The sequence below is a fragment of the Schistocerca serialis genome, chromosome 7 (genome assembly GCF_023864345.2).
Source record: "Schistocerca serialis cubense isolate TAMUIC-IGC-003099 chromosome 7, iqSchSeri2.2, whole genome shotgun sequence".
Lineage (NCBI taxonomy): Eukaryota > Metazoa > Arthropoda > Insecta > Orthoptera > Acrididae > Schistocerca > Schistocerca serialis.
The window spans coordinates 543,401,357-543,473,445 of record NC_064644.1 but is presented as its reverse complement, the minus strand read 5'-3'; the positions used below and the strand labels follow the sequence as shown (position 1 = coordinate 543,473,445).

General features: G+C 42.4%; 1 protein-coding gene across 1 annotated transcript; it reads left to right on the top strand.

The window, feature by feature from the left end:
* The first annotated feature begins 18,517 nt into the window (after nt 1-18,517).
* Nucleotides 18,518-69,666, top strand: LOC126413230 (uncharacterized). Its single transcript, XM_050083128.1, has 4 exons — nt 18,518-18,703; nt 22,772-22,929; nt 64,914-65,021; nt 69,498-69,666. The coding sequence occupies exons 1-4, from the start codon at nt 18,518-18,520 to the stop codon at nt 69,664-69,666; spliced, it is 621 nt and encodes a 206-aa protein (XP_049939085.1).
* The last annotated feature ends 2,423 nt before the right edge of the window (nt 69,667-72,089 follow it).

Genomic DNA, 72,089 nt, shown 5'->3' with positions numbered 1-72,089 from the left:
GATGAAGAGATTGAAGAAATGTATGATTGGGGACTGGAACTCGATAGTAGGAAGACGAAAAGGAGGAAAAGTAGTAGGAGAGTATGGAATGTGGGTAAGGAATGAAAGAGGAAGCCGTCTGGTAGAATTTTGCACAGAGCATAACTTAATCACAGCCAACACTTAGTTTAAGAATCAAGAAAGAAGGTTGTATACATGGAAGAGGCCTGCATACACTGAAAGGTTTCAAATAGATTACATAATCGTAAGACAGAGATTTATTAACCAGCTTTTAAATTGTAAGACATTTCCAGGGGCAGGTGTGGACTCTGACCAAAATTTATTGGCTATGAACTGTAAATTAGAACTGAACAAACTGCAAAAAGGTGGGAATTTAAGGAGATCGCACTTGGATAAACATAAAGAACCAGAGCTTGTAGAGAGTTTCAGAGGGAGCATTAGGGAATGATTGACAAGAACGGGGGAAAGAAATACAGTAGACGAAAAATAGATAGCTTTGAGAGATGAAACAGTGAGTGCAGCAGAGGATCAAGTCGGTAAAAAGACGAGGGCTAGTAGAAATCCTTGGGTAACAGAAGAGATACTGAATTTAATTGATGAAAGGAGAAAATATAAAAATGCAGTAAATGAAGCAGACGAAAAGGAATACAAACATCTCAAAAATGAGATCGACAGGAAGTGCAAAATGGCTAATCAGGGATGGCGAAGACAAATGTAAGAATGTAGAGGTATATATCACTAGGGGTAAGACAGGTACTGCCGACAGGAAAGTTATAGAGACCTTTGGAGACAGGAGAACGACCGGTATGAATTTCCAGAACTCAGACGGAAAACCAGGTCTAAGCAAAGAATGGAAAACAGAGAGGTGGAAGGAGTACAAAGAAAGTCTATACATGTGCGATGTACTTGAGGACAATACTATGGAAATAGAAGAGAACGTAGATGTAGATAAAAACTGGATATATGACATTGCGTCAAAAATTTGGTAGAGCACTGAAAGACTTAAGTCGAAACAAGGCCCTGGGAGTAGACAACATTCCTGATAGCTTTGGGAGAGCCAGCCATGACAAAATTCTTCCATCTGGTGAGCAAGATGTATGAGACAGGCAAAATACGCTCAGATTTCAAGAAGAATGTAATAATTCCAATGCCAAAGAACGCAGGCGTTGCCAGGTGTGAAAATTACCGAACTATTACTTTAATAAGTCACAGCTGCAAAACAATAACACGAATTCCTTACAGACGAATGAAAAAACTGCTAGAAGCCGACCTTGGGGAAGATCAGTTTGGATTCCGTAGAAATGTTGGAAAACACGAGGCAATACTAACCCTACGACTAATCTTAGAAAGATTAAGGAAAGGCAAATCCACGTTTCTAGCATTTGTAGACTTAGGGAAAGCTTTTGACAATGTTGACTGTAATACTCTCTTTCAAATTCTGAAGGTGGCAGGGAGCGAAAGGCTATTTACAATTTGTGCAGATTCCAGACAACAGTTATAAGAGTCGAAGGGCATGAAAGAGAAGCAGTGGTTTGGAAGGGAGTGATACAGGGTTGTAACCTATCGTCAATGTTATTTAATCTGTTTATTGAGCAAGCAGTAGAGGAAACAAAAGAAAAATTCGGAATAGGAATTAAAATCCATGGAGAAGAAATAAAAACTTTGAGGTTTGCCGATAACATGGTAATTGTGGTAGAGACAGCAAAGGACCTGGAAGAGCAGTTGAACGGAATGGGCAGTGTCTTGAAAGGAGGATATAAGATGAACATCGGCAAAAGTAAAACGAGGACAATAAAATGTATTCGAATTAAATCAGATGATGCTGAGGGAATTAGATCAGGAAATAAGACACTTAATGTAGTAGATGTGTTTTGCTATTTGGGGAGAAAAATAGTAGTAGTAGTAGTAGTAGTAGTAGTAGTAATAGCTTTATTCATCCGTATATATCCTTTTACAAGGTTATAGCACATGTGAAAAGTATTTACTAGTTTATACCAAATTAAAATAAACAAATTAGTATACACATACACTTACAGACTCCTAGTTACACACATTGCTTCATAACACTTCACTCACTACACACACACACACACACACACACTGGTGATCTTTGGGCCATTTTCTCTACCCCAACTTCGAATTTGCTATCCTGAAAAACTGCGTCAGCATCCCTCCATAGCGAGTGAGATGTTGAGCTCAGAAAGAGGAAGAGGTATTAGTATTGTGCTATGCATATCTTCAGTGTAAGTTTTTCTAGAAAGGGAAAAAGAAGGAAAAAACATAGTGTGAAGGTGTTATGTGGAATGTTGGATGTTTTACAATCATTATTATTATTTAACTTCGGACGCGGCGGTAAAATAATAGAGAACAAGTGCGGTTGCAGAGTTCAAACGAATGTGCATATACAAATGTTGGTTAAAAAATTTTATTGCAAATTTTGGCTCTCACGTAAGTCTCAGGGGGATGATTTCCACACTTGGTGCACTTCCACACCCGCGCATTTGTTATTGTTTTTGATTTAATTATTCACTCAGACGTAAGTACAGTTTACGCTAGGGAACAAAAATTAGGTGATTACTATGGCAAAATCAGTTTTTCACGATACAGTTCAATCACTATTTATTGGCGTTGTCATTTTCTTTCACACAATGAAATTAGCACTGGTGAGACGGTTTGCAATTATACTTTAATAATATTTGACTCCCAGCCCCCAATAGCAGCAATGTACGCTGCCACACTACTGGCCATTAAAACTGCTACACCAAGTAGAAATACAGATGATACACGGGTATTGATTGTACAAATATATTATACTAGAACTGACTTGTTATTACATTGTCACGCAATTTGATTGCATAGATCCTGAGAAATCAGTACCCAAAACAACCACCTCTGGCCGTAATAATGGGCTTGATACGCCTGGGCATTGAGTCAAACAGAGCTTGGATGGCGTGTACAGGTACAGCCCCCCATGCAACTTCAACACGATACCACAGTTCATCAAGACTAGTGACTGGCGAATTATGACAACCCTGTTTCTAGGTCACCATTCACCAGACGTTTTCAATTGGTGAGAGATACGGAGAATGTGCTGGCCAGGGCTGCAGTCGGACATTTTCTGTATCCAGAGAGGCCCGTACAGGACCTGCAACATGCGGTCGTGCATTATCCTGCTAAAATGTAGCGTTTCGCAGGGATCGAATGAAGGGTAGAGCCACGGTCGTAACACATCTGATATGTAACGTCCACTGTTCAAAGTGCCGTCAATGCGAGAAGAGGTGACCGAGACGTGTAACCAATGGCACCCCATACCATCACGCCGGGTGATACGCCAGTATGGCGATGAGGAATACACGCTTCCCATGTGCGTTCACCGCGATCTCGCCATCACGATTGCGACTATCATATTGCTGTAAACAGAAATTGGATTCATCCGAAAAAATGACGTTTTGGCATTCGTGCACCCAGGTTCGTCGATGAGTACACCGTCGCAGGCGCTCCTGTCTGTGATGCAGCGTGAAGGGTAACCGCAAGCATGCTCTCCGAGCTGATAGTCCATGCTGCTGCAAACGTCGTCGAACTGTTCGTGCAGATGGTTGTTGTCTTGCAAACGTCTCCATCTGCTGATTCAGGGATCGAGACGTGGCTGCACGATGCGTTACAGCCATGCGGATAATATGCCTGTCATCTCGACTGCTAGTGATACGAGGCCGTTGAGATCCAGCACGGCGTTCGGTATTACCCTCCTGAACCCACCGATTCCATAATCTGCTGACAGTCATTAGATCTCGACCAAGGCGAGCAGCAATGTCGCGATCGCGATAGGCTACAATCCGACCTTTATCAAAGTCGGAAACGTGATGGTACGCATTTCTCCTCCTTACACGAGGCATTACAACAACGTTTCACCAGGCAACGCCGGTCAACTGCTGTCTGTGTATGAGATATCGGTTGGAATCTTTCCTCATGTCAGCACGTTGTAGGTGTCGCCATCGGCTCCAACCTTGTGTGAATGCTCTGAAAAGCTAATCATTTGCATATCACAGCATCTTCTTCCTGTCGGTTAAATTTCGCGTCTGTAGCACGTCATCTTCGTGGTGTAGCAATTTAAATGGCCAGTAGTGTATAAACGAAAGTTACTCAATCAGTTCGAACAGAACCACAAGCCCCACTGTCCTCTTTGTTCTAACAGTTTCGGCGCGAAATCTCAGTTCGCCACATATTCACTTACGACGATGTATACCTCGCAAATCGTACTCACACAAATAATCGTAGCACTTCCAGTTCACCAAGTATATGCTTGCACACTTTCACTATTAAACAATACTCCCTGTCGAAATAAATCGGCGCGAAAAATTCTTACTTAAAAGACCACATGGGCCACCCTCAAGTGGGGCTTGATCGCCACCCACCCTCCGAAACGACTGACCAACGACTGACCCCTGGCCTAGATGGCCGTTCGCTTATATAGGCTCGCGCGTCAACACCGTGGTTACCAGTTAAGGTTACAAATTTTGATACATACATCCCTCGACAGAACTAAGTACACCATCGGAACCGCGCTAAAATGTACCTCTTGTGTATAATGTTACATTAATTTCTGGGATTATTCTATCGCCCGTAAATCAAGTTTTCGTTTTTTGCAAAATTTCGCCACATCTGTGCTGCAAGGTTTTAACGTAGAACTGGATATAGCACCGTTTTTAGACGTAATCTATAGCGATCTACACATAGCGCTGCTCAAAATCTTCATATCTACAATAATTAATTAATTACAGGTGATAAATGTTAATAATAATTTGCAAACAATGAAACCTATTGCAAGTTAAGTGTAAGGTATAACTTAACTAGTTTAAAATACGTGTGACACCACCCAAAACATTCTATAGTGCTGTTCTTTACGTCATGAATTTTCTATTGAATTTTATAAACAATTTTCCCTCAAAGTTTGTTTATTGCTCTTTACGGGCTTAATTATTTATGATTCTTAAGGAGATGGGACCTGGACAAACTGAAAGAACCAGAGGTTGTACAGGGTTTCAGGGAGAGCATAAGGGAACAATTGACAGAAATGGGGGAAAGAAATACAGTAGACGAAGAATGGGTAGCTTTGAGGGATGAAATAGTGAAGGCAGCAGAGGATCAAATAGGTAAGAAGACGAGGGATAGTAGAAACACTTGGGTAATAGAAGAAATATTGAATTTAATTGATGAAAGGAGAAAATATAATAATGCAGTAAATGAAGCAGGGAAAAAGGAATACAAACGTCTCAAAAATGAGATCTGCAGGAAGTAGAAAATGGCTAAGCAGGGGTGGCTAGAGGACAAATGTAAGGATGTAGAGGCTTATCTCACTAGGGGTAAGACAGATACTGCCTACAGGAAAATTAAAGAGACCTTTGGAGAAAGGAGAACCACTTGCATGAATATCAGGAGCTTTGCTGGAAATCCAGCTCTAAGCAAAGAAGGGAAAGCAGAAAGGTGGAAGGAGTATATAGAGGGTCTATACAAGGGCGATGTACTTGAAGACGGTATTATGAAAATGGAAGAGGATGTAGATGAAATGGGAGATATGATACTGCGTGAAGAGTTTGACAGAGCACTGAAAGACCTGAGTCAAAACAAGGCCCCCAGAGTAGACAACATTCCATTAGAACTACTAACAGCCTTGGTAGAGCCAGTCCTGACAAAACTCTACCATCTGGTGAGCAAGATTTATGAGACAGGTGAAATAACCTCATACTTCAAGAAGAATATAATAATTCCAATCCCAAAGAAAGCAGGTGTTGACAGATGTGAAAATTACCGAACTATCAGTTTAATAAGTCACAGCTGCAAAATACTAACACAAATTCTTTACAGATGAATGGAAAAACTGGTAAAAGCCGACCTCGGGGAAGATCAGTTTGGATTCCATAGAAATATTGGAACACGTGAGGCAATACTGACCTCACAACTTATCTTAGAAGAGAGATTAAGGAAAGGCAAACCTACGTTTCTAGCATTTGTAGACTTAGAGAAAGCTTTTGACAATGTTGACTGGAATACTCTCTTTCAAATTTTAAAGGTGGCAGGGGTTAAATACAGGGAGCGAAAGGCTATTTACAATTCGTACAGAAACCAGATGGCAGTTATTAGAGTCGAGGGGCTTGAAAGGGAAGCAGTGGTTTGGAAGGGACTGAGACAGGGTTGTAGCCTCTCCCTGATGTTATTCAATCTGTATATTGAGCAAGCACTAAAGGAAACAAAAGAAAAGTTCGGAGTAGGTATTAAAATCCATGGAGAAAAAATAAAAACTTTGAGGTCACCGATGACATTGTAATTCTGTCAGAGACAGAAAAGGACTTGGAAGAGCAGTTGAACGGAATGGACAGTGTCTTGAAAGGAGGGTATAAGATGAAGATCAACAAATCAAAACGAGGATAATGGACTGTAGTCGAATTAAGCCGGGTGATGCTGAGGGAATTAGATTAGGAAATGAGACACTTGAAGTAGTAAAGGAGTTTTGCTATTTGGGGAGAAAAATAACTGATGATGGTCGAAGTAGAGAGGATATAAAATGCAGACTGGCAATGGCAAGGAAAGCGCTTCTGAAGACGAAAAATTTGTTAACATCGAATAGAGATTTAAATGTCAGGAGGTCGTTTCTGAAAGTATTTGTATGGAGTGTAGCCATGTATGGAAGTGAAACGTGGACGATAAATAGCTTAGACAAGAAGAGAATAGAAGCTTTCGAAATGTGGTGTTACAGAAGAATGCTGAAAGTTTGATGGGTAGATCACGTAACTAATGAGGAGGTATTGAATAGAATTGGGGAGAAGAGGAGCTTGTGGCACAACTTGACTAGAAGAAGGGATCGGTTGGTAGGACATGTTCTGAAAGATCGAGGGATCACCAATTTAGTATCGGAGGGCAGCGTGGAGGGTAAAAATCGAAGAGGGAGACCAAGAGATGAATACGCTAAGCAGATTCAGAAGGATGTAGGCTGCAGTAGGTACTGGGAGATGAAGAAGCTTGCATAGGATAGAGTGGCATGGAGAGCTGCATCAAACCAGTCTCAGGACTGAAGACCGCAACAACAACAACAGCAACATATGACTACGGCACTAGATCCGCTATGACGAAACGTTTTTAATGAGTGCTCGCTCATCCCTGTAAGTTGTTATTTACTATTTTTATTAATCCTTCAGTATTCGTGATATTAACCGATTTTGAGGCTACTATAATAACTTTTGCGTCTCGTGACTTGAAATAAAGATCGATCTTTCAGAAGGTGCATATTGCTGACCACAATCCACTGCCGCATCGCTCTTCACCGTAAGTTGCATAGTTTTCGCGTAATGCACGATAATCCAAACAATGCTCCAAGCTGCAGCTCACGTGGCCGCCCGGTGACCGTTGCAAATCTCGCGCGGGCGCGCCACGCACTTTCGTGAATCGCGTAGCATGTCGCGCCCTCGCTCTCCACAAAGCAATCCTTGCATACTAGAAATATTCATCCACTAACGGGGGTCTGTACCGTCAAAAACTGCATAACTTTTTTTACCAAACCTCTACTCTGTTTTGTCTAAGTAGTCCTTCAATGCATAAAATGTGTTGCATAACAAATACTTTTTAGCTGCCTTTTTAAATAAGTGTATTTTTGAAGTTTCCTTAAACTCCTTTATTCCTTGGTAGAAAACGCTGTTTTGAGTTTTATGTTTATTTTTCCTTGGAAAATGTAAGCTGAGTCTAGCTCTTGTTCCATGGTCATGGATTGAGCTGTTTGTGCAGTAATTACCAATGTTATTTTGGATGTGTACAACTGACAGGTAAATGTATTCACACAGAGCAGTTAAAATCTGCAGTGTTTCGAACAGATCTTTACAATGAGCTCGACTATTATTTTTGGTTATTATTCATATGGCTCTTTTCTGGAGTTTGAAAATTGTGCCCATATTTTGTGCAAAAAAGAATGCCATATTTAAGAACTGAGTGTACATATGAATAGTATGTGACTAAATAAAACTGCATGTTACACACTGATGATAGGATTCTAAGGGCATAACATGCTGATGACATTCTGTTTTCAAGTACATTTGTGTGTTCATACCACTTCAGCCGAGAATCAATATTCACTCCTAGAATTTTTGCATTTGTAACACTGTCTATGGAGGTGCCATCCACATTTAATTTAACATTGTCACTTTCCCTCTTCAAACTGAAGTTCATGAGTTTTCTTTATGTTCAATAAAACTTTATTGCTTATTGACCAAGTATAAATTTCCTTGAGAGTTTCATTTGCTTTCTCTGCGAGGAGTTCTCTTGTTTTCTCAGTGACTATAATATTGCTGTCATCAGCAAAGACAATTTTTTCCCATGAATAACACTACTAGGGAAGTCATTGATGTATATCAGGAATATACTACCTTGTGGAACCCCTATAGTAACGAATTTTGGTACTGATAAGTGTTTTACTAAATGTTTAGATCTATTTGAAGTATGTGTTACCTCTGCTCTTTGTACCCTATCTGCTAGGTATGATCGAAACCAGTCATTATCTACCCCTCTTATTCCTAATGCTTCTAATCTATTTAATAGAATCTTGTGGTCGACTGAATCAAAGGACTTAGGAAAATCCAAAAATATGGCCGTGATACACTCATCTTTATCAAGAGCATCAAGTACAACTTTTGTAAATATACTATGGCTGACTCCATATTTTGCCACTTAGGAAACCAAACTGTGATTCGCTTAAAAGATGGTATTTATTCAGTAATTCATTAATCTGTCTTTCATAACCGCTTCTATTATTTTTGAGAATGGTGACAGCAGAGAAATGGGCTGGTAATTTTCTGTCTTCTGCATTACCTTTCTTAAGCCTGTTTTAACTGCTCTGGAAATGTCCTTGATGTGAAGGATTCATTTATTATATTTGTTAAGGGGCCTTGTATAATCTCTATGCATTGTTTCAGAACACAGATTGGTACTTCATTTAAACCTACTGAATTTTTATTTTTAGTTTTTGAATAGTTTTATTGACTTCATTCTCTGTGGCCGGAAGTAACATCATTGTATTTACTGCAACATTATTTACAGGTGTTGTATTTGTTTTGGAGAATTTTTGCTGTAACTTCTCTGCAATACTTGAGAAATGCTCGTTTACATAGTTTGCTAAGTGTTGTGGCTCATTTATTACTTTATCCCCGTTCTTTAGCAGTATGTTATTCTGTGTTTGTTTGCCTCTCTCCGTTCCCTTTTTTATGACATCCCAGAATGCTTTGCTTTTATTCTCTTCATTACATATTATTTTGTCATTAAATGAGTTTTTTGCTACAGTCAGCACCTTCCTATAGATTTTTTTGTATTGATCCCACCCACTATCACTACATGATCCTCTTTTGTAAAGTCCTTACATAAAGACCCTAGATCCTCTATTACATAACTTAGCCCTGCATTTGGCTTGAAGATACTGGTGGCCTGGCTTGCTGCCCCTAAACTTTCCTGTAACTGAGGTCCTACACCTCGCTCATAGCTACTACCTAGCAGCAGAACATTCTTCTTCCTAACACTTTGTACATTCCTAGGCTTCTTGGCCTCGGTTGAAGTGTGTTGCACAATTTCTGCTCTACCTGAGGCTCTTCTCCACTTAACTCTGGCAGTGGTAGGTATCTCTTTTTGGCGTTGATGATAAAACTGTCAGATTGCTTTCTCTTTCTTCCTATTCTCCTACCAGCTGGCAGTTCCCAACCACCCTCCTTCCTCCTATCTCCTTTGATTCTTATTAGTTCCTTCCTTGCTTACTCCAACTGTGCCTGAAGGGCACAGATTTTCGTTTCCTGTTCCCCAATCAAAGTGTTCCTACTGCATACCCTGCAGTTCCAGGAGAGAGCCTCTTCTGTTCTCCCAGCATTCTCCCCACTGCATCCCCCCAGTAAAAATATTTCCTACAAGATTGGTAACGAATCCCTTTGCTCACTACGCTATAACACCTCCCACATTTGTCACTCACGGACAGTTTCTAATGAATAATTAAGTTTAAAGGACGTTTTAAATTTTCCAAGTATGCGAGATTGGCGTATGTAAACGAAAAAACGACACAAGGGTCTTATGTGCGGTTGTTGTTGTTTTTGTAGTGATTTAGAGATACACTGACACAAGAATGAATTAGTAATTACTTTGCTTTTAGAGAATTTACATTATCAAACATGTTTGGTCAGGTTTTTAAAAGTTTATAACTCGGAAAATTCAGGCCTAGATCGCGTCCATCTATCTGGTAAACAGTACAAAATACATTAGTTAAATACGATTTAGAAACGTTTAATTACACTTTTATTGTGACAGTAGACAGTGATGCTGTCTTTTTTTAACTGATTTTGATCGAAGTAGAGAGGATATAAAATGTATATTGCCTATGGAAAGGAAAGCGTTTATGAAGAAGAGAAATCTGTTAACATCAAGTATAGATTTAAGTGTCAGGAAGTCTTTTCTGAAAGTATTTGTATGGAGTGTAGCCTTGTATGGGAGTGAATCATGGACGACAAATAGTTTAGACACGAAGAGAATAAAAGTTTTCGAAATGTGCTGCTACAAAAGAATGCTGAAGATTAGATGGGTAGATTACATACCTAATGAGGGGGTACTGAATAAAATTGGGGAGAAAAGGAATTTGTGGCACAACTTGACTAGAAGAAGGGATCGGTTGGTAGGACACATTCTGAGGCATCAAGGGATATTCAATTTAGTATTGGAGGAAAGCGTGGAGGGTAAAAATCGTAGAGGGAGACCAAGGGATACACTAAGCAGATTCAGAAGGATGTAGGTTGCAGTTGTTACTCGGATATGAAGATGCTTGCACAGGACAGATTAGCATGGAGACTGCAACAAATCAGTCTCTGGACTGAAGACCACAGCAACAACAACACGAAAATTAAAGAGGACTTTGGAGAAAGATAAGCATCTGCATAAACATCCAGAGCTGAGACGGAAAACCAGATGCAAGGGAAGAAGGGAACGTTGAAAGTTGGAACTAATATTTGGAAGGGCTATATAACAGAAATGAACTGGATTTAAAGACTTGAATTACGTGGAATACGTGTATCTGAAATGCAAATACAAAATTCAAAATACATACTTTGATTGTGCATCTGAAAGAGTTTTTTGAAAAAGAATTTTCTTTTTATTTGAAATATTTAAAATAGAGATACCTTGTATTTGTACTATCCAGAATACTTCTCTTGAATATTTTTTTTTTCATACTTCGTAGTTTTCATTCATTTAATGAGGCATGTGTGCAAGCAGAAGTAGTTCCTCAACACATACAAACGGTGTAATAAGCGTCAAAGGTGTATGTATCAAGCGAATATGATCACGACCCTAACTATTAGAAAAGGCCGTAAAACTTGAGTATATGTTACACGTTTACCATTATTGTTTGTGTAATGCAAAACGTACTCAAATCATTTGGTAACGCCAATGCTACTGAATAAAGGAGAGAGCGAGGCCATACACGTTACATTTAATAGTTTCAAGAGATGTGTATATCTCAAATTAATTCAAAACGATTACGAAACAGCCGTGTCAAAATGTCAAGCAGTTTGGAATCCGTGTTCAAGATCTTCTAAATCTTGTGAGACACATGTAGAATCAACGAGAAAAATCCTGTACTTATCCTTATCCGACATGATGGAATTCATACTATAATTCTGTTAAAGTCTACTGACATTGAAGGATACTCGGATTAAAAGCTTTTAAAGAAATTGAAATGCAATCTAAACCTAAAGCAGATGGCATCAGAGGTTTAGATGGGACATAGATATCAACTATGGATGTCTTCTGCCAGAATTAATAAGAATGAAAAAATGCTTAGCAGCATGCAAATGGATAAGCCTACATGACATAAGTCATTAAAGAAAATCTTAATAGGTGTTTTGAGAAATACTATAAATTGGAGGAACCAAAGGCAAAGGACGGCATATTAGCATCCATATCATATCCTTTTTTCAAACTGAAATGGTTTCTGAAGGCTAGCAGAGTATACATTAACGAACTGTTTATTTCAAAAGTGTGGAAGATGAAACAAGAAGAAGAAGATGGTAAGAATTTGCAACATTCTGATAAGAAAAGGTTGAATCTTATTTGTTGAGGATTCTGATTCTCCTGATTTCACTGATTTTAACGCCAGTAATTGTTTAAATATTTCATCTTTTATTTTCCGCTTATGCGGCACTACAATAGATCTGGGAACACTACAGTATATAAAAGACAATGACAATGGTTAAGATTTATAAAACAGATATTTAAGTGTAAAAAGTTTTTCCTTAAGTGTAATACTTGTCTATCACAACCTGATCCTGTTGAACGACTGTTTTCCTGTGGTGGAGTAATATTGACGCCGCATAAGCGGAAAATGAAAGATGAAATACTTAAACAATTACCTGCTTTAAAATGAGTGGAATAAATGCCATGTAAAATGTTCACTAATCACAGTTATTTAATTTGAATAAAGGTATTTTGAAAATATTTAGTTTTCGTGTTGTATTTAAACACTTTTACTTAAAACCATTTTGCACATACATGTGAATTAGAAAAAACTAGCAAATATTTGTATTTTGAATTTAAATACTTTTAATAAACTGGTTCGCACATCTCTAACTAGAAGGCAAGATTATAGAAAAAATAGAAGAAGCAGAGCAATATGAGTTGAAAGATATTATTCTGTAAGAACTGGACAAAGCCCTGAAAGTCGTAAGTCGAAACATGACTTTCGGAGTAGATGATATTCCCTCAGAACTATTTGTACCCTTGGGAGAACCAGCCGTGCCAAAACTATTTCTCTTGGTGTGGAAATAAGTGGATTGGGGGAGATAACCTCATGCTTAAAGAAGCATTTAATAATTCTAATTCCAAAGACAGAATGTGCTGACAGATATGAATATTATCGGTTGTTGCCCATCATGGCAACCTATCCTGTGCTTACTTATCAGCAAGATAATGACTGCCCGCACACAACGAGAGTTTGTATTATTCGTCTTCGTGCTTGCCAAACCCTACCTTTGGCAGCATGTATGGAACTTTATGGAGTAGTAACAAGATAACAGTGCCGCAAATAGGTTAATGATCCGTTGTCCGTAATTTAGGAGTTGTATGTATCGGTTTTGACGCGAATTGACATCGTTGTGGGTCCATAAGACGCTTATGAACAATACTAGGAACTTTTTTGCCATGAACAAACTTGGATTTGGTTCTGTATGTAAAATAGTTCGTTCCATAAGCTATTCAAATGTGGTTCCTTGACACATTGAATTTGCGCCAGTTTTCGCCTTACATCTGCAAATGTCACCTGCAAGCACATTTTTTCGGACTTTCCAGTCTTTATCACTGGTGTCTTTGGTCTAATTTAATTTTTACCCATTTCCACATGTAACACGGCTGAATATCGCGCCACTATTGCTCATAAATGTTTATATTTGCTGTCTAAGTGTAAGTCCAAGCACTTAAGTATCATGGGAGCCAACTTATCTGCTAGATACGGTTTAATTGTAGCTAAAATTATTCTCTTACATTATGCTTGAGAAATGTGAACTATTAGTTTGTCACGGTCTTTTCTATTTGTCAAACGAAAGTGGGGTGAGTGTTTGGTGTAGGAGCTATTGATATATGGAGTGGGAGAAGAAGAGTACAAGGCGGTGACCAACGAATGCGAAAATGGGGGAATGAGATTATTGTGATTATGAGATGAAGAAGGATGGAGGGAAGTTGCTGGAGAGAGAGCGACAACAGCGACAAAGATAGAGAAACACGGAGACAGAGACAGAGAAGACTCAGAGAGATGGTGCGTGAGGGAGGGAGAGAGAAGAAGACGAAGAAGATTTCTATTTCGTATTGCACTGTTTCTCTCGGATACGTATTCTCTGAAGGGGCTGGCAGTAGTTTGCCGTCTTAATTTTTTTGTATAGTGTTTGATTTCCGTTATTCGTCGGCTCATTAAAATATTTAATTTGTGTTAGTTGACTGTGAATATAGTAGTTTTCTGAAATGTGAAATGTCTGTTTTTACTGATTTTGATGATGCTGAATTGTGCTTGCCCGGTGATGTGCTCGTTTAAGTTGGTCTGCAGATGTTGAATGACTTCTACAGTATTTCCAGGCACTGATGGACCGTGATTATGTCACAGGCGCTGTAACTGGACTGGCATATACAAGTGGCATGTGTTTCAGTTCTGAATGAGTCGTTTCTTATGCAATGTCTATAACTTGTATTTCGAATATGTTACTGTTTTGTACTTGAGTTCGTTATGGTAAGTCACTTCTTGCCGTTGTCTTGAAACTGAGCAGCTTGTTTCATTTTTATGACTTTTAGTACCTGTGCTGTCAAGATTAGGGTCAGAAGCGGACCCAGATATTTAATGGGCTTGGCTACGCGGTCCAGTTTCGGGACATACGGTCTGCAGAGTAGGGTGCTAAGTGGCCGCGTGCCGACAGTTATGCTGTTAGCGTGTGCAGTATGCTCGCGCCCAGTAGCAGCTGAGGCGCGGCTGTCAGAGCACCCCGTCCATGCTGCAGTGGGAGCAAGCAGCTGGCATCACACCGAGGGCCGCGCGAGTACAGTGTTTCGGTAAGTTGCGCTTTCTGGCGGAATTAGCTTCTGTTCATGAGACAACACATTTCCTCTTCGCGCGGTTATTTACTGTTAAGACCTAGAATTTTTAGATGCAAAAATATGATGAAAAATGTCCAAGAAAGGTGCCACAAATTAGGAGCAATAGGAGCTACAGAAGGTGCCAAATGCAGAAGCAAAATAATACTATGGAAAGCACACGCAGAGTGAATTAGAGTTCTACCGAGAAAATGTCAGTGGTCATTCAGCGAGAAGTTTGGTACAAGCGACTCGTCGTCCTCAGTATTTGGTTACGGAGTAATAATGTACGGGGGTCTTTGAATAAGTAATCACCCATATTTTTTTCTCAGAACATATTTATTGTTAAGAGTCAGAATTTGGTGACAATATACATGAACATGTCTTGTCTAAACCGGCCGGTGTGGCCGTGAGATTCTAGGCGCTGCAGTCTGGAACCGCGTGACCGCTGCGGTCGCAGGTTCGAATCCTGCCTCGGGCATGGATGTGTGTGATGTCCTTAGGTTAGTTAGGTTTAAGTAGTTCTAAGTTCTAGGGGACTGATGGCCTAAGATGTTAAGTCCCATAGTACTCAGAGCCATTTTGTACTACGTTTGTCCCGCACACGTAGAGTCCATAACGTAAACAACGACGCGTTGGCACCTGCCGCAACGTGACTGAAATGCAAAACGAGTACAATTTTTCTGTTAAAAAATTTATCACGGTTGACGACGTAAAAGACATTCAAACCAATATGAAGCGCGTGTTGCCAACATACAAAAGTTAAACTTTTCTGACGTTCCACATGGTATGTATGAATAATCTGTGCACTGTACTCAAATAAGGAGAGACTATGCCGAACACCCCAAGCATTAAAAATCGACATTTAACGTCCCTCCATTTTTTTATTAATTCAGTATCGAAATTTTTTGGACTGTCGTGGGGGGGGGGGGGGGTTGACTTCTAAGATAACCTTTAAGCAGCGCGCACGAGATCAATATTATTAACACAATAATATTGAGGAAATATATTGCACACAAGTGCGAGGCCAAGAACAGCAGCATAAATTGAGCAATATTTATGGGTGGGAAGCAACAGTTAGAACTCTGCCTTCATAAAGAACATGGTGGCACCCGATGATGTGGAACTCGTACGTATTCTATCTGATTTGTTTGTCTTTCAAAACAAAAGCAGAAGCTATGCAGAACTGGCGAAACAAGTCTGAAAAGCTGCCAGTGAATATCTCAATGGACCAGGGTTCATTCACGGTCAAAAAATGGCTCTGAGCACTAAGGGACTTAACATCTTAGGTCATCAGTCCCCTAGACTTAGAACTACTTAAACCTAATTAACCTGAGGACATCACGCACATCAATGCCCGAGGCCGGATTCGAACCTCCGACCGTAGTAGCTACACGGTTCCGGACTGAAGCGCCTAGAACCTCTCGGCCACCGCAGCCGGCTCCATTCACGGTCACATAGATTCGTAAACAACAACAACTTATTATAAGTTAAAAAAGTTAATTGTGAAAGTTATCATGTAAATATGCTCTTTTCTATGCATTCTTTACTGTAAGAACTACTGCGAAAGAAGGAAAAAATATTTATTGAATATTGATTGATAGCTTACATGATCGTGTGTCTTTGCTGTGACAACTATTGCAAGAAAATATGAACATGTACGCTCACTGGATAGCTGACGTAATCTTGTTCGTCAACTCTTACAATTATTCTACAAATTAAATGTGCTATCACTAGACCATGATCTTCAGTTTCCTCTATTCGTGTGGAAAACGGATATCTGGCGTTTCCTTATTAACCAGGAATTTCATTTTTCAAAATGCTGCATTGTGCTTTCATAAGCATCTTCCAGCCCTTTTCCTGACCTTGTGCCTTTCACTTTCTTTTCTGTTCTTTACAGAAATTCTTTCAGAGCGAACTGAATTTCTTCCAGTCTCTGCAGAAATTGTATTGTATTGCGCAGTACCACCCTTACACGGTACAATACATTCGTAGTATACTGAACCAGCGTCAGTATTTTTAAAACCTACATTCGTTTTCAATATATTGCGCAGACCGTCAATACCGTTATCAGTCCGTAAATACACTACTGGCCATTAAAATTGCTACACCACGAAGATGACGTGCTACAGACGCGAAATTTAACCGACAGGAAGAAGATGCTGTGATATGCAAATGATTGGCTTTTCAGAACGTTCACCAAGGTTGGCGCCGGTGGCAACACCTATAACGTGCTGACATGATGAAAGTTTCCAACCGATTTCTCACACACAAACAGCAGTTGACCGGCGTTGCCTGGTGAAACGTTGTTGCCATGCCTCATGTAAGGAGAAGAAATGCGTATCATCACGTTTCCGACTTTGATAAAGGTCGGATTGTAGCCTATCGCGATTGTGGTTTATGGTATCGCGACAGTGCTGCTCGCGTTGGTCGAGATCCAATGACTTTTAGCAGAATACGGAATAGGTGGGTTCAGAAGGGTAACACGGAACGCCGTGCTGGATCCCAACGGCCTCGTATCACTAGCAGTGGAGATGACAGGCATTTTATCCGCATGGCTGTAATGGATCGTGCATCCATGTCTCGATCCTTGAGTCAACAGATGGGAACGTTTGCAAGACAACAACCATCTGCACGAACAGTTCGACGATGTTTTCAGCAGCATGGACTATCAACTCGGAGAACATGGCTGCGGTTACCCTTGACGCTGCAGGAGCGCCTGCGATGGTGTACTCAACGACGAACCTGGGTGCACGAATGGCAAAACGTCATTTTTTCTGATGAATCCAGGTTCTGTTTACAGCATCATGATGGTCGCATCCGTGTTTGGCGACATCACGGTGAACGCACATTGGAAGCGTGTATTCGTCATCGCCATACTGGCGTATCACCCGGCATGATGATAGGGGGTGCCATCGGTCACCTCTTGTTCGCATTGACGGCACCTTGAACAGTGGACGTTACATTTCAGACGTGTTACGACCCGTGGCTCTACCCTTTATTCGAGCCCTGCGAAACGCTACATTTTAGCAGGATAATGCACGACCGCATGTTGCAGGTCCTGTACGGGCCTTTCTGGATACAGAAAATGATCGACTGCTGCCGTGGCCAGCCCATTCTACAGATCTCTCACCAATTGAAAACGTCTGGTCAATGGCGGCCGAGCAACTGGCTCGTCACAATACGCCAGTCACTACTCTTGATGAACTGTGATATCGTGTTGAAGCTGCATGGGCAGCTGTACCTTTACACGCCTTCCAAGCTCTGTTTGACTCAATGCCCAGGCGTATCGAGGCCTTTATTGCGGCCAGAGGTGGTTGTTGTGGGTACTGATTTCTCAGGATCTATGCACCCAAATTGCGTGAAAATGTAATCACATGTCAGTTCTAGTATAATATATTTGTCCAATGAACACCCGTTTATCATCTGCATTTCTTCTTGGTGTAGCAATTTTAATGGCCGGTAGTGTATTATTCGGTAATAAATGCTGAGCGTGTGCCAGACCCATAGGGTATTAGCATTGTCTCGTGTGATCCTACATTTTTACTTGATTCAAAATGGTTTTCTCCAAGGTCTAAAAAAAGCTACACTCCTCCCGAACAGGCCATGAAGGCCCAATGGTACCGATCGGCCGCCGTGTCATCAAGCCATAGACGACAGTGGATGTGGAGGGGCATGTGGTTAGCACAACGCTCTCCCGGTCGTATATCAGTTTACGAGTTTCTCCGAGGTCGGCTTCTACCATTTTCTCCATTGTGTAATAAATCCTTGTCCAATGCGAAACTGTACTCCATTCGTAGTGACTCCAGTGTGGATGGGACATAGGAACCTAATATGTCCCAGTCGCAATGACACGCTCCTGCTAGTAATGTACTTATAGTCTGAAACCTGTCCAGGAAAGATGCGTGTGGTGGCTGTGGCGGCGGTGCTGGCGGCGGCGGCGGCGGCGGCGGCGGCGGCGGCGGCGTGTAGCGACTCCAGCCTCGGAGAACTGGCAGACCTGGAGTCGGCGAGCGACGGCGTGCGACACCAGATACTGTCGCGCCGGCGCCGCTACCTCGTGTACCCGGAAGGCAGCTCCCTGCAGGTAGGTCCCACAGCACGTGACTGTCCTACAAAGGCACCGTTCAGGCGCTGTGTTGAGCATCGTCGCCTAAAAGTATAGTGTATCTGTAAGCTTAAAGGCCAGCAATGCTTGTATCGCCAGTCTCAATAGTACAATGGTGTGCAAAACTTAAAGGACGGCAGTAACTTTCGCATGGTGTGTCACTGCCAAGTAAAGTAGCTCGATGGAACTTGGACCATGCATAGGAAGAACTGCTACAGTACCGCGAGGTGATCAGAGTCATGGAACACCGCCTCATATAACGTCATGCCTCCTTGTGGCCGGTGTAGTGCAGCATCTCGACGTGGCATGGACTCAACAAGTCGTTGGGAGTACCCTGCATAGATACTGAGCCATGGCGCATCTACAGCCGTCCATAACTTCGAAACTGTCATCGGTGCATGATTTTGTGCACGAACTGACATCTCGATTATCTCGATCTGGGTCAATAAATCATTCGGTTCAACTGTCCGGAATGATTTTCAAAGTAATCGTGGACAATTGTGGGCCGGTGAAATGGCGCACTGTCATCCATAAAAACTCCATCGTTCTTTGAGAACATGAACACCATGACTGGCTGCAAATGGTCTCCAAGTGGCCGAACGTGACCGAAGACCCAGTCCATTCCATGTAAACACACTCCACACCAGCAAGGAACCACCACCAGCCCGCACAGCGCCTTGTTGGCAACCTGCGTCCACGGTTTCGTGGAGTCTGTGCCACACTCTAACCCTACCCCCAGCTCGTACCAACTGAAACTGGGACTCATCTGACCAGGCCACGGTTTTCCAGTCGTCTAGGGTCCAACCGTCGTGGTCACGAGTGCAGGATAGGTGCTGCAAGAGATGTCGTGTTGTTAGGAAAGGCACTCACTCCCGTCTGTTGTCTGCTGCCGTAGCCTATTAACACCGAATTTGGCATCACTGCCCTAACGGGTACGTTCGTCGTACGTCCCACATTGATTTCCGCCGTTATTTCACGGAGTGTTGCTTGTCTGTTAGCACTGACAACTCTACGCGAGCGCTTTTTCTCTAGGTCGGCAAGTCAAGGCCGTCGGACACTGGGTTGTCCGAGGCGAGAGGTAATGCCTGAAATGTAGTGTTCTCGGCACACTCCTGACACTGTGGATCACATAATTTTGAATTCCCTGACGATTTCCGAAATGGAATGTCCCAAGCGTCAAGCTCCAAGTACCATTCCGCCTTCAAAGTCAGTTAATTCCCGTCGTGCTGCCACAATCAAGTCGGAAAACATTTTCACACGCATCACCTGAGTACAAACGACAGCTCTGCCAACGCACTATTGTTTTATACTTTGTGTATGCGAAACTACCGCCATCGGTATTTGTCCATATCGCTTTGTCGTGACTTTTGTCACCTCAGTGTACAGTACAGTACGGGAGTTAACTGAAGGCGTCCACAATGAGATGGACAGAAATGACACTGTCATTGGAAGACATCTACTGTACCGAAACTTTCCCCAGCACGAGTGCTGCTCCCATTTCAGTTTACAGACAGACTACACTTCCTCAATATTTGCTCTCCAGTTCTCTGATGAGAGTCCACAGCTCGTGGTCTCGCGGTAGCGTTCCCGCTTCCCGAGCACGGGGTCTCGGGTTCGATTCCCGGAGGGGTCAGGGATTTTCATCTGCCCCGAGATGACTGAATATTATTGTGTCGTCATCGTTCATCCCCATTACAGCCGGAGGAACGCAATGGCAAACCACCTCCCCTAGGATCTTGCCTAGTACGGCGGTTCGGGTATCTCACATCGTCCCCTATGCTGTGTCATCATCATCTCTGGTGAGAGCAGACAAATTATCTTCACTGAACTCGTGTTTATGTAGTGGTGTTATTTTCTGAGTGAGTATTTATTTGTAGTTGTTAAATGTGCTATTATGTAAAAAACTCAACAGCTGAAGCTGTCAACTGCCTACCACATTGAAGAGTCTGCCCCACGTGTAACATGCTGCCACTGTGTATTCGACAATGTCAATTGTTTTGTCTCCACTATCAAAGGCTGGAAAACGTTTCGTAGCATGAGGGTATCAAATGTATCATCTCAGCCTCATATCTCCCAACATCTGAAGAGGCCAAAAATGGCTCCTTGTGTAGCACGGCTCATAATGATCCTCTGGACTTTATAAAAGACTATACATGGTTCTTAATAGGGTAAGCGATCATCACTGACAGCTATGCATGTTCTGCGAAGTGCTTCCACGCTGGCCACGAGATTAAGAAGGGGTTCTTGTCTCCACCACCGTGGTTGACAACTGCTTGGCCGTCGTTCGTCCAGAAGGACGCACTGCAGTACTTTTCCCCAACTCCCCAACACATCCCACACGCCCTGGTCGGGTTTTAAGTCGAGCGAACTGATGAGTCAGTTCTTTTGTCGGATATAGTCTCTTTCCAAGAGCTCCCCGATTTGCATTGTTCAATGCTGTCGCGGATTCTCATCCATAAAAGTGAATTCAGAGCCCAATGCGTTCCTGAAGAGACACACATGTCGACAGGTGTGTGTCTAGTATTCACATGTCTGGAGTTCAGTAAGTCCATCCAACATTATACTTCCCCACACCAGGAGCACGTAAACGACAATGTTCCTGGTTGCATTACGTGTTCGCATCGTTCGCTAAATGAGGGTACGTCCAACACTGTTGAGCACCATTGTTTCACAAATCCATCAAGGTGGAACCATGTCTCGTCAAACAAAACCAATCTCCGGGTTCTTTCTCATATAGCATCAGAAACGAGATGAAACTCCGACGGAATGCAACACGTTTTCCACTATCTTCGATTGCAACATATGAATAGCAGCATTCTGTAGGGATGTCCCTTTAACTGCTTATTTACCAGTGGTTACTGGGAGAAACAATCTTTTTTAGGTAGACTACCTAGCTTGTCAGTGATGTGATAGCGGAATCCTGAGTTTTACTGGCAGATACTGAACTCTTGCGACTATCATGAGTATACAGTTTTGAATACCTCAAATTTCCTAATTTGTAGCCTACCTGTGTGACTCGTGCCTTTTGCGTGCTCTTCTGACTGGAAGATATACTTTATTCGTGATTACACAGTTCAGAGAACTGCAGTTTTTGTTGACGGTAAGTATTTATATGTCTTTAAAAAACGTGTAGTTTCAGACTGCAACCACTGGTCAGTGGCAATGAACGTGAAACGGTGGCACCATATAACGTGGAATTTTCGTGATCTGGTTATTGTCAGTGTCACAATACTGAACAGAATTATTGACAGAGAAGATAAAATCAGTTTGAGGATCACTAACGCTAGTACTGGAGGACTTGTGAAGACATAGGTACATTCCCAACGATAAAATAAAATAAAGTAGTACGCATCAGCTGCTATAAACTAGACGTTACATAAGCTAAACAGATAAATCAGCCTGCACATATGCCTCTGAGGAAGTATCAAAAAGTATGCATTATCTAGTACAGGGAGATACTCTCATCGTATAAATGTACCAGAGATGTAGTACTGGGCTCTGCATGAGTAATAATAACTTTTTTGCATAGTACAAGATGAAACAGTTCTAGTTTTACTAGTCGTTTCCGTGCGAAACTACATACACTAAAAATACTGCAGAATAACTGTTTACTGAAACTGCTTGTACTTACGTTAATTTGGCATCTACTAGATTGTAGTAGTGTTAAGAAAATAATAATACTAGAAATGGTTTGTTGCTGATAAGGAAAGGGTTAAGCAGTTGTGCAGTGTGCTATGGACATTACCGAATTAGGAACCAGACTAGCTGGATACATGTATCACAGAATTTGTGGACTTTAAAGAGTACGCAGCTTGCACATTGAACATTTTGGCCGAACACTTTTGAATCGCTCTGCGACTTTTCCTGGCTTCTAGAACTCGTGCGAATCCTAGCACTATGGTTGATACTAATCACCGAACAGGGGGCCCTCATAGTGATGCCATTCATTCCTGATCCAAACCACTCGTAAGACGTTGGTTAGGACAAGTGAATTGCGTGTATGAGGCGTACAGTGTCGTACAGTTGTTGCGTTCCTCTCCCCTGCAGCTGGTCTACTGTCTGACGGTGCCCACGATCGTCCCGGTGCCCTTCTTCAAGTTTGGGTGGACGCTCGGCCTGGCGTGGGAGCTGCCCAGCGACGGCAAGCAGATCGTGGAGTACAAGAAGAAGCTCCGCCAGGCGCTCCGCAAGCCCACGACCGAGCCGCCGCCCCCTCCACCGCCGGACCACCACGACCACGACCACCACGGGGACGGGTATCCGGGCTTCGACGAGTATAGCCACCACTTCGGCTACGACCACATGCACCAGGGCGAGGTGCTGATGCACCGCAGAGACCGTAGGACGCTGTACGCCAAGGCAGAAGGCGCTTTCAGCAGGTAGGTGCTGGTCCGTACTTGGAGAATACTCGCGTTTCACATGAGGCACCTTGGCAAAATTTACCTGTCACTGCAGGCGACGGAGCTACGTAGAACTCCGACTGTACCTTCGAGCTTTCACATTAGTTTTTGGAACTACACTTGAGCATCTTTTAATTTCTGTAAAAAACTGGGCGCTCAATGGTCAGTCACTTATGTACACCGAGCGAAGTGGTGCAGTGGTTAGCACACTGGACTCGAGTTCCGGAGGGCGACCATTCAAACCCACGTCCGGCCATCCTGATTTAGGTTTCCGTGGTTGCTCTAAATAGTTTAAGGCAAATGCAGGGATGGTCCCTTTGAAAGGCACGGCCGACTTCATTCCTCATCCCTGCCTAACCCTATTGGACCGATGACCTTCCCCTCCCACAAACCAGCCAACCAACTTCTCCACACATCACATGAATACTGTCGTGTATCTTTCTCCTCCTTCTCCTACAACGAATGGCTTAACCATCCCCTAAGCGATGTTTCATGAACAGATTTTTCACTCAGATGAGGCTAGGCACGTGCTGTTTAAGCTTTCTGACAGCTAAAAGCTGTTTCTCAGACCAGTATTAAAACTGGACTCTTAGATGGGAATCATACCACACTTCACAGACCGACTAAGGTCTTGGATTTGCCAGCCGCTATCCTACCATGACGCATGTGCAGAGCCCATTCAAATTGTAAACAAGCGGTTCAAATCCGGGTCGCGTGAGAAAGTTTTCATCACTAATATTTAGCTGGCACTGAGTGAAGCGATTGTACAGTAAAATTCCTGATCGACAGACTTCACGTTAATACCATGGACTAAATTCCAAAACTGTGTGCAGTGTCTCGTTCAGTGAAAGTATTGGCGCTTCACTGTTCTGTCTGCCAGATGGAGGCCCTAAGCTTGAGGACCGTGTTTGTGCTACTCGACTGGAGCTGAGTATGTGCTGGCATTGGATTTTGTCCCCTCCCCCCACTCCCCTCTATGCATCCTCCATGGCAACACAACACTGCAACTGCACAAAATCTCATCACGGTCTCCCAAACAACGCAGATACTTCCACACAACACAGACACTTCACGATAGATCGCTGGATGGCAACACAAAACCGTCACCACTAGGCCCTTGGCCATACCCGTAATTCGGGATTCCTGTATCTGCCCACCCTCTACCCCTTCCTAACTCATTCTCTAAATTGTCTACATGTAGCTACATGAAACAACTTTTACTGGTGCTTATGAAACTTTTGTCCATTTGATAACGTCCTTGTAACAATTATTGTGTGAAAATGTTCACTGATTCATTGTGGAACACGTAATGAAGTAGATTACCTACAGTAACTAGCGAATAATTTCCTAAGGCCACTAAAAACAGCCAGGATGGAAATCCATTTCAGGGTCTTCAAGGATAGGACCTACATCTCTCGACGTTATCTAGTTGCTGAGTACTGTTCTAAATGTGCAGAAATGCGTGCTTAATGTCTTCCATTCATGTGACCAAACTTTCAATTTACATTGGTGGTTATGAGCATTGCGGCCAACAAAGTATAGCCTGTCTGTAAACTTAAGGCCCAGCAGCGTTTGTATTGGTAGTTTCTTTTGTCCAGTGGTGTGCCAATCTTAAGGACGAAATTGACTTTCGCATGCGAAGTAACACAGGTCGATGCAAGTTGGAACTGCTAGAGCATAGTATAGTGTAGAAGGTAACTGAAAGAAACACGCAATGAGACAAACAGAAATAACAGTTTTATTCAGAGATAATAAGTAAGCTGAAGTCGTCACCATGTATGATGGTTCCTGGACATTACAGGAGATGGAACATGATTCCTAATAGGGTGTGTGATTACCACAGACAGCAATGCACTGTCCGCAACGTGTTACCATGCTAGCCACGGGCTGGTATAGGATCTCTTGTGGCACGGCGTTACGTTCGTCCACCAGTGCAGCTGATAACTGCTGTATGGTCACTGGTGCCTGTGGACGTGCTGTGATACGTCCCAACGCATATCAGACACTTCCGGTGGGATCTAAGTTGGGGGAATGGGCAGTCCATCCTCTCATTCCAAGATCTCCAGACGTGCGCTATTGGATGTGATTAGGCATTGTCATCGACAACAACAATGAAAAGATACACTTAGTGAAGGAGCAAAGTATCAGAATAACGTTGACCGGTGTGTTCAAACATTTCGACTTCAGTCCGCCAATGTAACTTTATGCCTCCGCACTCTGTAACACCTGGGCCACGAAAAACTATCACGTTCGACAGTGTCCCGGGACACATTACTTCTTCCCACCTCTCACCATATTATGGTACTTCCAGTATCACTACTCAGACCGAATCTGCTCTCTTCCGAGGAAAGGACGCGGTCCCACTGCTCGCTGGTCCAGAAGCTCTGTTCGTGGTACCATGGCAAACAGTGCCTCCGATGTGCGGGTGTCAGCTGAACGCACCATACAGGTCGTCTGGCGAAGATGCCACCACCTGCATTCACTGCCAAGCGCGTTAAGGGTTTGTAACTGCACTCGCTGTTTGACAGTTGTTCCTTCTCGCCTGTTGGCCAATGAAGCGGTCGCCTGTTGGTCTAGTTGACCATGGTCGGCAACCTCCTCTCCTTCGGGCAGCACTGCCTGTGGTTCGGAACGCTCCCCATGCACGTGAAACAATGCTGTGAGCAGTGCCAAACTCCTGGGCTACACTCGTCACACTTCGTCCTCCTCCCAGTTTTCCGATGATTCTTTTCAATGCGTAGTCATCCAAATATTGTCTCCGGGCTACGTTATAATGAAGAACGCCACCACAGAACGTCGTAGCTCCTTGCAAGTTGACACACACTTGTCTTCTTCCGTTCCTAAACCTGCCTTGTGCAGCGGGGCCAGGTCCATTTGGCACTATACTCATACTGACCTCACATTGTGTGTCGTCAAGCTATCTGTACACGGCTAGAAGGCTTCTGGCAACATGCTCCCGCTCTTTCATCAATTTCGACAGCGTTATTAGTATGTCATATTACTTTATCTACCTCTTCGTTGAGATTTGGAGGGCAGTGTACTTTTCGTTGAGATTTGGAGAGCAGTGTACTACAAACGAAAGTAGTGCACTTTGATTTTACGAGTGTGGGAGCTCTATATGAAGGACATGAAAACTGATAGAAACGTTCCACCATTGCACAACATCTTTAACTAAAAGCTGCACGATCTGCAAATATTTTTTTCATGAAACATTCATTGTATCGTTTTTATTTCTTTTTCTTTTTTTTTTTTTACTTTTCAATACTTTTTAAAGTATGTATGTAGAACTATAAAGGGATCCTAGCCAAGGCTCGACATGCGATACGTACTAAGAATAATGGAGATGTAACCCTTGTGCGCAATCTCTGGTTAAGCCACCTCACAAGGACAATTATAAATATAAAAATTATAGGGTCGCCACCAGCCCAAGCCCTTCCTAATAATTAAGAAAGACCGAACTGGAAATTATCAGTTCAATTAAATTAAGAATTTAATTACAAGAATGGAATTTTTTAAAGACACTAACAAGATGAACAGCATTGTATGTCGTATATCAATAAGCTTGTTTAATTAAGTCGATTTTTCCTCCCAGTTTTGTTCATCACAAGCAAGCAGATTAACTTAAAAAAAATCAGGGAATAGAAAATTAATTTGAAAACTGGCATCAATGAGAAAGATGAAGGACGCAGAGTTTATCTTTTACGTAGCACATTTATTTCATTACTGAATTTGATGTACATCCTATGAATACACATGACTGGTGCCTGAATGAAAAATTTTACTAAATAATTTGCCAAAAATGGTAGAATAGCGCAATTAAAAAAAGGAAAAACACAATCATTCAATCATTCCACCTACATACCCACGACAGAAACAGTTCAGAGAGATACCTATCACCATTATGCTCATGGACTAGCTTGGAAAGAGGTTTATCCGATTCGCAAGGTTTGTATAGTAGATATACGACATGGAATCCGCGCCTGCCGCTTACGAACGGCCGAACTTCAGCACGTGGTAAACTTGATTACGAGTAAACTGTTCAGAATTTAGACGTTAAACCAGGCACAAATGTAAGAAATTTTAATGGTGCAATAGCAGAATGATTTTGCCGTCACGATATAAAATTAACTCGGCAAGACAGAAACCCTCTCTAGGAGCTACGAACTGTACTCACCAACCGCTAGCTGCAAAGTGTCATTTCTCCACTGAGTTTCGCCTAACTACCGGTGCAACGGAAGCTACCAGAGGGGTAGGCTTTCGCCACCAACCTGACGGACAAACCAATCTCAGACTAAAAGGAGTAAACCTCTCTGTCCAGGTACTGGGATCCTAAGTTGGTCATCCTGTGCTACCCTCCAAACGAGGAGCAAACATCACCTGCTCCTAGGAGACGACAACCAACTCAGCGTCCCTCACAAAAGAAACCCGAAACCACTCGTAAAAACACTCATTCGGTCACATTCACGCACACATAGGGTAGGGTGAGGGGAAAAACGTAATAAATACAGGACATGATTTCCTATGGAACACAAAAAAATAAAAAAAATCATTCAATAAGCTTTACTTTGATTGCTCAGTCTTTCTGGGAGAGTTAATAAATTAAACTGCAATCAGGTGGTGGACAGAAGACGATGCACAGAATTCAGCGAGACAAGCGTCTATGAAACGACTCCACAGAGACGTTTCAACTTGTATTACCAAGAAGACTGAAGGAACGAGTGAAATCATGTGGTTCGTTCCTCTTAAAAAGCGTCTTGTTACCTGAGACATTTTGAACGTAATAACGCCATATGAAAATAGATTTTGCACTTTTTATCGACGCAGGCAACACTGAAAGACCATTATCGCGTGATATTACACATCAAAAGCTGCTCATGGCATATAAAAACCGTCTTTTTGTTTCTGCGTAAAATCCAAGTTCAGGTAACAAATACCTGAGAGGAGATCAAAACATTGAAGCTTCTAGTTGTGACCCAGAAAGTTGAATCAACCTCTTAAGTGGACGCTGGAATTCCAGTTGCATGCACTGACGTCATAATTTGTTATAAATGCTGCTTAGCCCACCAGTATTTGTTAATGGGTATCATACTAACTTTATTTGTATTAACACAGTTTTGCAGTATATTCGCTGATAAAGTAAGCAGGGAACGAACGAAAGAAAGATTATTCAACGTCCCGTCGACGTCGACATCGAGGTCATTAGAGACGCAGCATAAGCTCAGATTGGGGAAGGATGGGAAAGGAAGTCGGCGGTGCTCTTTCAAAGAAAACATCCGGCATTTGCCTTAAACGATGTGGAGCAATCACGGGAAATCTAAATGCGGATTACCGGACAGGGATCTGAACCACCGCACTTCCAAATGCAAGTCCAATGTACTGACAACTTTGCCACGTCTTCGCAAAACAAGCAGGTATCCGGTGATGGTATTTGGTTCTTAAGGCAATGTAGTGGCAGCAACATTCTAAATTTCGAACAATCATCATTGTGAAGTCATATACAAAAGAAACAATTGTGAAGAAATATTGTAAATATTGACAAAAATATTTATTCCTCACTAACTTTACATGGTCCAGTCCCATTAACGTGACCAACGACTGTGATCAACGTCAACGTGCAGTGACCACTCACAGGCAGCAGGTGGCACCAGTCGGGGAGACGCGGAAAACAGTGCAGCCGTTGTCGTAATGCAGAAACAGAGCGATTTATGCCGAATGGATGATCATTGGCTTTCGGAACGAGCTGTTAGTCTGCCACCGTACTTAAAGTATATCGTGTACGCTACCCAAAACCGGTGTCCAGGTGGTGCACCATGTGCTATAGACGATAGAAGTGAACGGCGGCTGTGAACATATGTAAGGGAGTACAGACGTGGGACTGTCTAGCAACTGACCTCGCAGATAAACCAAAAGGGCTACCAACAGTGTCTCCACAACGACCATTCAGCAAACGTTGCCGTGTTTGGACTCGCCAGCAGGCTCCTGGTTCATGCACCCATGCTCACTGGTGTTCATCGGCTACGAAAGCTGGAAACTGTACGCCAGTACGACAAGTCGAAGCCCATTGAATGGTGACAGGTGGTCTTTTAAGATAAATTACGCTTCATGCTCTATCGCACAGATGGCCATAGGCAACTGAAAGCAAGCACCCAGCAACGAGAGGGAGAGTTAAAATCTGTGGAATATTTTCTTGGCGTTCGCTGGCTAATCTCGTCATTTCGGAAGGCACAATGGATCAATGCTAGTATGCATCTATCCTTAGGGACCACGTTCATGCGTACATGCAGTTTGTTTCTCCTTGGCACGGTGGTTTCTACCAGCAGGACAATACGACGTGTCACACAGCTCGCAGGAGTACGTTTTTGATTCGAAGAACACGACGATGACTTTACTGTACTTCTCTCGCCACCATAATACTCAGATTTAAACCCAATAGAGAATCTGTAGTACCATCTCGATCGGGCTGTTCGCGTCATGGATCCTCAGCCGACCAACCTATCGCACTTATCCACAACACTGCAGTCAGAATGGCTCCACAGCCCTGTCAGCACCTTCCAGAACCTCACTGAGTCTCTCCAGGCACGTCTCGCGCTACGAAAGGTGGTTACTCAGGTTTTTGACGAGTGGTCACATTAAGGTGGGCAAGTGCGTTTACGAGAAGACAGTCGTTAAAAAATTCAAGCAGCATGCAGAATATAGCTGTAACATGGAAAGAATTATGTGCAAATAGACGAACAGTATTCATGAGTGCTTAGTATATGAACTGAAACAGAGAACATTTGTTAAATCTAATCTTGGGCTGTGTTATTCTTGTAGACGTTTTCAAGACGTTAGAATGACGTTGAAATCAATATTATTATATAGTTAGCGTGAAATATTGCGTAGGCATTTACATAAGATGTTTGAATCGTGTGTTACTTGGGGCTGAGTGGAAGATGGCTTGAAATTCACAATAAGTTTCGCAGTAATACCAATTAGTATACGACACTTTTCAGAAGCATTCTAGTAGTTGAACTGATGAACATCTTCCATAAATCATGCTACACTGTCTATTTCTTGTTCGCAAATACACACACACACACACACACACACACACACTATTTTCTGAAAATGCGACACATTGTTTTGGAAATAAATGACAAATAGTTCCAGTCACCTGGATCTGACAAAGGTCTTTTGGCAGTTTTCGTTGGTTATTTGGCATATACCAGAACTGATACTCTCCTCCCCTTTAATCGCATCCGTGATTCAGTTTGCTCCATTGTCAGCTCTCCTGGTAATCGGTTGAAAAGACCTGTGACTTTATAACGAACCAAATCTCAGAGAGATTGCTTTACTCCACGGAGTGGAGAATGAAAAGTAAAAGAACAATCAACTACATGTTGTTAAACGTTAAATCAACTGTTCTGTAGGACAAAATTGTGCCAATTACACCCCCCCCCCCCCCACACACACACACACACCAGCTCCGATAAAGGTTTTTGGGAGATTTTCACTGGTTAGAGAAATGTCTGAACCGGCTTTCCCCATCCTAAACATTTCCAATTGGAATTGCTCCACCACCAACTCGCTGGGATTTCGATGAAAACTGCTGAAAGTTCTACAATGCCCTGACCTGCCCCAGCCATTTGGAATAAAACATCAACAGTCATCTACACTTCCCCATTAAGTAGAGCTCGTGCAAGGTAACGTGGCCCCACAGCAGATACGCATTCTAGTCTTGGGCATTGGCTGTGTCCGTTCATATACTCCAAAGTGACGGCCACCTCTGCTGACCTTTCGCTTCCCAGCCGCTGAGCTTCGAGCGTTAGGGTTACCATATCTTTACTACAGCGCATGGCAACGCAGTCTTCACGCACTAAAGCTCCAGGGAAGATTCTTCACAATTAGGCGCGTGTGTCTCTACGCAACGTCATTAAAATTTGTCGGAGGAGCGAAACAAGGGAACAAACGTTTCATCTAACAGTGTACTTGGTCAGCTAGCAGGAACTGTTAGCCACTCCAGTTGCACAGTAAAGAGGATAGGGAGTTATTGGAAACATACATACAAACACTATTTGTGCACAATGCCCTAAATTCTGGGTTGGCAAACGTCTCCAGAAATCGGTCGATGCAAACCTGCTGATATTTTGTATCCGACCACTGCCAGCTTTGGCCACCTAACCATACAATATCATTGTGTGCCGTAGCTGTTATAAAGTGACTGTCATCCGTGCCGTGTAAAACTAGCAAGCAGATGTGTAGTGCCAGCAACACTGCCTGCCTGAAGCATAGTGTCTTACTCCCTGCAGCGCTACCCTCCCTCTGCAGCCCATGTGCTGAGATTCGGTGGGAGGAGCATGCTTCCTCCGCTCCTTGCAGCCACCTGAGAATTCGTTCCGCGCGCTGTGAATGAGCTGTACGTCGGAAGGCTTCAGAGGCAGAAGTGAGAGAAGAAAATGTTGTACTAAAGTAATATTGACGAACAGGTTGTCAGGGGTCTAGCACATAATTTCTGTGACACAGGTTCTTTCTTTTCGTAGTAAGCGTCATAGTCTGCTGTGCTACAATTTTGTTTTGTAACATTTACTACTGGCAGCGTATGACCAGACTGGTTTCACTCTGGTTGAGTCAGACTCTATGCGATTATTTCTTTTCGGTATTCTGTTGCGAAACAACTGACTTTGGACATGTACATGTGTCAAATTATATTCTCACTGTAACATTATTATCCCAACAGAAACTTTTTTCTACGGTTCCCCTTGCCGGAATTGGACATCTTCAAAGTCGTTCCAGCTGGTACTATGACACCTGCATTTGATTTCACATATTTCTTCGATTTTCGAGACTTGCTTTTCGATTTCTCTGATTAATCAACGAACATAAGAGTATTCCTGTACAACACATGAATGTGACTTCCAGCTGTTCACTTTTATCTGACTCATTCAGTTATTTCAAAAAATTGCAGTACATTTCATCTTGTCATCTAATTTGTTTCATAAGACTTCTAACATTCTGCGTGGTGTCTGTTTGTTCTAAGTCGTGTCTCCCTACAACTTTCGCGCAACGACGCTCTGAGCGTGTTTTTTAGGGAATTGACTAGTTTGAACCTGGGACCTGTTGCTGGTAAGGAGACGTCAGACCACACATGACATGTAGAATTCAGAAGAGTTCAGTGAGACTAGCGATGATATAATCAAACACTTAATGATTTCAGCGTCAGCTCCACTGCACTCCCTGTAAAAGAATCTTAATACTAACTAAATTTAGCGGAAGGGGTTCAAGGCTTACCTACTTTTAGTTAGCTGGTAAAATAACGTCGAAAAAGCAGCTAAGTTTACCATTGGAATTTTTATTCTACTCACAAAACATTGTTTATAAATTACACTATTGATGAAAGGAAATATTTTAATACAGGATGATAAAAACCAACTGCATTCAACAAAAATGTGAACGAATATTCCCTGAATGGGTTTCCAAGTTCTATAATGGATCGAAGGATGACCTATGCCATATCACATCTATAATCTAGATTTAAATTAAGTTTCCTAAAAGTGAAAACTATCAAAAATGGTCTACAGTGACCCTCAGTTATCTTTAATTACTTATTTAACTTGTCGTAAATTACAGTGGCTGATGTGGCTTCTCAATAATTATTTAACAGAAAAATCATCGCGTCTCAGATTTTAACTTCAAGTAGCAAATGTGAATACCACGAAGTTTAGTTGACTATCGACACTAGTATTACGCAAAAAGGGGATGTAACAGATGAGACTTCTGCAGTTTTGAGTGAAGCCTTATGCGCTCTTATGTGGCATCACATGTGTTCATTACCTTGTCGGTGGTTAGGCAGCGTCAGGGTCGGCGGGCGGCGCAACTGCACACACCTCGCCGTCTCGGTAGCAACTCTCTCGAACGTATCCTTACTACTGTTTACCGAAATTGGTTTAAGAAAAAGGTATCTGGCTGTGTTTTCAACTGACCAATCAGGGTCTCAAAGTTAACCTTAAGCTCCGCCTACAAAAATTCTGTCTATCCAATAGAAACGTTATATTTTTCATGGTGGGGCAATGTTTTTAATGTTTGCTATGTAACATACACTTGTCTACTCTCAAGCTAAAACTTGGACCTGGTGTGGCCCTTTCAGTGTTATCGTAAGATCTATACTGTTCTTCTGGAGGGCTCTATCTTTTAACATGGGCTGGGGGCTGCTCTTGGCCATCGGCCGGCGATGTGGGTGTCCCTTATCGTAAGGCCTTCTAGCCTACACAGCTCTGCTCTCAGCTTCTGTTCTCGTTTCTCCCCTTGGGACTGCGTCTGTTTCACGGCGGGAAGGTATGACATGAATTTAGGCGTTCTTGTATTAGTCTGTGGTATTCCTTTTGCTCACTCGTTGATCATATTACTTTGGTTAATTTAATGTCAGGATTTATTCGGACCTATGTGACATACTGCCGGATTTGCTATCATGTCAGGGTTTTCATGGAAGGTGTTGGATTTGCCTCACGCCTTACAGACTGACTATGGCTGCATGTAAGTCTGCTAATGTGTTCTGGCAATTGAATTTCTCTTCCTCGAGGTGCGTATGAATAAATAAAATTTAATGTTAGAACTGTTAAAGAGAACGGGACAGGTTCAAACAGGAACATTATGGAATATGCTGAACTAAATTATCAGTATACATCTTCCATTGGATATAAAGTATAAAAACAGCTTGGTGAAATTAAATACAAAAAATATGAAGGAAGCAAAAGAGAATTTTACATTAGGTGGATATCGTATTTTGTCAGTCAAGATAGCAGATGGCAAGGGAAACAACAACAAAGAGGAAATTGCACAAGTATCAGCAGATGTCATTGACGAAGATTCCATCATGCCTGAATCGAAAAGTTTATAATCAATGTGTATAACAGGCAATGACATATGACAGTGAGACATGATCTCAGAATGCGAAATAAATTAAAAATTTATTGTTGCTCAGAGTGCATGCTGAGACTGATAGAAGAGAGAAGCAAACAACTGCAGTAAGGAAAAGACAGACTGACGGATGTGAGTATGAATATGAAGGACATACAAGCGGGACACGCAGCTAGATGAACGAATTGTAGGGCGGCCAAAGAAACTCTTTGTTTGATTCCTCTAGAAAAGAAAAGACTCTGATGGTGATCCAGTGGAATGCGGTGGTGGTGGTGTTGGTAGTGATGATGATGATGATGTTGATGTCGATGATTGCTCTTACAAATAGGCAGAAAAGTATTCTACAGCTGGCTATAGCTTCCGGTTGCAAACAATAAAGAATACATCACATTTGGGCATGTTAATTAACGTAAACATTATTATTTTTTTCATTTGTCTGGTATTATTAGATGAGAATTAAATATCAAGATTTCCCTTTTTAAAGCCTCTTGTTATATCTTGTCTGCATTCCAAAGTTCAACTGATTCACTAATTACAGGAGAAACTTAAAGGAGATAATCAGCAGAAGATATACGACAGAAGTCAACACGTTAACCGTTACTGTGAAGTCTTGTGGCCAATCTCCGCCAGACACGAGCGCAGTATGCTTACTTTCTTCGGTTTCTCTTCAGATCTGATCTCTACAAGAATGCCATTATCTGACTCCGTAAGTCGGTAGGCACTATTGTCGAACAAACGATGGGGACATCGGAAAACTTTTTCGATAGAAAAGTGGTTTCGCTGTACGTGCGGTAAAGCGAAGCACTTGGCGATACTTCGTGGACCTGCTCGCTCTTGGCACCACACGAGATCTTATGCGTGTGCGTCACGAAAGAGTTCTACCTCTCGGAGCGTTCGCTGCTGCAGCTACGAGTAAAATTTCTGGTATACGCGGGGGTCTGCTGATTTATAGGGACGCAGTGCGTGCTGCGGCGTGATGCGTTTGCTGTGCGTCAGAGCTATCCACTGTGCGTGTGCCTTCGTGCGGAAGTGGCCGCGCGGCTGGCGGGAAGGGAGGGAACAATGCGTGCAACTCGGCGCACGCACCACGCACCCGCCGCTCGACGCACCTGTAGCGATAAGGCTTAGCCGACAAATGCGAAGCACGCGTCGATTTTATTCGGATGAGTTTCTGTAAACTGTAGAAAATTCACCGGTACAACAATAATATCTACATGGGTATTCGGCGTGCCTCCCTGCGCTGCGAGGCCCACTTGACTTCGGGTGCCACTGAAATTTCACCCTTCTCTATTCTGCCTGCGAATCGTGCACTATAAGAGCGACTATCGTTAGGCCTCCGAATGAGCCTCAGCTACTCTGACAGTCGCCTGTGGCAGTACAAATATTGCAACAGTTCGCTACACTTTCCAGCTACTTCTCTACATAGTCGCTACTCTGACGTAGGCGTTTATGGTAGCGTTGTACGAGGCGTGTTTTTAAGTAAGTACCGTTTTGAAATTAAAAAAAGACATGCTAAGATATCTCAATAATTTTATTTTTACATGAAAGCCTGTACCTTAATGTACTTTTCTACATAATTTCCGTTAATATTGACGCACTGGTCAATACCAGTTTTTGAATACCCTCCTCATAGAAGTCTGCCGCCTGACTTGTTAACCACTACATCACCACTGTTTTGACTTCGTCATCTTCTTGAAAACGCAGACCGCCGAGGTGTTTCTTCAAGTGCAGGAACAAATGGTAGTCACTGGGCGCAAGATCGGGGCTGTACGGAGGATGATCTACAGTTTCCCATCGAAAAAATGTGATGAGATCTTTGGTCTGATTCGCCACATGCGGACGTGCACTGTCTTGCAGCTAAACGATGCCCTTGCTCAACTTCCATGGACTGTTGCTTTTATTCTGGTGTGACGTAGGCTACCCATGTTTCATCGCCCGTACCAATTTGGCTTAAGAAATCATCACCGTCGTTGTGGTACCGCTCGAGGAAAGTCAATGAACTGTCTAAACGTTTGGTTTTGTGCACATCCGTCAACATTTTCGGTACACAACGTGCGCACAATTTTCGGTAATTCAAGTGCTCGATCGCAATACCATACAAAACAAAATGAGAAACATTAGGAAATTCATCGCGCAAGGAGGAAATCGTAAAGCGTCTGTGTTCTCTCACCTTATTGTCCAGTTCCTGCACCGAACTTTCATTAACGACCGAAGGACGCCCACTCCGTTGTTCATCATCCACATTTGTGCGCCCATCTTTAAATGCTCTCACCCACTTTCTTACTATTCCATCACTCATAATGTTTTCTCCGTACGCTGCACAGATCTCACGATGAATATTGATCGCGTTTAGGCCTGAAAAATCTTATAACAGGCCATACTTCACAGTCGGGGGGACTCACGATTATCTGAGGCATCTTAAACACTTAGTACACAACGTAAACGCCGACCTGAGTGTCCAAGCGGTTCTAGGCGCTACAATCTGGAACCGCGCGACCGATACGGTCGCAGGTTCGACTCCTGCCTCGGGCATGGATGTGTGTGATGTCCTTAGGTTAGTTAGGTTTAAGTAGTTCTAAGTTCCAGGAGACTGATGACCTCAGAAGTTAAGTCTCATAGTGCTCAGAGCCATTTTGAACACAACGTAAACAAGGAAGAATCAGAATGTAACGGCGTCAGTGCGTAGATTAAGGTACAGGCTTTCATGTGAAAATAATATTACTGAACTATCTTAGCAAGTATTTTTTTTAATTTCAAAACGGTACTTACTTAAAAAACATGCCTCGTACTACCTTTCCAATACCGTCGTTATAGAAGGCAGCCCCCTGTGCTTTCCGTCACTTATCTACCCTGATCTGTACTTCGTCGTCTGTGCCAAAATGCTGCCAACGTTACCAGCGGTTCATGTGAGCAGAGAAGAAAATCAGAGGGGCCCCAGTCAGGTCCGTATGTTGGCCATCTAAAACGCTGCAGGGGCATCCTCTTTGTCCCTGCAGTGCGCGACCGAGAACTGCCATGAAGAAAGAAATATGTGGGATAGCATGAAATCAGGCCAAACCTCGGAGCAGGCACCCATACTTGGCGGGCGACACAATTGTTCTAGGGATCTTTACGTGTTGTCTGTTTCTTTAGAACTGTAAAGAACGACGTGACGAGATCGACAGGCATACTGGACACACAGCGCGAAACATCTGCGCAAAACTTCGCCGGATTTTCACTTTCCATTTCCATTTCGCGAACTATCGGAACTTACTTTCCCAATAGCCTTGGTATTACTGGAAAAAAAACTAAATTTTACGTATTGAGCGCACGAATAAAGTGTAGTTGGAAGGGTAAATGAATAACTCTAGATAGCCTGAGTGTATGAACGCCATCCGACAAAAAGTATCCGGACAGCCCTGTGAGATGCGAAACTGACCAGTAGATGATACGAGAGACTAGCCAGCCACTACAAAAGGAGGCGGCGAGTAGTGTGTTGTGATTAGACAAACAGGAACACCAAGGTGGGTCAAGTTACGACAGTTACGTGACTTCCAGCGTCATTGGGTGACACCTGAGTAACACACCCATCAGGGACGTCTTCTTCAAGTCGACTTTTTGTGACGCGACTGTGAACTGAAAACGCGAAAGAACTACCACACCCAAACTTAAACTTCGCGGGACTAAGGTAGTCACCGACAATGGCCTTCAGCATTGCAAAGTGTCGTGATAAAAAAATGGTATGGAAGGAGCGGAAGGAAGCACTCGTGAGTTCCAAAATGATACCAGCACTCCATCTAGTATAATGACTATGCACATGGAGTTAAGAAGTGTAGGGTACAGTTGTGGAGCACCTCTTCATAAACCATATATTTCTGTAATCGACTCTAAGCCTCGCTTTATGTCAGTGGTTGTCAACCTGATCCCTACCGACCTCTAGTAAACGTTCCTGCAACGGTGGTAAGCGGTAGGTGGTATGGGTTTTAAAGTTTTTCATTAGGTTTACATTAAATTTTAGTGCGTATACATTATTATATACAAACATCGAAAAAAGTTTTGCATCAAACCGGTTCCCAGAACTCCTGAAGATAGATGTTGACTGTGGATTTTTTATCATAGACACAGACCCTTTGACTGTTCAGAGATGTCACTAAACCCTCCCAAACATGTAAACAACCATGCATGAGCAGCGCCTATTAGAGGGAGGGGATCCGACAGTCGATCAGTTGCAGTCATTCCACCAGGTAGGTGATGCACGGCTCGTGTTGTCTGTAGTTCAATCATGCCTACGGTCAATACCACAGTTCGATCGCTTCCCCGTTGTTACTTTGTGCCAGGAAGGGCTCTCAACAAGGGAAGTGTCCAGACGTCTCGGAGTGAATCGAAGCAATGTTGTTCGGACATGGAGGAGATACAGAGAGACAGGAACTGTCGATGACATGCCTCGCTCAAGCCGTCCAAGGACTACTACGGCAGTGGATGACCGCTGCCTACGGATTATGGCTCGGAGAAACCCTAACAGCGACGCCACCATCTTGAATAGTGCTCTTGGTGCAGCCACAGGACTTCGTGTTACGACTCAAACTGTGCGCAACCACGACACCATGCAGCGCAGTACAGATGGGCCCAACAACATACCGAATGGACCACTCTGGATTGGGATCACGTTCTCTTTAGCGATGAGTGTCGCATATGCCTTCAACCAGACAATTGTCGGAGACACCTTTGAAGGCAACCCGGTCAGGCTGAACGCCTTAGACACACTGTCCAGCGAGTGCAACAAGTTGGAGGTTCCCTGCTGTTTTGGGGTGGTATTATGTGTATTATTTGTGAAACCGAATTGGGATTCCATTCGGATATGGCGAGTCATTTGTTTTTAACTCTCTCAGTTGTTTCTCTACGCGAGGAATGCGTATTACTATGTCGTCCATCTTGGAGTATGTTCCATGATCAAACGACGGCATCTTTGTACGATTTCTTAACAGCGAAATTTAAATTTTTGGCTTTCGTATTAATGTCTTCAACCGTTCATAGGCTGTACCAAAAATGTCATACCGCTATTTCGGTATCTGGAAAGTTCGTTAACTATGGCTAAGGCCTAAAAAGAGCACCAGAGACTGCTACATATCCTGTTACGTATTCGATATAATTGACCGATCAAGATGACACAGCGATCCTGGATAACATCATCTCAAACGTCCGTACAACACCGTTATTTTGGTTTTCCGTGGTTTGCTAAAACGGTTAAGGAAAATGCCGGAATAGAGGCGAAGTCCATTCTCGTTGCTGATGACCATCAAGATACCTTGCGACTTGACAGAATAGAAGTTTCTATTTAGGGAGCAGCAGTAGGCAGTTATCTCTCAAAACTCAAAGAGGAGTCTTTGTATGAACCACTGCCTGCGTATGAGGGCCTGTACCTTAGGTGAATACAAAGTTCTGCTCGTGTGTCCGTGTGGATTTGTGACTGCACACGTTTGTAGAAGAAAGATTGTGGTTCAGCGTCCCACCGTACACTTGACATTACAGATGCAGCACGTAGTTGGACGGGAGAGAGATAAGGAAAGGAAATGACCGAGCGCTTTTCGAAGGAAACATCCTTGCACTTGGCTTTAACTATTTACAGAAATCACGGAAAAACCAGCACTTTATGGCCGGATAGATATTTGAATGGCTGCCCCCCAAAGTGCGAGTCCAGTTTGTCACCACTACGATACGATACTTGGTTAATCTGTAGAGAATGTACATCTTTATTCCACTGGAACATGTACTGATGCTATCCAAGAAGACAAGCTTTGAACACACAGGGTTTGTCTACTGGATTAGAATTTTCAACTGTAAACAGGCAGTCTTCATCTCCGGATATTACTAGGCATGCTGTCCTTGTCCCAGGACTGCATCTGACTTGATACATCCTTGTTAACAGAAAAGCGTTTACTTTCCAATGGAGATCACTACACACTATCGTTGACATCACCAATTACTATAGAGGGTGTAATAGGTATAAGTGCTGATATATCTGTTGGTGACTGAGGACGATGTACTGAACAACATTACATCAGTCTTTACGTTATCTGCAGAACAATAATTATAACTATTACAAGTCGTAATTTTTTACATTATCTGCAGAATAATAGTTATAACTATTACAAGTCGCAAGATAAGCCATTAATGCCTTTGTTCCCCTGGAAATCAGATCAAGTGTTGAAGTGTGGACGCGTGGACACAAAGAGATTAGTCTATACTGGCAGGTGTAGTCCACTTAGTGGTGTGGTTTCGATAGTGAAGAAAAAATCAGGTCGTAAGGCCTATGGCGTGTTCGTGGGAAGACTGCTCGACGCAGAGAAAAAACAACGCACACAATGATGAGTACACATATTTACGTATCACATATAAAACTGTCTGAACTTACACCGGTTACACTCTGTATGTACCAGCAACATAGTAGAATGGAAAAAAAAAATTGTTAGATCTCTCCTCAGGGAGGCTGAGTTTGACTTCCAGTGACCACTCCAGGCAATGCTCACACCATGACTTACTTTAAAAGATACCTTAATGGAGGATAAACTACCTTTTATGGCATTTGTAGATTTGGAGAAAGCGTTTGACAATGTTGACTGGGCTACACTATTTGAAATTCTGAAGCTAACAGGGATAAAATATAACGAGTGAGAGTTTGACATAACTTGTACAGAAAGCAGATGGCTTCAAACGGTTCAAATGGCCCTGAGCACTAGGGGACTTAACATATGAGGTCATCAGTCCCCTAGAACTTAGAACCACTTAAACCTAACTAACCTAAGGACATCACAGACATCCATGCCCGAGGCAGGATTCGAACCTGCGACCGTAGCGGTCGTGCGGTTCCAGACTGAAGCGACTAGAACAGAAAGCAGACTACAGCTTTAAGACTCGAGGCATCTAAAACGGACCCAATAATTGTGAAGTGGGTGAGACAGAGTTGTAACCTGTCCCTAATGTTATTCACTCTGTACCTTGAGCAAGCCGTGAAGAAAAGCAAGGAGAAATATGGTAAATGAATTTCAGACAGGAAGCAGAGGAAAAAATCTTTGAAGTTCTTTCCATTCTATCCCGACATTTTCCTTAGGCGATGTAGGATAGGTCCAGTGGAGCTACACCAGGATGTCCGGAGTGATTTTTAATCGCTGTCCACCTCAAAGAGAGTCCAGTGTGCCCCCACATCGCTCGCTCGATCTCTTGACATTCAAACCCTTCCTTTGAAGCAGATTCGCAGCTCTTTCAGAAACAAGGCTCACATTTCACAATTACTGCTGACTGTTTTAAGACACAGACAAGAAAATAACAACGTGCGACACCTGGCCGCTAATTCTGAAGTCTGTCGGATCGGAGGTGCGAGAAGTGTGGAAGAATGAGTTTCAGATCCATTGTAGGGTTGTTGTCTACCACACGTTACACCAATGTCACCTGAACAATGGTTAAACTGAAAGAGATCTATATGCAGTAACTCAGGGTTCCACTTTGCCGTTTCAATATGTGGCACTGTCTTCAAAAAAGTGTCGATAGTTTATCCTGTGGATTCGTCTCCAACGTGAAAACTGCACAAGATGCAAGTGTGTATCTAAGACGACTGATCAAATTGCGTCCGACTGCGAATCACTGGTCCAGGAAGAAAATTTGAAGGGACACAGTTAAAAAGTCAAAATCGTATAACAACACATCATGGAGACCACAATAAAAGGTTAAATTAAAACACCGTTCTACAAATGCAAATCGTTTGATAAGTTCCAAAATACAGATTTTCCAATCTGTGCTGACTGCACAGTTCTTCAACGTATGGTAGATCAGTAGAGCGCAGTAGAACAGCCATCAATATACTTAAAAAAAATTAAAACTGTCCTTATTTACGTAGCTGTTCCACTTCGCTGAATCATTCAGAACACTTTGTGAAAGTGTAAAAACAGACTAAAACTGGAATTCTCTCAATTACACTGATGATAAGAAATCGAAACATCAAGGAAGAGTTGTGCAACATAAACGAAAGCTTGTAGGGAGGTTTCTGCACCTGAAAGATGATGTATACGCAAATTTCGCGCCATTCGCATAAGATTTTGCTTTAAGTACACGCTGAAAATATCGTGACCGTTACCTACCTTTGAGATTTTACGTGATGAGTTGATGTTAGTCAAGAATTCCTTTAAGGCGGCAAAGTAACTATTATAAACACCTCAGTTTGAACGAGGTTTTGTATTAGGGCTACAGGAGGCTGGATGTTCTTTCTGTGACACTGCATAAAGAATTGGCAGGAATGTAGCCACTGTACGTGATTGCTGACAGTGGTGGTCGCGAGAACGTAAGATGGCAAAAAGATCGAGCTCCGGATGATCACGTGGAACTACCGAGAGGGAAGATAAAGGGTTGAGTTGCTTGGGCGAGGAGACCAAACAGTGAGGTCTCATCGGATTGGGGAAAGAAGGGGAAGGAAACATGCCGTGCCCTTTGAAAGGAACCATCCCGGCATTTGCCCTGGAGCGATTTAGGGAAATCACGGGAAACCTAAATCAGGGTAGCCGGATGCGGGATTGAACTATCGTCCTCCCGAATGCGAGTACAGTGTGCTAAACACTGCGCCCCCTCGCTCGGTGAGAGGGAAGACGATCGTGTTCGGCGTACGGCTCTGGCGCATCATACTGCATCTGAGCAGCCATATGAGCAGCAGTTGACACCACGGTGACACGACCAACTCGTACAAATCGATCATATCGAGGGCAGCTCTGAGCCAGATGCCCTGTATGGTGCACTCCACTGACCCCAAACGACCGTCATTTGCAACGTCAGTGGTGTCAAGCGAGAGCTCATTGGATGGCATGGTGGAGGTCTGTTGTGTTTTCTGATGAAAGCTTGTTCTATCTCAGTGCCAGTGATGGCCGCAAGTTGGTTAGAAGGACACCAGTTGGGGGCCTGCAACCAACCTGTCTGCGTGCTAAATATGCTGGACCTACACCTGGAGTAACGGTCTGGGGTGCGATTTCGTATGACAGCAGGAGCTCTCCTGTGGCTACCCCACGCACCTTGACTGCATATTTGTACATCAGTCTGGCGACTCTACCTGTTGTGCTGCCATTTCTGAACAGTATTCCAGGGGGTGCTTTCCAACGGGATAACGCTCGCCCATGCACTCCTGTTGTAACCCGACATACTACACAGAATGTCGACATTTTACCTTGGCCTCCTCGATCACCAGATCTATCTCCAATCGAGCACATGAGGAACATCACCGGACGACAACTTCAGCTTCATCCACAACCAGCATTAACCGTTCCTGTATCGACGGACTAACTCTAACGAGCCTGGAACTCTAACCATCAAACTGACATCCGGCACATGTACAGCACAATGCATTCACGTCTGGATGCTTGCATTCACCATTCTGGCTGTTTACACCGGTTATTAACGTACCAGCATTTCACATTGGCAACAGTTTATCTCGCGCCTACATTAGCTTAGGATCTTGCAATGTTAATCACTTAAATATGTTATTGTGGTGTCACCGCCAGACACCACACTTGCTAGGTGGTAGCCTTTAAATCGGCCGCGGTCCGTTAGTATACGTCGGACCAGCGTGTCGCCACTATCAGTGATTGCAGACCGAGCGCCGCCACACGGCAGGTCTAGAGACACTTCCTAGCACTCGCCCCAGTTATACAGCCGACTTTGCTAGCAATGGTTCACTGACAAATTACGCTCTCATTTGCCGAGACGACAGTTAGCATAGCCTTCAGCTACGTCATTTGCTACGACCTAGCAAAGCGTCATTACCAGTTACTATTGATGCTGTAGAACATGTATCGTCAAGAGCGATGTTCACCATTTACGGATTAAAGTTAAATATTCCAACAGCTACGTCCTTTTTTGCTAAAGTCTAACTTCCTTGTCCTGTTCCAGACCTCACGCCAGCCTGCGTGAGCTAAAACACGTGCCTTTCGGCTTCCTCTCATAGTGGGTTGAGTCTCTTGCCAATCCACAACAGTTATCTACACCAATGCATTCCCGAAATTTCATTACTCTACATTAACTGATTTCTAATGCTGCGCTTTTTCTTCGGTTAGTGTGCCATGTGAAGTTATGAAATTGTTCGTAGAAGGTTTCCAAAAAATTAATCGTAGTTTCGTCTCAACTAGAGATAACTACACGGACCTCATCTAGAAGCCCAAGATGGATCGCTTCAAATTTTACTATAGGAAAATTAGTCTATCTCAGAACACTTTCATCTCTAGCCACTCTGTAGTATAACTGCAATATCTTCCTCATCCCGTCTCGAAATGAAGGCATTCACTTTATGTGTGAGTATTCCCTGTATGTGCACTGCAGTCTTTTTCTGAAATTATGGAAATAACTCGGAAAAATAAAGTCCTTCCACATTTGAAAAACGTTCTCGGGTACAACATGATATGAAACTGGGACAAATATTCTATTCAGATTTAAAATAGTTGCAATCTAGAAAATCTTGTCAGTAGTGTCTCTAGTGCGCATTCCTTCATTTTATTCTAAAATCGGCCAATAGATTGAAACAGCGCCCCGGAAAATATCTTGTGTTCCTGGGTAAACTATCCGTGTACAACACGCTCCCTTGCACTGCAATAGTACGAAGCCATATTAATATTACTTCCTATGCGTGTTTCGATATTTTTTAGCGGCTGTGTCTGGTTTACCAGCATATACCTTTGTACCTATCAAAAATTTTGTGTATGTTCCCCATAAATGTTTTTATGTATAATTTCTGTAAAATATGTAAATCCGTGTGCGTCTGTGTCTTTACTCTTTTTTACCGCTACTTATCAACTAAAATCCTACTTAATCACGACAACATCATTAATACAGCAAAAACATGAGTATTTGTACGCTTACTCTGATACAAATACTCGCAAGACACTTTAAACACTGTAGGATTTGTTCCAAAAATTCTTCATGTCGCGAAAATAATAGAAAACGTAGATAATTTAATATTACCTTCATTGTTACTAATAACGAGAAATTAGTCTCTCCTTAATACATCAGTGATACCCGAAAACCTAGTTTCTTGTTAACTGGATTAAAAATATTGCTGAAATTAGGAAATCGGTTCGCCTCTAGCTGGTAACGTGAGAAAAAAACCAAGGAGCATTTTGTTCCGAAAAAGCCAGTAATATATTTCAACATTTTTCCGAAACTCTGCTATTGTGGTTTTTATACCACTGTCTTCATCCATTTTTCTCGATTTAAATCTCATTAGAGTCGAGCACTGTTCGAGCACATGTATGGAAACGTGTGCATGGTTGTATGAAGACATTGGAATCTGGAGAAAAGAAAAGTTGACGACATTAATCTTATGCTAGAAACGTTACTTTCGAGCCTTTATTTTCGAAGCTCTACAAGGATGCAAATCAAAATTCACTGTTTTTGCAACAGTGGGTGAAAAATTTAAGCAGATGTTCGCCTGATGATATTTCACTGGTAGGCACCAATAAATTTCTTTCTATACAAATATTTTGTTTCACATTAGTTATTTATCCAGAATAATATTATAGTGATTGACTGTAACAAATTAATGTGTGACATAATTAATATAAAGACAAATTATGGATTGACTGTTACAAATTATTGTATGACATAATTAATATAAAGGTAAATAATCATAAGAACAGACAGATTAAGAATTAGGGAGAGATATAATGACAAAAGCAACCACTATAACAGCAGAAAAGCAAACGTACCTTCACATCCCCTCACTACGCGCTCACACATACGCACGCACGTACACCCGTAACGGTGCGATTTAGATGGCTTGAAAAGGGAAGAGAACGACCTGCATGAGAAGGTTTTCAAATTAAATAGAGAAAATGGCGTCGTTTGCTGTGAAACGGGCTTTTCGCTATACTTACTTAAATATATCCTGAGTATGCTAGAACATGTCATTGTACTGAATGTAGATGAAATCTTCATGCATGGAATAGATGAAGAAGACGTTCGAGCGTCGCATCTTTCTCTCCTCCCATCCTCCCTCCCCTCTTCACCCAATTAATTACGACTTGATTACCTGTCTGTTCACTACTGTCCATCATACCATATTGCAGTCCTATTCGTACTTCATACGACGAAAATCTCATTAGTTAATGATTATTTACCTACAATGTGCAATTTTTGTCCTAATTAATATGCACAATGATGTTGAATTGTGGTCTCGAAAGGTATCTCGCAGTTGTTCAGTACGAGAATCCATTACAGAATGATAAAGATATTTTCATACCTTCAAAATGGTTCAAATGGTTCTGAGCCCTATGAGATTTAACATCTGAGGTCATCAGTCCCCTAGAACTTAGAACTACTTAAACCTAACTAACCTAAGGACATCACACACATCCATGCCCGAGACAGGATTCGAACCTGCGACCGTAGCGATAGCGCGGTTCCAGACTGAAGCGCCTAGAACCACTCGGCCACACCGGCCGGCTACCTTCAAAAGATGAGAACCATATTTCGTTGAACTGTACGTACAAGCAGGTCGTAGACTGACTTTACCGTTGTTGGTGATGACAGTGGTTCATGTTTTACTGGGAAGAAGGAGAAGAGACTTTCTCTTTACTTCGAGGATGAGGTATGTAGAACGTATCAGTGGGTATTTTCGAGAGACAATGTTTGATAGACGGAGGGGGCTCAATGATAAGGAACAGGATTCTGAAAATGGTTCCTGGAAAGGGGAGAAAGTAAGTGAGGAGGAGGAAAAGCAGATACTAAACAAAGGTTTATTGTAAGAATTCTTAGAAAAAACACAAACATGAGAGAGATGACGTCCAAAACTCTCGTTTAACAAACACGTCTGTGCGGGTCTCTTATCAGGTAGGATTGTTAGAGAACTAAGAAAGATTTTTTTAAAGCCTTGTCTCTTGTGTCACCGGTCCAGTTAGTAAGAGTGAAAGCGCCACGGAGATGCTCATCCAGCTCAAATGGCTGATACACTTTGAGCATGAGTCTGTGGTTTGCTGTTAAAATTCCAAGAGCAAACATTCTTAGACGAGTCAGTCAACATTCTACTTCTTGTTTCATATACCTCGCGAGGTATTTAAAATAGAGAGATCCGAGTTCATAGTGTGGTTTAGCAACTGTCGTTTCCCTGTACGCTGATCGCGACTGAAGAAGGAAGGAAAGTAACAGTGGTTCACAAACTACCCTCACACACTCACGACTAGGTGGCTTACGTAGTAGGTGCAGAGAGCAGCCGTGACATGGAGAAAGAGTTTTCTGTTAGATCTAAAATGAAGATCTCTAAATGGATTCTGTAATCAGGAAGGTAGAATGATTAGAAATTCGTTCGTGTAAGTTGTGGAGATTGAGCAAGTGTAAGATTAGAGGACAGGAAGAGGAAGAGGGGAGAAGGCGAAGGTGCTTCGGATAAGAGGATGTGGAGGATTTGGAGTGATAGAACCTTGGTGGGCGGGAATCTCGCGCCACACTGGCGTACAGCAGAATATGTCGGATCGAGGCACTGCAGCCGTAGCTTATGATGGTTCGTAGTTTGTTTTTCCTGGGATTTCTGTTGGATTAGTAGTGGATGGGTATTCTGCGTCAGTTTGACATTAGGTTAGTCGACGTATTTTTAATTTATTTAGTTTTTTTTTATTTTACTTAGTTGGATACAATGGTTGTGATAGGGTAATTACGGGAATCCCCACGCACAAATTAATATAGTATGTATCAATCTAGAGGAGAAAATAGAGGCACGAATCACTCTTCTACCCCTAAGTTTGTGAAGGATGTAAATGGCTTTTACAGGTTCACCTTCTAGAAAGCACTTAAGAGCGCCACTGCAGTTCATAATCTCATAATAACTACCTCTTTACATGGATTTTTTCTTTGTATCGCATTCCTTCATCACGCTACCCTTTCGGTCCTATCTATCCGGGTTTCGTAGTATGTTTAAAATTATCGTTAAAAATCACTCTCATATCTTGTAGAGAAATATTCCGATAAACAAAAATCTCTTCGTCATCCATTCTGAAGAATTAAGTAAATTATCTAAGAGTGAAAATGTAAACTAAAAAAGATAGATGGAGATCTCGCGGCCAGTTACGTATAATAATGTGCCCTTCAAAATGGAACGTGAGCACAACCTTCCAGAAATCCCTAAGAAACTTTTACCCTTCTATTTCCACCAGTACATCTTTTGGAGTAGGCAGTGACACTTCAGTACCAGAAATGTCAAGACTAATCTCCTACAGATTTAATGGCTTGTAATTCGTCATTTACAATCGACCTGTTAAATTGGATGACTCACTAACATGCCTCAGACAAATCCTAGACTTCAGTTAAAGTGTTAACTGCACCTATTCAACGTGCTATAGGAGGCTCACTGAAGGCTACTAGGATCTGTCCTCTACTTTGTGATTGTTGTTGCTGTCTCCAAATCCTCAAAGTCCAAGCTCTCTGCCTCGTTTTCTGCACCAGTCTACACTGGCCCATATGAAATTTTTATCGCTTTCTAAATTTCCCGTGTCTGCTTTTCACACTTAACGGCTGTGGATGCGTCAGTGTCTCACACATCTCACTGTTTCTCACATCATTTCTCGTTACATCTAACGTCTGTGACACAGTAATATAATTTCTGAGGTACATTCAGCGGAAAATGTGGTCACTGTCTACAAAATGTGTTGGGACTGGAGTTAGTAGCAAAGAAGTAATGCATTTAAACGCCATGCACAATGTGGAAGTGTTTGTGACGTCATATCTCTTGAACTATGAGAGGCGGTAAGTGTTGCTCGGCAGATACTGTTGCCTGGCAGTAAAGGATATGAATAACAAATGTCTGAAAACGGAACAGTGGTTTAAGAGGAGATATGGAACATAAATCATACAAACATCTAGAAATCCATTTTTATAATATGTATCGCTACGATACTTCTTAGTTTACCAGTTATACTAGTTTTTCTTTACGCTTTCCAAACTAGCTTTACATATCAGCATATGTTGACCACTGTCAACTCTTTGGCTGCATTAAAAATTGAACTGAGAGTCATATTGTAACGTTCTTTAAATATTTATCTTTGTGATTACGTTGAATGAATGCCTGAACTGTGGACTGGATACATAACTCGAGTTATCGTGTAGCGTCTTCTCACTGTAAGTGTTGTACTTACTCTGTGTTGCCGACAGCGAAAAGTTTATACTAAGTGACTGGCACTGCAACTCCCAATACCAAGAAAGAAACACAGTCACCGCAAAACACATTCAGCCCCTTAGGCACTGAATACTCTTGTCCTGTTCTGAGCTGATAACATTGGTCCCTGTGCACATACTTACCTCTAAGGCGGAAACTCTGGAACGCGATATATTCTGGTATCTCATAAAAAAATATAAATATGCTAGCTGCAGACTCAGCGGTGTGCAATGCTGGCCGTAATACCTTGAATCCCCCCGTTGGAGGTTCGAGTCCTCCCTCGGGCATGGGTGTGTGTGATGTCCTTAAATAGCTCTGAGCACTATGGGACTTAACATCTGAGGTCATCAGTCCCCTAGAACTTAGAACTACTTAAACCTAACTAACCTAAGGACATCACACACATCCATGCCCGAGGCAGGATTCGAACCTGCAACAGTAGCGGTTGCGCGGTTCCGGAGCGAAGCGCCTAGAACCGCTTGGCCACCGCGGCCGGCTCTGATGTACTTAGACTAAGTTAGTTTAAGTTAGATTAAGTAGTGTGTTGGCTTAGGGACCAATGACTTCAGCAGTTTGGTTCCACAGGACTTACAAAAAGTTTCCAAATTTCCAATACTTTGCCGGCCGGAGTGGCCCAGCTGTTCTAGGCGCTACAGTCTGCAACCGCGAGACGGTCGGGCATGGATGTGTACTTTGAAATGCACATGAAATTCTTTTGGCTGATGAATAAAAACGTCTGAGAAAAATTCAATGTATTTGAAAAACGTATGACTGATTGAGGTGAATTACTAACGCTGATATTTTTAATGAATTATTTTCCAAGCTAAGTTTGACATTTCAAAAACTTCTTACAATTGAAATTACATTACTCAGCAGATTACATCATATTTACCAATTGATCCACAATCAATGAGATTTATAAAGCAATTATTATCTAACCTCAATAAAAAAGCATAAATAAAAATCATCAAGTTACATATACCTGTGTTAACAAATCTTAGAAACGTTAAGAAAGGGAAATATCTAACAAGCCTTTTCAGCAAATCAGTTTAGATACATTCTATGGTTACTCAACAATTACAAATTATCAGCCAACTGATCTATACCAACACGCTGGCAAAACGTAAGTCATAAATATTCAACATCTTTATCTTGCTTGAGTGAAGACTTCTGCTTCCACGTTTCTATTTCCAATAATACATGTACTCATAATACATAAATTTTAATCTAACTCTTGTTGGCTTCACAGAGCACACCACAAAAATTGCCTAGTCCATCCTCTTTCTCTCACAGACCGCTATCCACTACTACGCGCCAAGCCCTCTCTTACTCCAGTAGTACAATTTCAGACCAGAAGCAGTACATTTGGCTCTGCAGTCGTGCACAGTCAGCGATCCGCTTTATAGAGCCTATAAGAGACATATATCGCTTACAACATAATAGTTTCGTTTTAGTTTACATTACTGTTAATATCAAATTCAGGTACCACATGCAAGTGTACCCCAGTAGACGCCCTTAAATATGTTATTCACATTTTTGGCATTCTTCTATCAATCAATTGGTATCATTATTGTTGCGACCGAGACCTCTGGCCATTCTCCTGTTTCAGATCATTAAGAGAAATTAAAAATAAGAAAACTGGAAGGTGTGAGATCGAGCCAGCGGATGGTGTGGCCGCAGTAATGTGTCTTGCGCGTGTATGTGTGTGAGTAGCGGGGGAGGGTGAGGGATGCGGGCTGCTGTGGTCGGAACAGACAGCGCAGTGCTGGCTGGCTGCGTCCCCAGGGCGGTGTGGCCGACAAGCCGCTAATCAAGGGCGCCCCGGGGACTCCGCCTAGGGCCGCTTCGTCCGCACCAGCTGACTTAGGCCTCCGCACGCTCCAGGATCCACTGTCTGACACACCCGCTCTCTGCCGTTTTGTCCACGAAATCTAATGTTGTCTCCTACGTCGTTCTCTTGCAAGCGGTTAACTAACCGTGGTTTAGTGTTAACACAATCCGTTTCAGAGCATGAAACTCAGCATGATTTTTACGCTTTCGCTGGAGATATATCTGAAATTTAGCGTTTATCATGGACTGACTATAGGGCAGAGCCGGGCAAAGTCGCCAGGCTAAGGTATTCCAACTATTTTATGTTGGGCAGCAATGGACGGAAATGGATATAAATATATAAATCAGTCATTACTATCTACAACTATTGAAGTATAATATACGAGGTTTGATCAAAAATAGGATGAATAATTTTCGTATAAACAACGTAATAAGCTTACATGGAATTTTCAAAGTACTGTCCTTGGCTAGCAATTTACTTATCCCAGCGCTGAATTCTTGACTGGAAGCTTTTCTGGAACGTTTCTTCTGGAAGGGCTTTCAGTGGCTCTGAGGTGGGCCTCTCAATGTCTGGAATCGTGTCAAAAAGTTTTTCCTTTAAACACGGTTTTAACTTTGGGGAAACGCGAGAAGCCACATGGTGCTAAATATTGTGGAAAGAATAGAATCTTTTTTACGGCCAAAAATTCGCGAATAAAAAGCGAGGCATGCAGTGGCACGTTGTCGAGAAGAGGAAGGAATCCATTGGCCTGGTCTCTTTCATCGTATATCTCTTCGTGAGAGTTGCAGTACGTCATTGTTAAATTCGGCGTTTGCAGCTATTCCCCTTGGAACCAACTTTGATGACACAATACCCTCAATACGCATAAAAAAACTTGACTTTGATATTCGATTTGGACTGACGTGCCTCTTTTAGGACGAGAAGATTCACTGGTTTTCCATTGGCAAGTCTGAATTTTCGTCGTAGGGGTCATACCAATAGACACGAGCCTGATCTCTAGCTACAATTTTGGATATGAAGTTCGGATCTGAATGAAGACTATCCTTCAACTTCAATTGACACATGATTTTCCATCTGTTCATCACTCAAGTTTTGCCGCTTTTTGTACATTTTCTTCAGATTTTGAGGTTAATTGACGTCCCGATTGTTGCTCGTCTTCTACCATCTCATTTCCGTTTTTAAATCCCTCATACCACTTGTAAACAGCCTTCAGAGTTACAGATTTATCGCCATAAACTAATTTCAACATTTCATAAATTTCTTTGGAACTTTTTTGCAACTTAGAACAGGACATAATGCTCTCACTTGTTCGACATCCATGATGCGCGACAGAAAAGATAAACACAACCCAACTCCAACGTTTCTAGCCGCCGATTGACATGTCAGAACTTGATGCTACCTCTCTCAACGAATCAAGCTATCGGCTAAATTACATCAAATGGTCGGGGCGCCAACAGTTGCTGCTAAAGGAATTTATTTACCTTAGGATCAAATTAAGAACTTTAAGTACATGAGCAGGCAAAGAAAGGCACTTTGCGTTGAACCGAAAAAGAAGGGAAAAAAAATGTTTTAACGAAGAACCAAAAATATTTTACAGAAAAACATGATTCGGCTTACACTTTTGACAAATAAACGTCAAACTGTCTTCCTCAACTGCAATACAGAGTTCGTGAGATCAGAGGGAGTATAGTTGGTATACAAATAATTGCTGTTTTGGTCTCGAATTTCAAAATTTATCTTCGCGAGATATGCACACTGCTGTCGAAAAGAGCTATTCCAGAGTTGGATTTCCTACTTTTCGTAATCTTCTTTTTACTGCCTTCCTTCTCTTCGGCTCCTTTCCATTTTTCCTTCTTTTAGATTTCCTTATTCGCCGCTTCCAAGTAACTGTCATAAGGGCTTGCTCTAAGTATCGCTGCGGAGGCTTGTTTTCCGTCGCTGCTTTTACATTTTGCCCCGACACAAAATAGCCAGAAGCCACCGCCGGAAAGCCCCTCCGCCCTCGTTGATGTCTTAACACAAAATCTTCATACCTTCTAATAGCATGACTGAACATTCAGGAACTAGAGTAAGATTATGGGGTCAACAAAATTTCATCAAAAAAAGATAAGTGGCATTCCCTCTCAATAATAAATACACAAAGGGACACTTACCCTATAGCAGTATTATTAAAATCCACAAAAATATTATAGCTCGGAGAAGCGGTACAGTAGACTGACTGGTTAAGGCACATCCCGCGCGATGCCGCTCCTCATAGCTTCCGGGGATCCAGTAGCACTTTGCTCGCCATGGCCAATTTGCTAAACTCTCACCTACCTAACCAGATGTCACAGCTGTACTAGCCTTCTGGAGGAATACGGTTCAGTTATATCATCCACGCAACTCTGAAGACTGCAGTGTGAGAATTATCGAACAATCAGCTTAACAGCTCGTACATCCGAGCTGCCGAGAAGAATAATATACATTAATACAGAAAAGAAAATTGAGTATGTGTTGGATGACGATCAGTTTGGCTTCAGGAAAGGTAAACGCACCAGAGATCCAATCTAATTTTGCGGTTGATAATGGAAGCAAGACTGAAGAAAAATCAAGACACGTTCATAGAATTTGCCGACCTGGAAAAAGCTTTCGACAATGTAAAATAGTGCAAGATGTTCGAAATTCTGAGAAAATTATGGCTAAACTATAAGGATGGACGGGTAATATACACTACTGGCCATTAAAATTGCTACACCAAGAAGAAATGCAGATTATAAACGGGTATTCATTGGACAAATATATTATAGTAGAAATGACATGTGATTACATTTTCACGCAATTTGGGTACATAGATCCTGAGAAATCCGTACCCAGAACAACCACGTCTGGCCGTGATAATGGCCTTGATACGCCTGGGCATTGAGTCAAACAGAGCTTGGATGGTGTGTACATGTACAGCTGCCCATGCAGCTTCAACACGATACCACAGTTCATCAAGAGTAGTGACTGGCGTATTGTGACAAGCCAGTTGCTCGGCCACCATTGACCAGACGTTTTCAATTGGTGAGAGATCTGGAGAATGTGCTGGCCAGGGCAGCAGTCGAACATTTCCAGTATCCAGAAAGGCCCGTACAGGACCTGCAACATCCGGTCGTGCATTATCTTGCTAAAATATAGGGTTTCGCAGGGATCGAACGAAGGGTAGAGCCACGGATCGTAACACATCTGAAACGTAATGTCCACTGTTCAAAGTGCCGTCAATGCGAACAAGAGGTGACCAAGACGTGTAACCAATGGCACCCCATACCATCACGCCGGATGATACGCCAGTATGGCGGTGACGAATACACGCTTCCAATGTGCGTTCACTGCGATGTCCCCAAACACGGCTGCCACCGTGATGATGCTGTAAACAGAACCTGGATTCATCCGAAAAAATGAAAGTTTTCTATTCGTGCACCCGGTTTCGTCGTTGAGTACACCGTCGCAGGCGCTCCTGTCTGTGATGCAGCGTCAAGGATAACCCGCAGCCACGGTCTCCGAGCTGATAGTACATGCTGCTGCATACGTCGTCGAACTGTTCGTGCAGATGGCTGTCGTATTGCAAACGTCCCCATCTGTTGATTCAGGGATCGAGACGTGGCTGCACGATCCTTTACAGCCATGTGGATATGATGCCTGCCATCTCGACTGCTAGTGATACGAGGCCGTTGGATCCAGCACGGCGTTCCGTATTACCCCCCTGAACCCACCGATTCCATATTCTGCTAACAGTCATCGGATCTCGACCAACGCGAGCAGAAATGTCGCGATACGATAAACCGCAATCGCGATAGGCTACAATCCGATCTTTATCAAAGTCGGAAACGTGATGGTACTCATTTCTCCTCTTTACACGAGGCATCACAACAACGTTTTACCAAGCAACGCCGGTCAACTGCTGTTTGTGTTTGAGAAATCGGTTGGAAACTTTCCTCATGTCAGCACATTGTGTGAATGCTCTGAAAAGGTAATCACTTGCATATCACAGCATCTTCTTCCTGTCGGTTAAATTTCGCGTCTGTAGCTCGTCATCATCGTGGTATAGGAATTTTAATGTCCGGTAGTGTTCAATAGTACAAGAGTCAAGACGGAATAACAAGAGTGGACGACCAAGAACGAAGCGCTCGGATTAAAAAGGGTGTCGGACAGGGTTGGGTTGCTGTGGGGGAGGAGACCAGACAGCGAGGTCATCGGTCTCATCGGATTAGGGAAGGACGGGGAAGGAAGTTGGCCGTGTCTTTCAAAGGAACCATCCCAGCATTTGCCTGGAGTGATTTAGGGAAATCACGGTAAACCTAAATCAGGGTGGCCGGACGCGGGATTTTACTGTCGTCCTCCCGAATGCGAATCCAGTGGTAAGCAAGGAATTTAATCTTTCCCCCTACTGTGCAGTCGGTACATCGAAGAAGGAATAATGGAAATAAAAGAGAGATTCATGAGCGGAATTAAAATTCAAGGTGAAAAGGTATGATACGATTCGCTGATGACTTAGCTATCCTGAGTGGAAGTAAAGAAGAATTACATGATATGCTGAATGGAATGAACAGTGTAATGAGTACACAATATGGATCGAGAGTAAATCGAAGAAAGGTGAAAGTAATGAGCAGCAGCAGAAATGAGAACAGCAAGAAACTTAACATCAGGATTGATGGTTAGGAATTCGGTGAAATTAAGGAATTCTCCTACCCAGGCAGCAAAATGACAAATGACGGAGGGAGCAAACAGGACATCAAAAGCAGACTAGCACTGGCAGAAAGGGCATTCCTGCCAAGAGAAGTCTAATAGTATGAGACATAGATCTTAATTTAAAGAAGAAATTTCTGAGAATGGTTGTCTGGAGCACAACTTTTTATGGTAGTGAAACATGGACTGTGGGAAAACCAGAACAGAGAAGAATCGAAGAATTTGACATGTGGTGCCACAGGTGAATGTTGAAAATTAGGTGGACTGATAAGGTAAGGAATGAAGAGGTTCTGGGCAGAATCGGAGAGGAAAGGCATATGTGCAAAACACTGACAAGGAAATACGATATCTGTTAAGACATCAGGGAATGGCTTCCATGATACTAGAGAGAGCTGTAGAGGGCAAAAAGTGTAGAGGACGACCGGGACTGGAATACATCTAGCAAATAAATGAAGACGTAATTCGGATGCTACTCTGAGAAGTTTGGCGCGTGAGATGAACTGGGGACGGGCCGCATCAAACCAGTCAGAAGACTGATGCTGATGGCCCAAAAAAGAAGGCGGCTCAAATTTCGGTCTTGCCACTTTGATTTGGGTTTCCGCGGACTCACTCAGTCATTTGGCCTGAATGCTGGTTTCATTTCTCAAAAGGACAGCAAAGCGCTGTTCAACATAGTCTTCCGTATCTGAAGAGTAAACCGTTGTCGAATAAACGTTAACCTCGAAACCTCGGACCTAACAGCGTTCGTCGTATGCAGCAGTAATTTCATGCAGTCTTCATAATTAATTTGTGCAGCTGTTAGATTTCAATTCATTAGAATCCTTTAAAATAACAAATAATTAATGTGAAAAGCACTCCGCAAGTACAACTGGAAGTGAGCTATACGTGCATTAAGTTCTAACGAAATGTTTTCATTAATTACCAATGTGGACTGCAAGAAATGTTTTATGGTATAGTACCAATTTGCATCCGAAATGTCGTCAGTCCCACGCAACAGGAGGCGAACTTTATGCGTGGGAGTTGGCACAAGAACGCATGGTTAAAGTTCACCATAATACGCAGCAAAAAAAGCACGTGTTAATCAATTTGTGATATTGTAGGTATTGCACTTCTTAAACGTAAGCCGTCTACTAAGTTATTCAACATGGAAAGCACTAAGCAAGACATAACAATTACGGCACCACAAAACACCATTATTTCTCTGTACCAAGTTCTGTCATGCATTCCCAAGCACCAATATATTCCACCGCTCATTAACGCCCACTCAGATATTCCGATACTGTTATGCGGTGGTTTTAATTTGCTCGTGGGTACCAATTCCAATCCAGTGGGATTCATTAAGGAAATATACAATTTGGTTCGCGTATTTCACTGGCGTGCTTCAGCGGCTCTTGGTGGAACAAATCTCGACCCCAATTTAGAGAGCCTCATTAGCACGGTAACCGTTAGGTATATATTCATATGACTGCCCTACATTAATAAATCATGTGTTCGAAACATAATACAAACACAATTAAAGTTTTTTTGTTAAATTCGTTGCCACTAAAAGTTGGATATAATCCATCCGCATGTGTGTGTGTGTGTGTGTGTGTGTGTGTGTGTGTGTAAGTTCCACGTTTCGTCTTAAAGTACTGGACCGATTTGAACCAAACTTGGTACTCTGTCAGGCAAGAATAGCTGTGGCTATAAGAACCACCTATCTATCATATATATCAGTAAACAGAACGTCGTAAATCCTGAGAAGCATAAAAAACTGCAGCATATACGTAACGTTTAAGTTTATTACTTCTTTTCTGCTAGCTCTATTCGTAACATACTTCGCAGAAAATATCCAGATACGCCACTGAATGTAAAAAGTGGTTCAAATGGCTCTGAGCACTATGAGACTTAACTTCTGAGCTCATCAGTTCCCTAGAACTTAGAACTACTTAAACCTAACTAACCTAAGGACATCACACATACCCATGCCCGAGGCAGGATACGAACCTGCGACCGTAGCGGTCGCGCGGTTCCAGATTGTAGCACCTAGAACCGCTCGGCCACACTGGTCGGCCACTGAATGTACTACGTACACAAATATGTCACTCTACCAAATATAGTTCAAGAGACAGATGTCATTAAAATAGAGATGCGTGAAAAGGTGCCGCATTACGCATATAGTTTTAATACATTTATTCGTTTCTACTAAGACGCTCCTACAGTCGAGTCAACTTAAAGACATCCCTAACACTTGGTGGCACTTTCCATAGCTTTGAACTGCTAAGCGTAAACTGCGGTAGACAGGAACAATAGCCGTCTGCAGAGCTACATTACGTGATCACAAGTATCCGGACACCCCCAAAAACATACGTTTTCATATTAGGTGCATTGTGCTGCCACATACTGGCAGGTACTCCATATCAGCGACCTCAGTAGTCATTACACATCGTGAGAGAGCAGAATGGGGAGCTCTGCGGAACTCACAGACGTCGAACGTGGTCAAGTGATTGGGTGTCACTTGTGTCATACGTCTGTACGCGAGATTTCCACACTCCTAAACATACCTAGGTTCACTGCTTCCGATGTGATAGTGAAGTGGAAACGTGAAGGGACATGTACAGCACAAAAGCGTACAGGCCGACCTCGTCTGTTGACTGACAGAGAGCGCCGACAGTTGAAGAAGGTCGTAATGTGTAATAGGCAGACATCTATCCAGATTATCACACAGGAATTCCAAACTGCATCAGGATCCATTGCAAGTACTATGACAGTTAGGCGGCAGGGAAGAAAACTTGGATTTCGTGGTCGAACGGCTGCTCATAAACCACACATCACGCCGGTAAATGCCAAACGACGCCTCGCTTGGTGTAAGAAGCGTAAACATTGGACGACTGAACAGTGGAAAAACGTTGTGTGGAGTGACGAACCACGGTACACAACGTGGCGATCCGATGGCATGGTGTGGGTATGGCGAATGCCCGGTGAACGTCATCTGGCAGCGTGTGTAGTGCGAACAGTAAAATTCGGAGGCGGTGGTGTTATGGTGTGGTCGTGTTTTTCATGGTGGGGCCTTGCACCCTTTGTTGTTTTGCGTGGAACCCTCGCAGCACAGGCGTACACTGATATTTTAAGCTCATTCTTGCTTCCCACTGTTGAAGAGCAATACGAGGATGGTGATTGCGTCTTTCAACACGATCGAGCACCTGTTCATAATGCACGGCCTGCGGCGGAGTGGTTACACGACAATAACATCCCTGTAATGGACTGGCCTGCACAGAGTCCTGACCTGAATCCTACAGAATACCTTTGGGATGCTTTGGAACGCCGACTTCGTGGCAGGCCTGACCGACCGACATCGATACCTCTCCTCAGTGCAGCAATCCATGAAGAATGGTCTGTCATTCCCCAAGAAATCTTCCAGCACCCGATTGAACGTATGTTTGCGTGAGTGGAAGCTATCACCAAGGCTAAGGGTGGGCCAACACCATATTGACTTCCAGCATTACCGATGGAGGACGCCACGAACTTTTAAGCCGTTTCCAGCCAGGTGTCTAGATACTTTTGATCACGTAGTATATGAAGAGGCGTTGCCATAGGGACGTTTAAAAAATCACGTTATTGGTACACGAAGCAGCTGTACTTTTATATCTGAATATAATGAGTATATTTTTGTACGACTGTTTCATAATTCGCAAGGTGTTTTCACGAATACATGAGAATGAAATTTATACTACTAACACAGTTCGTTTTTGTTTTCGTTTCTAATAGCAAATTGGCAAAATAAATACCCGGGTAATGGAGGGTTTGTCAGCTGGTAACATCTACATATACGCGATTACTCTCATATTCACAATAAAGTGCCTGGCAGAGGGTTCAATGCACCATATTCAAGCTGTCTCTCTACCGTTCCACTCTTGAACGGCGCGCGGGAAAAACGAGAAGTAAAATTTTTTGTGCGAGCCCTGATTTCTCGTATTTCATCGTGATGATCATTTCTCTCTCTGTAGGGGGGTGCCAACAGAATGTTTTTGCAATCGGAGGAGAAAAGCCTGCCGTTGTGGCCGAGCGGTTCTAGGCGCTTCAGTCTGGAACTGCGCGACCGCTACGGTCGCAGGTTCGAATCCTGCCTCGGCCATGGATATGTGTGATATCCTTAGGTTGGTTAGGTTTAAGTAGATCTAAGTTCTAGGGGACTGATGACCTCAGAGCATTTTTTTAATTTTTTTTTATTTTTTTGCAGTCGTATTGACCAATTAGGATCACGTTAACAACTTCAGTTCCTCTTCTTCCTTTGATGTTGTTTCCTATTTTTCCAGTATTCCCTCATTTTCTCCCCATGAAATCACTTCCTTTCTTCTGTCCATGTTGTTCCCGATTTTTTATTTCTTCTGCTTTGAAAGCCTTCCAAATTTAGTATTTTGTTTTTAAAATGGTTTCTTTCTGCTATTTCTGATACTTTGATGTTGTTTCTTTCAAGATCTTTTCTTACTTCTGTAATCCACGCTATTGTTGATTTCTTCTTCCAGAAATATAGGAGTATTTGTTTTGTTAGTCTATTTCCATCCATTCGGTAGAGATGTCCAAAAAAGGTTAATCTTCCGTTGGCCATTACTTCAGATATTTTCTCTGTATTTTTGTAGATCTCCTCATTACTTCTTATTTTCCAACCATCTGCAGTTTTTATTGCACCCATTATTTTTCTAATAATCCTTCTTTCCAGTACCTCTAGTTTGTCCATTTTATAGTTCATCGTTAGGCATTCAGATCCATATAAACATTCTGGTCGTACCACTGTGGTGTAGTGTTTTAGTTTTGTTTTTCTAGATATACATTTCTTGTTGTAAATATTTTTGGTCAAACCATATGCTCTTTCCATATTTTACCTATTTATGTTTCTGTGTATTTTGGTGCATTTTTTATATTTGACATGAATTTTGTTTTTTCAGCTGAAATTTTCAGACCAGTTCTGTTTGCTAATTTTTCCGGAATGTTTATTTGAGTAACTGCTTCTGTCAGGTTTTCTGAGAGTATTGCGAAATCATCCGCAAAAGCCAAGCAGTTTACCTTAATTCCATTTGTTTTCCTTCCCATAGTTATTGGTTCAATTTTGTGATTTTTTAGCTCCAAATTCCAGATCCTTACAATTTTTTCTAGAACACAGTTAAACAGTAAAGGTGATAAACCATCACCTTGTCTAACAGCAGTTTTTATTTCAAAAGGCTGAGATACTTTTCCCATAAATTTGATTTTAGATACTGTACCTGTTAGTGTTTCACGAATTATGTTTGCTAGTTTTGATTGGCGTGAACTCCAAATGAAAATAACTCAAGCAGCAGAGAAAACTTTAGGGTTAGCCAAGAATAAAAAGAAGACATGGTGGAATGAGGAGTGTGAAGAAGTACAAATACGAAGAGCTCAAAAATGGAGAAAATGGAGATGTTCGAAAAAAGAGGAAGACCTTGAACAATTTAGACAACAAAGAAAAGAAACATCAAAAATAATCCGGAAAATCAAAAGGAACTTTGAAAATTGCCAGCTTATTGAAATAGAAGAAAATTTCACCAAAAATAATTCTAGAAATTTTTACCAAACCTTTAAACACATACTGAAAGGATATCAGGCACCAAGTATTTGTTTCAAAGATGAAAATGGCAAAATAGGATTAAATAATAAAGAAAATTGTGAAATTTTAGCAAATTTTTTTGAAAAGTTGTTAAACTGTCCAGTTCCAACAGATAAATTAGAATTTCCATTGACACCTCAAAATCTAGAGGAAGATTTCCCGCCAACAGAGCTAGAAATTCATGAAGTCATCAAAACATTCAAAAACAATAAAGCAAGTGGTGAAGACTCCATTACAGCAGAATTATTGAAGTGGACAGAACCAAAAATCATAAAGGATCTACAGCTGCTTTTTGAGAACATTTGGAAAAGTGAAAAGATTCCAGTTGAATGGAAAACAGCATTAATCCACCCGCTACATAATAAGAGAGACAAACAAAATGTCAGTAATTACAGAGGAGTGCCACTTCTACCAGTGGCATACAAAATATTATCAAAAATTCTCCTCGACAGAGTGCTAGATACTTTAGACAAACAACTAGGAGAATATCAGGGTGGTTTTCGAAAGGGAATATACTGCGCAGAACAGATTTTTAGGTTAAAGTCAATAATTCGCCATAGAATGTTAACCAGCAAACCAATACTAGTGTAATTTATAGATTTCTAAAAGCATTTGATTGTATATACAGAGAAAAACGATAGATAAGGTCATTAGAGCCTTTTTTTTTTGAGGAGAAAACTTGTGACTGAAGTTTTATGAGAAGATCCCGTTGCAAAGAAAAACGCCTTTGTTTGAATGATTGCCACTCCAATTCACGTATAATGTCTGTGACACCATCTCTCCTATTTTGCGATAGTAAAAAACGAGCTGCCCTTCTTTGAACTGTTTCGATGCCATCCGTCAGTCCAACTTGATTCGGAACCCACACCACACAGCAATACGTCAGGATAGGACGGAAAAGCGTGGTGTAAGCAGTCTCCTTAGTAGGTCTGTTGCACCTTCTAAGTGTTCTGCCAATGAATCGCAGCCTTTGGTTTGCTCTACCCACTACAATAACTACGTGATCGTTCCAGTTTATGTTATTTGTAATTGCAATCTCTAAGTATTAAGTTGAACTTACACCCTCAGATTTGTGTGACTGCGTAATCGAAATTTAGCGGATTTCTTTTGGTACTGATCTGAATAACTTCACACTTCTCTTTATTTAGGGTCAACTGCCACTTTTCGTACAAAACAGATATCTTATCTAAATTATTTTGCAATTCGTTTTGGTCATCTCATGACGTTACAAGACGGTAAATGACAGGATCATCTGCAAACAATCTAAGAGTAGTACTAAAATATTCTCATGTTCGTTAATATAGATCAGGAGGAGTAGAGGGCCTGTAACACTTCCTTAGGGAACGCCGGATATTACTTGTGTTTTACTCGATAACTTTCCGTCTATTACTACGGAGTGTGACCTTTCTCACAGCAAATCACGAATCCAGTCGCACAACTGAGCCGATATTCCATAGGCACGCAGTTTGGTTAGAAGACGCTTGTGAGGAACGGTGTCGAAAGCCTTCTGGAAATCTGAAAAATACGGAATCAATTTGAAATCCCCTGTCGATAGCACTTATTACTTCGTGAGAATAAAGAGCTAGTTGTGTTGCACAAGAGCGATATTTTCTGAATCAGTGCTGACTATGTGTCTATAATTCGTAGAGTTAATTCGTAATGTTCGAACACTGTATATGTTCCAAAACCCTACTGCAAATCGACGTTAGTGATATGGGCCTGTAATTCAGCGGATTACTTATATTTCCCTTTTTGGGTATTGGTGTGACTTGAGCAATTTTCCAGTCTTTGGGTACGGATATTTCTACGAGCAAGTGGTTGTGTACAATTGCTAAATATAGTGCTTGTATCAGCATACTCTGCATGGAACCTGACTGGTATACAATCTGGACCGGAGGCCTTGCCTTTATTAAGTGATTTAAGCTGCTTTGCTACACCGAGGATATCTACTTCTATGTTTCTCGGCAGTTGTTCTTGATTGGAATTCAGGAACATTTACTTCGTCTCCTTTGGTGAAGGAGTTTCGGAAAACCGTGTTTAATAACTCTGCTTTAGTGGCACTGTCACCAGTGACTTCACCGTTGTTATCACGCAGCGAAGGTATTGATTGCGTCTTGCCACTGATGTGCTTTATGTATGACCGGAATCTCTTTGGGTTTTCTGCTAGAGACGACAAAGGGCTTGGGATATTAGCTAAACGGAAGGCATAGCGATTATAAGCGAATATCAACAGAACTCATAGAAGGGTAACGAATTGGAGTCTGATTAAAACAGGTTATTGTGGAATAATTAGAACGGGACGAGTTTTGCTATTTGGGGATCAAACCAACTGACAATGGCTAGGAACAGGGAGGTATAAAATGCAGAGTGACAATAGCAAGGAAAATGTTTCGAAAAAGAAACAACTCTAACATGTTAGTAAGCCTCTTCTGAATGTAGGGGTCCGGGGTGTAGTCTTGTACGGAAGTGAAACTTGGATGATGAACAACTCAAAAGAGAAAAGAACAGAAGTTCCTGAAATGTTGTGCTGTATAAGAATACTGAAGATTGGATGGGTAGAGCGGTTATCTAATCAAGAGGGTCAGACTCGAAATGGGGAGGAAAGAAATTTACGGCTCAACTTGCAGGACAAATTCTGAACAATCAAAGAATCATGATCTTGGTAACGATGGGCGGAGTGGAGGTAGATACTGTAGGGGCAGCCCAGAGCTTGACAACAGTTGGCAGTTTCAAGTGGACGCAGGTTGCAATAGTTATGCAGAGATGAAGAGGCTTGCCCAGGATACAGTAGCATGGAGAGTTGCATCAGGCCAGTCTTCAGGACTGAAGACCACAGTAAAAACATCAAATAAATGTAGTATATTGTGAAACGATTTAGACTTACTTCATCGCATACTGTCCTCACGGCAGTATGGACGGAAGGGGCTGCCATGTCTAGAAAGGAATTTCAGCAAATTTTAGCAAAGCTAATACGCAAAGAGAACAAAGTACCGGATAGTTGGAAAAAGGAATTACAATACCATTGTTTAGGAAAGATACTGAGTAAAACCCTAGAACATAAATGTGAGGAAAAACAGTATGGCTTCAGAAGTAACAAGGGAACGACAGACCTCATTTTTTCCCTCCGTCAGTTAATGGAGAAGTATTGCAAAAGATGAGAGGAACTGCTAATAGTGTTTCTGAATTTGGAGCAAACGTTTGACAGTGTACCAAGCGGCAAAATATGCGAATGCTTGAGCAAATATTACGTTCATGAATCATTAATGAAAACAGATCACATTTTGTATGAAATTTGTTTAAGCAGTGTAGAAGTAGGAGGTAGAAAACCAAAATGCGTTAAGGCAAAGGGAGATATTCAGCAAGGCGGTTTACGTTCCCCGTTGCCATTCATTAGACTTATGGGCACAATAATGAGAGAAATCAATTGAGTAAAAAAAAAAAAAAATCAATTGAGTGAAACAAAAAAGATCTCCGTGCTTTTGCTTTTGCTGATGGTATCGCCATTTGGGGAGAGGCGGGAATGAAGGTTCAGAGGTCGTTATGGAGAGGTTTGTTTGCAAAGGGGTCTAAAAGTTGTTTATATTATTTGCACGCAATTGGTGTGTTTGCAGCCTCGGCGTGGACGGCCGTTCCTGTGTGTACCGCTTCCTGTGCGAAGCGGAGCAGCGGGTCGCCGGCACCGGCACCTTCCTGCAGGAGATCCTCAGGGTGATTTTCACGTGAGTACTCACTCCTTCATCAGACCACAACAGCTGACTGCTGAACAGTCACTGGCAGTCAACCAACAAGTACTAGCAAATCGCACTGACGATAACAATTATACTCCTTCCCGACACACGAAGAGACTATTATTGGGTTATAAAATGTTGTTTCAGTTGCAGTCACTTTCATTCCACAACATTTACTAGCATGACGGGTCTTACAGCATGCTGATATTATCAGATGATTTACAGTTAGATTTACTTTAATTCTGAAACGTTTCTATATCAGCCATTTCATAACGTTTCGGCAATATTTAACTTCATTTTCCATGTCTTTAGAATCTAGTACTTCAGGGGCATTTCATAAATCAGACTGGGAGGGAGAGTCAACAGCTGAATGTGTCATTATCAGTCACCAAGTTATACATTCCCTGAAATCATGTGTGTTCTGTATCTGGTTTACAAGCATATATACTGAAGAGTAAAAAAAAAAACTGGTACACCCACCTGATATCTTGTAGGGCCCCCGCGAGCACGCAGAAGTGCGCAACATGACATGGTATGGGCTCGACTAATGTCTGAAGCAGTTCTGGAGGTAATTGACAGCATGAATCCTGCGGTGTTATCCAAGGGGGTGGAGATCTCTTCTGGACAGCACGTCACAAGGCATCCCATATGCTTAATAATTTTCATGTCTGGGGAGTTCACTCGGTAGCAATTCTGGACGTGTGGGGTGTCAGATTTTACTACTAGAATGTTCCAAGTCCGTCGGAATGCGAAATGGACATGAATGGATGCAGGTGATCAGACAGGACAGTTACGTGCGTGTCACCTGTCACAGTAGTATCTAGACGTAGCAGGGATCCCATGTCACTCCGACTGCACACGCCCCATCGCATTAGGGAGCCTCCACCAGCTTGAACAGTACCCTGCTGACCTGCAGGGTACATGGATTCATGAGGCTGTCTCCATACCCGTACAGGACCATCCACTCAATACAATTTGAAACGAGACTCGTCCGATCAGGCAACATGTTTCCAATCATCAACAGTCCAATGTCAGTGTTGACTGGTCCCGGCGGGGCGTAAAGCATCGTCTCGTGCAGTCACCAACGGTACACGAGAGGTCCTTCGGCTCCGAAAGCCCATAGAGATGATCTTTCGTTGAATTGTTTGCACGCTAACACTCTTTTATGCCTCAGCATTGAAATCTGGAACACATTTGCCGAAGGGTTGCGCTTCTGTCACGTTCAGTGATTCTCTTCCGTCGCCGTTGGTCCAGTTCTTGCAGAATCTTTTTCCGGCCGCAGCGATGCCGGGGAGTTGATGTTTTACCGGATTCCTGATATTCATGGTAGACTCGTGAAATGGTCTCACGGGAAAATCCCAACTTCATCTCTACCTCGGAGGTGCTGTGTCCAATTGATCGTGCACCGACTATAACAAGAAGTTCATACTCACTACAATCTGGATAACTTTGACATTGTAGCAGCAGTAACCGATCTAACATCTGCGCCAGACACTTGTTGCCTTATACAGGCATTGCCGACCGCAGCGCCGTATTCTGCCGGTTTACCTATCTCTCTATTTGAATACGCATGCCTATACTAGTTTCTTTGGCGCTTCAGTGTAAGTCGATTTACGAAGTGTCTTTGTTTCCTTCCATTTCCCCCACGCTTGATCATAATGTTTTAATGGTGTACTCCTATACTTCTTTCCAGTTCTTACCCTTTTTGAATGATAGAGCGAGTGAATGCGTTTATGTATTGAGTTTTCATAGGGTCCCGTAAAGGATAAACTTCTCGTCTGCTAGTGTAGCAGTTTAGCCAACTCAACTTCAGTGTAAGCTTTGAGTGAGGGAAAGAGGTTTCGTTGCTTCTGGTCGAAGCACTAATGTGGTTGGCAGGGTATGGGAAGGGATTCCTCCGACTACTTTCTCTATGTGAGTGTACCCCGATTTGACTTGTGTGTTCTTCACTGGTTCCTGAGATTTTGAAAAAAGAGGTTATTGGTGGGTGCTGGATTGCAGCAGTAGGTATGGTATCTGAGTTTGTGTAGGTTTCAGCCTGAGTGAAGTCTTAACCTGTTCCTTTTGCTGCTGCAGACCTTTGCAATCATGCAGAATATCTGTCCGAAAGAACAGATACCATCTTCATATAGTTAAGGCTAACCGGCCATTGACCTCCTTCTTCTGTGCTGGATGCACACGCATTTCTCGAACTCTTACGGGACTCGGTAGGATTGTCTGCCGAGAGTAATGAGTGTAATAGGCAGGGGCACTACGAATGTAGTGTGTGGACATTAAGTTGGGAATGTGGGTCTCACGGGAAGCGTGCAAGGGATAAATCCCTGCACTATCTTCTGTGCTCTCGGTGGCTCAGCTGGATAGAGCGTCTGCCATGTAAGCAGGAGATTTCGTGTTCGAGTCCCTGTCGGGGCACACAATATATACATCAACTGTCCCCGTTGATGTATATCAACAACTGCCGACAGCTTATGGTCTTGATTTAAATTATCAGAACTTGGGAATGTGGGAGCCTAGAGTGGGAGCTATGCTTAAAGTCACTTATAATTCATGTTTTACAGTGTAAATGTCCGTGTGTTTGTGTTTATTACAGTATTAATTATTCTGTTTCGTTAGTTCCACACATATTCTTTAATATCTATCCGTTAGCACGTGTGTCTTTGTCTGTTCAAGGCCAAGTGTTTGTCGTCGGTTGGAGAGCCTTCAGTTCTTGGAATCTGATTTATCTTTCAGTTATTTCACTGTAATTTACTTGTGTAGGCAATTACTTCCACGGATTAACCGACTGTTCGAAAAACGAACTAGCCTTGAGCTCGTCGGTTTCTAGCTCCTCTTCTCTACTGGTAAGGCTCAAATTACATTACCTGCACATGTGCAGTAACCTGCGTTTCCGACTGATCTGAACTCAGGATCGTAATTCTCATCGTGTTCCACGGTCTGAGTTCTGCAAGTTGTACCAGGCGGTTGAGCAAACCTTCTTGTCGACTAGATGTATGTATTTGTGATGCATGTTGCAGTTTTTCTAGTCCGTCTTCTGTTTTCTGTGCGGTGTTAGTATGAATGCGAGGTGCTTGTGCGATTCCATACCATTACGTTATCCTTGTTTTAAGAGAACCCAATGACTTACAAGCTCATGAGACAACACATCTGATTATTTGCTGCGTTCACATGATTACTTCAGGCAGGACCATCAACCATTACGTTTTTGTATAAATGTGTAGTGCTTTCCTAAATGTGTTGCACTGGTTAGTGAAGGTTGAACTGAATTTCACTGTTACTGCTGGTAATTCTTCTCACACATCCCAGTTTTTACTCATATTCTGTATGATACATCCTACAGAGTTTTCCGTTGGGGTAATGTATGCAGGTCCATTTATTTATTTATTTATTGGCTTATTTAGTAAAGTTTTACGTTATATAGTAATCTACGTATTGGATGTTTTATTAACGATCGGTTTGACCCGTGATTAAATTCATTTCAGCCTGTCGTATAACCAAGGAACTATTCACTGATAAGTGGCTTATCCTCTGATTGTTGAAGAAAAGTTATTTACTGTTGATTAAGGAAAGTACAGTACGTGATACTGGACATAATTTGAATTGACCGAACGGTTGATCCAGCAATTGCGCCTCTGGTTCGTTTAATCTATTAATTTTAGCTAATATATTTGATATATCCGATTATTTTATTTTATGGGACCCTGAATCTAATTCACATAGGGCCAAATTTTAATGTACACTAATTTCACACTTAATATATCTCTTAGCTGAGTAGCGTGCGTAACGCAAGAGTAAATTACTTCGTAGCGTAAATATTGAATAAACAAGTAAATGAATGGTATTACATTGTATCTCCTGTAGTGAGTGTCTAACGATATGAGTTTGTACGTGCATTCAGTCGTATAAGTACATAGAGTCTAAATATGTGTTTCATGTAGAGTTGTTAGCAAAGAAGTAATAAATTGAAAGGGTATTATGATGCTGAAATTTTACTGCATAAAGAGCAAAAATATAGTGTTTTATAGATATTCTTTCTTTCCTTCCTTGTGGGGGAGGGGGGAAGGGGAGGGGGGAGAACGTCAGCGAGAAAAAGTATGGAAAAAGTTTGAAATGATGTATGTAGCTTGTTGGGAGTGGGTAAATACTCTCGTTCTCAACTAGTGTATGAATGTAGTTTGGATAATTTGCGCCCCATGTGGTAGGCTGTCTCAAACAGAATTGCAATTTCTCACTGTAATACTAATCTTATTGTCTTAAAGCTTTTAACGTAAGATTATAACAGAGTTTAGGTTTTTAGATTCGGTTGATAACTATATGAAATACTGTAAATCAAATTATCGCTGTTGTACCTGGGTGCAACTAGTCGTTTCAATGTTTAAGTTGTTTAGCGATGTAGATAAGTACCTACTGAACAATGTACGTCTACGATAAGCGCTCTGTAAGCTTCGTGACGCACTGGTGACCTTCCAGGCTGCCGGAGGCTCGCGGGCGGGACTTGGACAACGCCGACATGCGCCACTACGACGAGGCGCACCGACGCCGGCGCCGCGACGCCACCGCCGCCGCTCGGGACTGCGACCTCCTCTACCCGGAGTGCGACATCGACTCCATCTTCGACTACCAGCTGCCCCTCGACTAATGCGACCAGTGCCCGTTCTCTCAACCATTTCATTAGCTGCCACATCCTCTCTGGAATAATCAGTCAGCTCGTGAAGCTATAATAGTGGGGCGGCACCCACTGATCACTCATTTGCTGTCTACGCCTCTTCGTCTATATACAATAGCTATGCCCTTCCCGTCCAATTTCACACGTGCGCTATAGACGCCTCCTCATCTGCGTACGATAACTCTGCCCCTTCCCTCTAATTACAGGGTGGGCAAAATGATCATTTCATGCACATTGAGATAGGCGACCCAACCTCCCCTGGGTGGGGCTGATGTAAGTTCCTTTGCCTGTCTCAAAGAGCACTTTCTGGACCAGTTTCATTTTTCCCACCACGTCTGTCCATGCTTTGGCTGCGCGCAGATGCACTTCTTATGCTCGGAGTTCCCCGTAGGAGCTGTCTTTGCCGCAGAAGTATTCATATGCTGTGTCTTCATAACATTGGTGGATGGGATGGCTAAGGCACGCCAATACAGACGAGCTCAATCCGGTTGAAGCATGTTTCAGTCCTTTGGATTGAGAGCCATTAAAGTGCAGGTCTTGATCACTAAGCTGTCTCAAACCACAAACCACTCCCCAGTGTCCCTCATGGACACCGTATTTTACTCGGTCGGTAGCGATCTCTCCAAGAAAAGGTGCGCGATCGGTGCAGCTGTATATCAGTTGGCTATGCACTGTCAGCGGATTACACACTCTCACTTCTCTGTCGCAGTGATGAATAACAGACACTCTAACACATCTCAGAAGTCTTACTGCTGACCAGTTGGGACGATGGAATTTGCTGACTGAGAAATGGCGTAATTTTTTAGGTCAAAACATTGTCGTCATAAACTGAAAAACTATTGTTCATATCGGATATATATACATACAGGATGTAACGTGTACAAGTGCAGATATTTCTATTGGTGAGTGACGACAGTGTACTGAATGCAATATTTTCGTCATTTCCATACTACTAATTGTGGCCATTAGGTGTAGTAACCATTTAGGTTGGTTAGTACCTCCAGGTATGTATGACAAGAGCAAGTTATTAATGTTAATTTTCCCCTGGGTAGCAGGCCAGGTGATGACGTGTGGACGTGTGGGCGCAGAACTGTTAATCTATACCGACTGCTGTAGTCCACTTAGCAGCGTCGTATGACCATGCAGAAAAAGTACAACCAACACGTTCATGTGTGAGCATGTTAAAGTACCAGCAAAATGTATCAGCACTAAATGTATCTGTACTTATACCCATTGCACCAAGTATGTTCCACTAATGTCAATTATCAATGAAGATGAGAATAACTGAGAAGAACTCCCATATACCGTTTTCCATTAGCATTCAGTACACAAACATCTGAGACCCTTCCCACCTGTAGCACAGTATGTCTCAATGGCTTCTAGCTATAACACAAAACCGCACACAGTGTTAAAGTCGGTAGAAAAAAAATAATTGCTTAGTAAATATTTATTCTGATTTTCAGCACCGAGCCCCGCATGCAGACGTACTACGCCAATCCCTCTCGGCACGTTTTCCTCAGTTTTTACAACTCAGGTAGTTAGTTTCCATTTCTGGCAGCAGTAATGATTCGTCCCATTAGTTCAATATGCAAACATCACGCAGGATTTTGCAATAAATCACCACATTAACAATTCGCGATGGAGTCGTATCAGTGCGGTTCAAGAAAGGGGTACTATCAGGTAGCTGAATCAAACTCTCCCTATCTTTCAGCCAAAGTACCGTATGTTTTACTTTCACGTTGTGTACTTCAGTGTGTATGCTTCGTAAACGCGAGCTTCACGTAAACTGACTTCTGCGACACTAACGCTCGATGAGAACACCTCCTCCCTTTATTATTGTGGCACTTTAACCAAATCTATTTTTAAAACATCTCCTCCCTCTATTATTGTGGCACTTTAACCAAATCTATTTTTAACAGAGAACCGTTTGCGGTGATGTGACATCAAAACCGCCTCTGACCTGCACCTGTGCCTTTTATCACGCTATTTGGTTATTATTTCAGCATTTTACTGCGTTGGCCGCGACCGTGATACACGTATGTTCGGCCTCAAAGTGATTTTGCTCACTTACCCTGCGATAATAAACAAAAAGCGTGAGAAATATCGCAGAGTGTTGTAAAACGTCAGTTAGGGCAGGAGCAGAGCAGGGAGACAGTATTCGCGAAAAAAAATTTCCAGACAGACTCAAAAACACAGAGCGTAGTGAAATGTTTCATGAACTGTGAAGATAATTGTAGATTTGAACCTCTGGATAGAAATAACGCCAGTTACCAAACCCATAAATAAGAAACTTTTATTTACAAGCGAAATTTACAGCTGTTTTTAACAAATAATGTGGCAAAATAAAGTGAATAACAGCAAATGCGGTGTTTCATTTATCTTCTACTGTCGAGCTA

Coding starts and splice junctions, on each gene's coding strand:
- LOC126413230 (XM_050083128.1), top strand. CDS start 18,518: ATGCGTGTGGTGGCTGTGGCGGCGGTGCTGGCGGCGGCGGCGGCGGCG. Junction 18,704..22,771: donor CGGAAGGCAGCTCCCTGCAG/GTAGGTCCCACA, acceptor TCTCCCCTGCAG/CTGGTCTACTGTCTGACGGT. Junction 65,022..69,497: donor ATCCTCAGGGTGATTTTCAC/GTGAGTACTCAC, acceptor GTGACCTTCCAG/GCTGCCGGAGGCTCGCGGGC.